This window comes from Coregonus clupeaformis, chromosome 3, assembly GCF_020615455.1.
Source record: "Coregonus clupeaformis isolate EN_2021a chromosome 3, ASM2061545v1, whole genome shotgun sequence".
NCBI classification, from domain to species: domain Eukaryota; kingdom Metazoa; phylum Chordata; class Actinopteri; order Salmoniformes; family Salmonidae; genus Coregonus; species Coregonus clupeaformis.
Window position 1 is genome coordinate 30,607,215 of NC_059194.1, and position 72,089 is coordinate 30,679,303.

Here is a 72,089-nt window from a genome sequence, read left to right on the forward strand (position 1 = left end):
ACGGTGAGTACTACCGGCAGAGAAGATTTAGAACTGAGAGGACTGACACCGGGGTTTACCGGGTTGGATTCAGAATAGTCATATTCATTTCTAGCCTTAGTCATGAAGGCATGAAGCATGGGTTCAGTCTGTCTCTCTTGTTCTTCAGGATGGAGCTGAGACATGTAAGAAGTGGGAGGAGTTGGTCCAACTACTGTAGATGCTGCTGCTCAGCTACGAGGAAGTGATGAAAGGTGGGTCAATAGTAAATATTATATACATAAATGCAAGTTGGCAAAAGAAAAGCCAATATTCAGATTTTTTAAAATTGAACTTGAATTTTATTTGAAAATGCTGCATAATCTGAAAAACTGTAAAGCCAAACAAAACCTAATTGCCTGTGAAGCCTTGTGTATGTTTAATTGTGTATACCCTTGTGTATAAAGTTTGTGTTAGTTGGTAGATTTTGTTGTAAGATGTTTGTATATTGTGTTGTTGTTCTTAAAAATAAAAGGTGGGTCGCCGACTGTGAAGGATTCACCCATCAAAACAAAAGCCTTTCAACAGTTTATTGTACATAATTTACATAGTCACAATCACTTCTTAGGGTTTATTATTGTATTTATTTTGAATTGTCCTAACCCATCTGCACTTTGACCCTTGTAACCTGCAGATCACCTGTGCTCTGCAGTCACTGAGCGAGGGGACTTCAATCCCGCTCCAATCCAGACAGTGAATGACTCTGTGTTGCGGTTGGCGGTCCAAGAGGCTATGGAGTCCCTACTGTCCCGAGCCCAGGCTGACCTGGGCCAAGCACTGCCTCCACATGTCCACGAGTCCCTCACCTACCTGCAGGATCACCTGCTGGCCTCCTGTCATTGACATTAAGCGCACCGCTTGGGTTCAAGCGGTCGTTGATTGATTCTATTTATTTGTGTGATGATTAATACCTTTTTGTAAGAATTATTTTCACAAGGAATTGTTTTAAAAGTAAATATTTATTGTTTTTTAAGTCATTGTGTCTGTTTTCTCTATGTTGGTATTTTATTGGTATGGCCTATGTAGACAATCTGAGCATCCAAAGCTCCCTTTTACATCATATGAAGTGTTGCCTCAATGAGGGAGTTCTATTAAGCTTCCCCAGGTTGAACCGGGCTATGGCCTATCACGTGATCGAGCGAAGCCGGTAAGGGGAAGCGCCCTGCTCAAATCAAATGGTCATCTGTGGCGCTCGGTCATATTGCCAACAATGCAGCAAGGTGCATCGTTCAGAAACATACAGGGCCTTCATAAATTATTCACAACCCTGGACTTTTTCCACATTGTTGTGTTACAGCCTGAATTTAAAATGGATACAATTTAGATTTTATTATCACTAGCCCACACACAATACCCCATAATGTCAAAGTGGAATTATTTTTTTAGACTTTTTAAATTAATAAAAGCTGAAAGGGTTTGCGTCAATAACTATTCAACCCCTTTGTTATGGCAAGCCTAAATAAGATAAGGAGTAAACATGTGCTTAAGTTGTATGGACTCACTGTGTGCAATAATAGTGTTTAACTTGATTTATAAAATGACTACCAGATCTCTGTACCCCACACATACACTTATCTGTAAGGTCTCAGTTGAGCAATGAATTTCAAACACAGATTCAACCACACAGACCAGGGAGGTTTCCAATGCCTTGCAAAGAAGGGCACCTATTGGTATATGGGTAAAAAATATATTACATTGAATATCCCTGAGCATGGTGAAGTTATTAATTACACTTTGCAAGAGTAAAAGGGTTGGTTATGTTTCCACTTGACACAGCAGAAACATGTATTCGATGTTTATGTATTCCAATTGGGTTGGTTGAATTTACATATCTATAAGGTGTTATGCCATTGGTCATGCTTTCAGATAGGGGGATATCGCGAACGTACACTGTAAATTCTTCACAGTCTGGTATTGGCATGCAAGCGATGAATCACGAATCTACAGCCATCAACATACTGTTCTCCTGCACATCTAATGTGCTTAATTGTGTATCTTCAGAATAAACAATCAACTGGGATCGCTGGCTGGATGGACAGTCCTTTATTTAAAAACAACGCAAGAGAGTTACGAAGTACAGTTTAAGTCGGAAGTTTACATACACCTTAGCCAAATACAATTAAACTACGTTTTTCACAATTCCTGACATTTAATCCTAGTAAGAATTCCCTGTCTTAGGTCAGTTTATTTTAAGAATGTGAAATGTCAGAATAACAGTAGAGAGAATGATTTATTTCAGCTTTTATTTCTTTCATCACATTCCCAGTGGGTCAGAAGTTTACATACACTCCATTAGTATTTGGTAGCATTGCCTTTAAATTGTTTAACTTGGGTCAAACGTTTCGGGTAGCCTTCCACAAGCTTCCCACAATAAGTTGGGTGAATTTTGGCCCATTCCTCCTGACAGAGTGTCACGATCGTCTAGAACAGGAGACCAATGCGCAGCGTTGCGAGTGAACATAGTATATTTATTAAATACTCACACGAGCAAAACAAACAAACAACGAATCCGTGACGTCTGTGGTACAACACGCACACACACGAACAAAATCCCACAACCCGAAAGGAAAACAGATAGATTAAATATGGCTCCCAATCAGAGACAAACAGCCGACAGCTGACACTCGTTTGCCTCTGATTGGGAGTCACACTGCAAACATAGAAAATAAACCACCTAGAACACCCACCAGAGAAACCGAAAACATAGAATGAACACACCCTGGTTCAACATAATGAGTCCCCGAACCAGGGTGTGACAGTACCCCCTAAAGGCGCGGACTGTGACCGCGCCTAAATACGAGCAAAACAGGGGAGGGCTGGGTGGGCATTCTTCCTCGGCGGCGGTCGGCTCCGGCTTGATCCCCACTTCCTCTCCAACCCCCCAAAGTACTCCTGGTCCTGTCTAGCCCCGCTGGCCGGAGCCGGACTGACGACACGCGCCCTGGCTTGGTGCGTGGAGCAGGAATGGACCGGAATGGGCTGGCGACGCACACCACTGACTTGGTGCGGAGAGCAGGGACGAGCCGGACAGGGCTGACGAGACGCACCACAGACTTGGTGCGGGGAAGCTTGGATGGGCCGGACTGGGCTGGCGACGCGCACCGTATCCCTGGTGCGAGTGGCCGGAACAGGCCGGGTCGGGCTGGCGACGCGCACCGTATCCCTGGTGCGAGTGGCCGGAACAGGCGGGGTCGGGCTGGCGACGCGCACCGTATCCCTGGTGCGAGTGGCCGAACAGGCCGGGTCGGGCTGGCGACGCGCACCGTATCCTTGGTGCGAGTGGCCGGAACAGGCCGGGTCGGGCTGGCGACGCCGCACCGTATCCCTGGTGCGAGTGGCCGGAACAGGCCGGGTCGGGCTGGCGACGCGCACCGTATCCTTGGTGCGGGAGCAGGCACAGGCCGGGCTGGGCTGGGGACGCGCACCACAGGCTCCATGCGAGGAACAGGAACAGACAGGACCGCACTGAGGACACACACCCCTGGCCCTACACGGGGATCAGGAACGGGCCGGACCGGACTGGTAACACACCCCAGTACCCTTGGCCGTGCCTCTACACCTTCCTTCCCCTTCGTGACCAGTGGCCCCCTTAACCTGGCGGCCCTATCTGCCAACCTCCTGCACTCCTCCAACCCGTACACCTGCTGCCCCGACGTCGTGAGCCCCCCCCTAAAAATTTTCTGGGGGTCTCTCCTCCCCGTGGACCAGGCCTCCATCATTCTCGCCCAATTCTCGCTCCTCTGTTTCCAATTATCGCCCTTCAGCTCCTGGACACGCTGCTTGGTCTGGTCTTGGTGGGATTTTCTGTCACGATCGTCTAGAACAGGAGACCAATGCGCAGCGTTGCGAGTGAACATAGTATATTTATTAAATACTCACACGAGCAAAACAAACAAACAACGAATCCGTGACGTCTGTGGTACAACACGCACACACACGAACAAAATCCCACAACCCGAAAGGAAAACAGATAGATTAAATATGGCTCCCAATCAGAGACAAACAGCCGACAGCTGACACTCGTTTGCCTCTGATTGGGAGTCACACCGCAAACATAGAAAATAAACCACCTAGAACACCCACCAGAGAAACCGAAAACATAGAATGAACACACCCTGGTTCAACATAATGAGTCCCCGAACCAGGGTGTGACACAGAGCTGGTGTAACTGAGTCAGGTTTGTAGGCCTCCTTGCTCGCACATGCTTTTTCAGTTCTGCCCACACATTTTCTATAGGATTGAGGTCAGGGCTTTGTGATGGCCACTCCAATACCTTAACTTTGTTGTCCTTAAGCCATTTTGCCACAACTTTGGAAGTATGCTTGGGGTCATTGTCCATTTGGAAGACCCATTTGCGACCAAGCTTTAACTTCCTGACTGATGTCTTGAGATGTTGCTTCAATATATCCACATAATTTTCCTTCCTCATGATGCCATCTATTTTGTGAAGTGCACCAGTCCCTCCTGCAGCAAAGCACCCCCACAGCATAATGCTGCCACCCCCGTGCTTCACGGTTCAAAACGATGGTCATTATGGCCAAACAGTTCTATTTTTGTTTCATCAGACCAGAGGATATTTCTCCAAAAAGTAAGATCTTGGTCCCCATGTGCAGTTGCAAACCGTAGTCTGACTTCTTTTATGACGGTTTTGGAGCAGTGGCTTCTTCCTTGCTGAGCTGCCTTTCAGGTCATGTCGATATAGGACTCGTTTTACTGTGGATATAGATACTTTTGTACCCGTTTCCTCCAGCATCTTCACAAGGTCCTTTGCTGTTGTTCTGGGATTGATTTGCACTTTTCGCACACAAAGTACGTTCATCTCTAGGAGACAGAACGCGTCTCCTTCCTGAGCGGTATGACGGCTGCGTGGTCCCATGGTGTTTATACTTGCGTACTACTGTTTGTACAGATGAACATGGTACCTTCAGGCGTTTGGAAATTGCTCCCAAGGATGAACCAGACTTGTGGAGGTCTACAATTATTTTTCTGAGGTCTTGACTGATTTCTTTTGATTTTCCCATGATGTCAAGCAAAGAGGCACTGAGTTTGAAGGTAGCCCTTGAAATATATCCACAGGTACACCTCCAATTGACTCAAATGATGTCAATTAGCCTATCAGAAGCTTCTAAAGCCATGACATAATTTTCTGGAATTTTCCAAGCTGTTTAAAGGCACAGTCAACTTAGTGTATGTAAACTTATGACCCACTGGAATTGTGAGACAGTGAATTATAAGTGAAATAATCTGTCTGTAAACAATTGTTGGAAAAATTACTTGTGTCATGCACAAAGTAGATGTCCTAACCGACTTGCCAAAATGATAGTTTGTTAACAATACATGTGTGGAGTGGTTGAAAAACGAGTTTTAATGACTCCAACCTAAGTGTATGTAAACTTCCGACTTCAACTGTACAATCACAGCTGTTACACTGGTGACCTGTCTTCTTGTTTTCGCTGGACATCTGTTACTCCCCCATATGTTACACTGGTGCCGAGACCGGTCTTCTTGTCTGACCTGGACATTGGGTCGAGGGATCCGCGAGTCGGCATCAAGAAGTATCGTGGTAACTGATGCACACCTTAGGCCTAGTGTGTGCATATGAACTTGTATCGACTTTTCTGCACGTGTTGAATTCTCTTGTAGTCATACACAAGCTCCTGGTGGTATAAATGAGTGGGGAAATACATTTTATTATTTGTCTCTGCCAAAATTATATACACATATTGAGCAATTTATTTTAGCTCTCATCACAGAACAATGAGACAGATATTTCATTGGCTGTTCGTAACAGATTCTAGTTTTGGGAACAGAACTGTATTGAGATCAAATGTTTAATCGATGAGGAAATTAGCAGAATGTAGGCCAAAATCCATCTCTTTCCATCTTCCTCCACTGCTGGCCAGTGGGCTTCCATATTTGGTAGTGAGTGGAAACGCCAAGCGGATGCTTCACATTTATACATCCGGTGAAATATCTGTCTCATTGTTCTATCTGTGATATTAAATTAAAATGGTATGTTGGTCTGTTATTGAATAATTATTTTCGAAAAAATAATTATGTGTACTGTAGGGATGTGATGAATACATAAGGAACTGGGTGGTCACATTGGGTGGCGATGCAGTGGACGCAATAGTTCGAGTGATCTCGTGAGCGGGGAAGCAATAGTCCGCCACAGTGGATACCATAAAGTATTTATTCGGAGTGGTGCATGCATTCACACAGTCTTGATTTATAGGATCCTTCCCACTATATGATTGATATGTCAAGTGATAAAATCCCAAGTTATCAATTAAACGTTTCTTGTCGTCATGTGAAAATTGCAGTTTTTTAAATATTTTACAGCATTAATGTCATCAATCAAATCAAACTTTATTTATATAGCACATTTCTTAAAACAAATGCATTTCAAGGTGTTCAAAGTCATGCATTGAAAGGCATGTGGCACTTAACAGCCTTCATCTTGGCAGGTCTCTATAGGTGACCATGGGATTCTTTACCACATGCGAATGCCACGTGGAGCTCATAAGTGTAGCCATGCAGCCTATTTTGGCGGTTCACAATATTGGCTGTACGGATGTGGAATGCGAGTGGAGGAAGCCAGCTGAGCCCAACCAGGTGCATTCAGTGGAGGACCTGTACCCGGCCGAAGACTACAACCCTTTGTCCCGAGAGCCCACATAGGAGGATCTTCAGTGGCTAAGGAACCGTCTCCGAGGCAGGTTCAGTGGAATGGCATGTCTCCTTGAACCTGAGCCAGAACAACCGCTACCCTCCCTGTCATCCCTGTCTGTACCGGACATTGTTAAAAAAAACATGGGCACCTGGGGCATGCAGGCAGCCTGGCTGGCATGGCGCTGTCCGTGGAGCAGCAGGAGGCTATACGGCAGGCACACCATGAGGAGAGGGAGGTTGACGGCCAGCAATTATGGAGCAATGGTTAGGGCCTACGTCGCTGCTAAAAAGGGTCCTCAGATCACAGTCGTTGGATGGGGTGTTGTCTGTAAAGTGGGGCACAGATAACAAAGAGGAGGGCATCAAGGCATTCAAAATGGCTACATGGATTGATGTGCAGGAGTCTGGGCTTTGGGTCATGGGGTCTGGGATCCTGGGTGCCTCACCGGATGGTCTGGTGGCTACCACAGCAGTGGTGGAGGTCAAGTGTTCCTATGGTGCAAGGGACCTTTCCACTGAAAAGGCAGTGAAGTCGAAGGATTTCTATATCAAGGAAGGAGGGTCTTACTGCCTCCGTGAAGACTATCCTTACTGGCACCAGGTCCAAGGTCAGCTCCACATCACTGGAAGAGACACCTGCTTCTTTGTTGTGTGGACCAGCAAAGCCTCCCATCACCATCACCATCCCCATCCAGCGTGATGACCTCTGACAGACTCATATTGCTCTTCCTGTCAGTACCTGTTTCCAGGGAAGCCAATGGTCCCAAAATATTCCACATACAGTAGTTCATACACAAACAATAGGCTTCTAGAATAGGATATATTACATTCAAGTTTTGCTGAAAGCAGCCAACTAAAGTAATGTAGTTAATGTAAGTTCAATCACAAAGGCTGGTCTGAGTGCATCTCCTTACAGTTTCATTCAGTAGTACAACACAATTGCATTTTATCATGGGCACAGTGGGAATTCATTGTGTTTTACACAATATTGTATCATACTTGATGAGTTACTGACCTGTCCATCCACAGGCTCGATGTGCTGTAGTCTCCACATCTGGACGCTCTTGCTCGGATCACACTGGCACAGGATGTCCATGCACCGGATGGTCTGAGGGATGCACTCCTGTTGGACTGGAAAACAAAGGGACATGTGGCCAGTGGTAGGTCTATTTCAATGGTGTATCACCATCTTTATCTGGATAGAGAACGTATTGTTTATTATAACACAAACCCACCTTGGACAATGTGGCAAGTGGTCCCTTAACACCCAATCCTCATTGTTTGTTCTTGTTTCCCAATCAACTGTCTGGATCTTCCTCTTCTGCCATGGTGGATGAGCTACCTTTTCTGGTAAATACAGGGCCATCTCTCTTTCCCACCGGAAAATGGCAGCTGCAGACCCCAATGTTGTCACTGGGTTTCCGGACCGCCCATCTGAAAGACAAAAAAAAAGTTACTTTTACTAGCTAGCTAAGGTCATTACTAAAATGGTAACATCTATATTAAAATACCATAACACAAAGACTTGACTATAGTAACGGTAAAATAGACTGGGCTTTGGTGTATCTGCACATCTAAAATCCTACTATGTGGATGGGACATTTCTGTTTGGATGGAGGAATTATCTGGAATGCTCAACTAGATGATCAGGACAATCTAGGGTACTATTTGTGATAGGGGACCAACAGTGATAGGGGGATCGTCTGAAAGGGACTGACATGCAGGGATGGAACATAAGGATTTTGGAAACTGGCCAACAGACCACAATTTCTACTAACCCGGGTAACATTCAGGTCCTAAATCTGTGCCATGCGATGTTTGTAAAGGCTAAATTTTGCTGCTGTGTCAGGCTAGTTTGTCTACTAGCCCAGTCTAAAAAGTACTAGCCACAGGCTAGCTTAATTTCCATCCCTGATGATATGTATAACTGACTTCACAGGTCATTTGATTAGTCATGTACAACAGATGCACTCGTGGAACAAAACCAATTGTGTTTTGTATGGGAAAACATTGAGCTCACAAGTCCTTTGTGCGCTAGCTAACCAGCTAGTAAACGTTAGCTCACCGTTCATGTAGTCACGCTTTTCCATGTGGTGACATGGTAGCTAATGTTAACCAACCAGGGCAGGGATATTTAGCTAACGTTTAGCTAGCTAGTTACGTTAGCTCATCATTCGTGTAGATTTTTGTAAAGTGTTCATGGTGAGATCTTACATAATAAACTAAACTGACACTTAAACTATCGCCCACCAGGTGCCCTTGGAGAGTTCCTCAATGAGCTTGACACCTTGATAAGCTCATTTTCTGATGATGGCTCACTGCTCTTCGTACTTGGTGACTTCAACCTCCCGACATCTGCCTTCGATTCAATTCTTTCCAACTCTCTCTTTCCCCTCCTTGCCTCTTTTGACCTCCCCCTTTCCCAATCCCCTCCAAGTCACAAGGCAGGCAATACGCTTGACCTCATCTTTACTAGAGGCTGTTTGCCTACTAATCTCACTGCAACCCCCCTCTAGGTCTCTTATCACTACTTTGTGTAGTCACACTTTTCCATGTGGTGGCATGGTAGCTAATGTTAATCAACCAGGGCAGGGATATTTAGCTAATGTTTAGCTAGCTAGTTATGTTACCTCATCATTCGTGTAGTCAGACTGTTCCCCAGACCCCACGGGTGGTGACATGCTAGCTAGTCCACCAGGGAAGGGATATTTAACGTTAGCTAGTTAGCGCTAATTGCTAACGTTAGGCACATTCGCTATCATGTCACCGCCTGTCGGTAAAGTCAGACTTCACCACAGTGAGATACTGTGCAACGTTAGCTAGCTAACGTTAGCTGATGTAGCCAACTAACCAACCAAGGTGCCTTACTAGCTAACCCACCAGGCAATATTTAGCTAGCTATATCTCTGCCCTGGTGGGCTAACGTTAGCTAGCATGTCACCACGTGAAAAAGTATGACTACACAAACCGTGAGCTAACGTTAACTAGCTGGCTAGCTCATAAATGACGTCAATAATAAAAAGGTCACAACAATCATTATGCTAGCCTATGCTGGTTTTCTTTTTACTTGTAAGGAAGGTAAGGGGCGTTGTACACTTAACTACAGTCAGTGGTTATCTAGCTAATCTTTTAAGCATTTAGCTAACCACAGATCTTTGACCTAACCAAAATAGCAGCTAGCAAACAGGGCTTACCTTAACACACAGCTCCAGCGATGCCTCTCGCTTACAGAGGTCAGAAAATTATAAAATGCACGTGTGCTTATCGGAGTAGTGGTTACAATCTGGTACATAGCACAGAACCATTCTTGCTTCTGAATGACAGATAGACCTAAGGTTAGCTAGTTAGCTAAAATGGCCAGGGTAATTTGAAAAATTATAGTAATAAAAAATGCTAAGATAGCTAGCTAGGTAATTTAAAAAATGCCTAACAAGAATACACATGAGAAATACACTATCAATTATTTATATGAGAAACTCAAAAAGCTACAGTGGGGGAAAAAAGTATTTAGTCAGCCACCAATTGTGCAAGTTCTCCCACTTAAAAAGATGAGAGAGGCCTGTAATTTTCATCATAGGTACACGTCAACTATGACAGACAAATTGAGGAAAAAAAATCCAGAACATCACATTGTAGGATTTTTTATTAATTAATTTGCAAATTATGGTGGAAAATAAGTATTTGGTCAATAACAAAAGTTTCTCAATACTTTGTTATATACCCTTTATATACCCCCCGAGGTGGTGACATGCATCTCTGCATGCCTGGCATATATCTCAGCTTGGATGTCGGCCCACCACCTCAAGGTCAACCTCGAAGAAATTTAACTGCTCTTCCTCCCGGGGAAGGCCTGCTCGCTCAAAGACCTCTCATCACCTCTCACCACGGTTGACAACTCCACAGTTTCACACTCCCAGAGTGCAAAAAACCTTGGCGTAACACTGGACAACACCCTGTCGTTCTCTGCAAACATCAAAGCAGTGACTCACTCCTGCAGATTCATGCTCTACAACATCCGTAGTGTACGACCCACCTTCCACGGGAAGCGGTGAAGGACCTAATCCAGGTACTTGTCATCTCCCATCTTGACTACTGCAACTCGCTGTTGGGTGGGCTCCCTGCTTGTGCCGTCAAACCCCTGCAACTTATCAAGAAAGCTGCAGCCCGCCTGGTTTTCAACCTTCCCAAGTTCTCCCATGTCACCCCGCTCCTCCACACACTCCACTGGCTTCCAGTCAAAGCTTGCAGCCCATGGTGCTTGCCTACGGAGCAGCAAGAGGAACTGCCCCTCCCTACTTTCAGGCTATGCTCAAACCCTACACCCCAATCCGAGCAATCTGTTCTGTCACCTCTGGTCTCTTGGCCCTCCCACCCCGATGGGAGGGCAGTCCCGCTCAGCCCAGTCCAAGCTCTTCTCTGTCCTGGCACCCCAATGGTGGAACCAGCTTCCCCCTGAAGCTAGGAGAGCAGAGTCTCTGCCCATCTTCCGAAAGCATCTGAAACCATACCTCTTCAAAGAGTATCTTAAATAATCCCGCTCCTCACCTACATCTACATGACGTTTACATGTCACGTGACGTGAACGCGTCAGCAGTTTGATGACCTACAAAAAACTTGTCTGCATTGACAGTCAATGTTAATTAATAGCAGTATCCTATGGCGCTAGGAAGATGTTAGGTGACTTGGTGAGAGGTATCAGTAGCTTCAGTAGGCTTAATTTTGGTATGAATCAATCTCCATCCGAGAGAGCCAAACAGTGCACCCCTGTCTTACTATATGTAGTACATGTATCTGATCCTGTCTGGCCAGAAATGCACTGAACAAAAATATAAATGCAACATGCAACAATTTCAAATATTTTACTGAGTTACAGTTCATATAAGGAATTCAGTCAATTGAAATAAATGAATTAGGCCTTAATGTACAGTCGTGGTCAAAAGTTTTGAGAATGACACAAGTATTGGTCTTCACAAAGTTTGCTGCTTCAGTGTTTTTAGATATTTTTGTCAGATGTTACTATGGTATACTGAAGTATAATTACAAGCATTCCATAAGTGTCAAAGGCTTTTATTGACAATTACATTAGGTTTATGCAAAGAGTCAATATTTGCAGTGTTGACACTTCTTTTTCAAGACCTCTGCAATTCGCCCTGGCATGCTGTCAATTAACTTCTGGGCCACATCCTGACTGATGGCAGCCCATTTTTGCATAATCAATGCTTGGAGTTTATCAGAATTTGTGGGTTTTTGTTTGTCCACCCGCCTCTTGAGGATTTACCATAAATTCTCAATGGGATTAAGGTCTGGGGAGTTTCCTGGCCATGGAACCAAAATGTCTATGTTTTGTTCCCCGAGCCACTTAGTTATCACTTTTGCCTTATGGCAAGGTGCTCCATCATGCTGGAAAAGGTATTGTTCGTCACCAAACTGTTCTTGGATGGTTGGGAGAAATTGCTCTCGGGGGATGTGATGGTACCATTCTTTTCATGGCTGTGTTCTTAGGGAAAATTGTGAGTGAGCCCACTCCCTTGGCTGAGAAGCAACCCCACACATGAATGGTCTCAGGATGCTTTACTGTTGGCATGACACAGCAATGATGATAGCGCTCACCTTGCCTTCTCCGGATAAGCTTTTTTCCGGATGCCCCAAACAATCGGAAAGGGGATTCATCAGAGAAAATGACTTTACCCCAGTACTCAGCAGTCCAATCCCTGTACCTTTTACCTCCAAAAGTCTTCGCCTCACTGTGCGTGCAGATGCACTCACACCTGCCTGCTGCCATTCCTGAGCAAGCTCTGCACTGGTGGTGCCCCGATCCTGCAGCTGAATCAACTTTAGGAGAAAGTCCTGGCGCTTGCTGGACTTTCTTGGTCACCCTGAAGCCTTCTTCACAACAATTGAACCTCTCTCCTTGAAGTTCTTGATGATCCGATAAATTGTTGATTCAGGCGCAATCTTAACTAGCAGCAATATCCTTGCCTGTGAAGCCCTTTTTGTGCAAAGCAGTGATGATGGCACGTGTTTCCTTGCAGGTAACCATGGTTAACAGAGGAAGAACAATGATTTACATTTACATTTTCAAGCACCACCCTCCTTTTAAAGCTTCCAGTCTGTTATTCTAACTCAATCAGCATGACAGAGTGATCTCCAGCCTTGTCCTCGTCAACACTCTCACCTGTGTTAACGAGAGAATCACTGACATGATGTCAGCTGGTCCTTTTGTGGCAGGGCTGAAATGCAGTGGAAATGTTTTTTGGGGATTAAGTTCATTTTCGTGGCAAAGAGGGACTTTGCAGTTAATTGCAATTCATCTGATCACTCTTTATAACATTCTGGAGTATATGCAAATTGCCATCATAAAAACTGAGGCAGCAGACTTTGTGAAAATTAATATTTGTGTCATTCTCAAAACTTTTGACCGCAACTGTATACATTTCACATGACAGGGAATACAGATATGCATATGTTGGCCACTAATACATTAAAGAAAAAAGTAGGGGCATGGATCAGAAAACCAGTCAGTATCTGGTATGACCAACATTTGCCTCATGCAGCGCGACACATCTCCTTCGTATAGAGTTGATCAGGCTGTTGATTGTGGCCTGTGGAATGTTGTCTCACTCCTCTTCAATGGATGTGCGAAGTTGCTGGATAATGGCGGGAACTGGAACATGCTGTCGAACATGTCAATCCAGAGCATCCCATCTAGTGAGTATGCAGGCCTTGGAAGAACTGGGACATTTTCAGCTTCCAGGAATTGTGTACAGATCCTTACGACGTGGGGCCGTGCATAATCATGCTGAAACATGAGGTGATGGCGGCGGATGAATGGCATGACAATGGGCCTCAGAATCTCATCATGGTATCTCTGTGCATTCAAATTGCCATTGTTAAAATGCAATTGTGTTCGTTGTCTGTAGCTTATGCCTACCCATACCATAACCCCACCATGGGGCACTCTGTTCACAATGTTGACATCAGCAAACCGCTCAATCACACAACGCCATACACGCTGCCTGCCATCTGCCATCTGCCCGGTACAATTCTCTGGCAACAGCTCTGGTGTACATTACTGCAGTTAGCATGCCAATTGCATGCTCCCTCAAAACTTGAGACATCTGTGGCATTGTGTTGTGTGACAAAACTGCACATTTTAGAGTTACCTTTTATTGTCCCCAGCACAAGGTGCACCTGTGTAATGCTCATGCTGTTTAATCATCTTTTTGATATGCTACACCTGTCAGGTGGATGGATTATCTTGGCATAGGAGAAATGCTCACTAACAGAGATGTAAACAAATTTGTGCACAAAATGTGAGAGAATTAAGCTTTTTGTGCGTATGGAAAATGTTGGGTTACTTTTATTTCAGCTCATGAAACATGGGACCAACACTTTACATGTTGCGTTTATATTTTTGCTCAGAATAGTATGACATGCCATACTGCTTTTGTCCAGACAGCATCAGATACTTGGTTTACACATATTGAGACAGAGGGGCGCCTTTTTGCTCGATCAGATGCTTTATCTGAGATTTATTTCTGTCAGCGCACGTTTTACTCAAATAAATTATCAATATTTCAATATTTTATATGGACGGGCAAGAAGGTATGGTAGGGCGGGCCAGGCCACCTAAGGCCAGCCATAACGCCAGCCCTGCACTTTGCCATTATGGGGTATTGTGTGTAGATGGCTTAGAAAAAATAATCTATTTAATCCATTTTGAATTCAGGCTGTACCACAACAAAATGTGGAAGAAATCAAGGGGTATTAATACTTTCTGAAGGCACTGTACATCTCTTCCATAAAATACTGTATATGTTTTAACTAGTTTTCTTTGGGAAGGCAGATAAAGTGTTTTTTTTATCATAAACAATCACTTTTGCATGTGAAAACAAAGAATCCTAAACATTACTCCATGTGTTTAACCTACGTCACTTTTGTTTTCAGCCGACTTCGCCATTTGCCAGAACCGGGCAGCCCGGTTCCAAATAGCATGCAATCAACGCTCACCCGGTTAAATCCCGTCAATATTCTTCACACATCAGACAGCTGATGTTCTGAAAGAGCTGAAAAATGTGGACCCCTACAATTCAGCTGGGCTAGACAATCTGGACCCTTTCTTTATAAAATTAGCCACCGAAATTGTCGCAACCCCTATTACTAGCCTGTTCAACCTCTCTTTCGTAATGTCTGAGATCCCCAGAGATTGGAAAGCTGCCGCAGTAATCCCCCTCTTCAAAGGGGGTGACACTCTAGATCCAAACTGTTACAGACCTATATCCATCCTGCCCTGCCTTTCAAAAGTATTTGAAAGCCAAGTTAACAAACAGATCACCGACCATTTCGAATCCCACCGTACCTTCTCCGCTATGCAATCCGGTTTCCGAGCTGGTCATGGGTGCACCTCAGCCACGCTCAAGGTCCTAAACGATATTATAACCGCGATCGATAAAAGACAGTACTGCGCAGCCGTCTTCATCGACCTGGCCAAGGCTTTCGACTCTGTCAACCACCGCATTCTTATTGGCAGACTAAATAGCCTTGGTTTCTCTAATGACTGCCTCGCCAGGTTCACCAACTACTTCTCAGATAGAGTTCAATGTGTCAAATCGGAGGGCCTGTTGTCTGGATCTCTGGCCGTCTCTATGGGGGTGCCACAGGGTTCAATTCTCGGGCCGACTCTATTCTCTGTTTATATCAATGATGTCGCTCTTGCTGCTGGTGACGCTCGGATCCACCTTTATGCGGACGACACAATTTTGTATACATCTGGCCCTTCATTGGACACTGTGTTAACAAACCTCCAAACGAGCTTCAACGCCATACAACACTCCTTCCGTAGCCTCCAACTGCTCTTAAACACTAGTAAAACTAAATGCATGCTCTTCAATCGAACACTGCTTGCAACTGCCCACCCGACTAGAATCACTACTCTCGGCGAGTCTGACCTAGAGTATGTGGACAACTACAAATACCTAGGTGTCTGGTTAGACTGTAAACTCTCCTTCCAGACTCACATTAAGCATCTCCAATCAAAAGTTAGATCTAGAATCTGCTTCCTATTTCGCAACAAAGCCTCCTTCACTCATGCTGCCAAACATGCCCTCGTAAAACTGACTATCCTACCGATCCTTGACTTTGGCGATGTCATTTACAAAATAGCCTCCAACACTCTACTCAGCAAATTGGATGTAGTATATCACAGTGCCATCCATTTTGTCACCAAAGCCCCATATACTACCCACCATTGTGACCTGTACGCTCTTGTTGGCTGGCCCTCACTACATATTCATTGCCAAACCCACTGGCTCCAGGTCATCTATAAATCACTGCTAGGCAAATCCCTGTCTTATCTTAGCTCACTGGTCACCATAGCAACACCCACCCGTAGTATGCGCTCCAGCAGGTATATCTCACTGGTCATCCCCAAAGCCAACACCTCCTTTGGCCGCCATTCCTTCCAGTTCTCTGCTGCCAATGACTGGAACGAACTGCAAAAATCTCTGAAGCTGGAGACTCTTATCTCCCTCACGAACTTTAAGCGTCAGTTGTCAGAGCAGCTTACCGATCACTGCACCTGTACACAGCCATTCTGAAATTAGCCCACCCAACTACATCATCCCCATATTGTTATTTATTTTGCTAATTTGCACCCCAGTATCTCTATTTGCACATCATCCTTTGCACATCTATCATTCCAGTGTTAATACGAAATTTTAACTATTTTGCACTATGGCCTATTTATTGCCTTACCTCCATAACTTACTACATTCGCACACACTGTATATAGATTTTCTGTTGTATTTTTGACTTTATGTTTTGTTTACCCCATATGTAACTCCGTGTTGTTGTTTTTATCGCAATGCTTTGTTTTATCTTGGCCAGGTCGCAGTTGTAAATGAGAACTTGTTCTCAACTGGCTAACCTGGTTAAATAAAGGTTAAATAAAAAAATATCAACACAGGAAGTAAGCCAGTAATTCAAGCACCATATGCTGATAGGTTGCATGGTCTCAAATCAAGCAAAGAACCAAGTGTATGAAGAACATAGCCATGTGCTGTATAGTTCAGCCCACTCGCTCATTATGACTAGGATTTCAGCGTCCATGATTTGCTCATTATAAAGAACAAAGAATGGTTCAGCCAAGAGTGATGAAAGTTGAGACCAGACTCATGTGACGTGATCAGTTTGATTGACAGCTGTTGATTCTTGAACACACCCCTGAAGTTTCCCTTAAACGTTCAACCAAAGCCGTCCTAGCTCAACCACAGATGGTGCGGTCCATCCAAGAACTAACCAATAGCATCAAGCGTTATTATCACACAGCGAGAAAAAACCTGACAGTCGCCATGATGCTTGTTTGCTCCTTGTGATATAGCAGCGGAAACGAGAAAAGTAGAAACAAAAGAGAGCACGCATTCGTCCTCGCGATACAGATTGGTATGCTTTTGCAGGTAAAAATTAACACGAGCGACGAGGTTCTTTGGGTCAAACAGATCCACAACTCAATTGTTTTCTATTATTGCTGCATAGATATTTCATAAAGTGGGACTTTACTCGGACAAGTTCGAAAAATGTAGATGCCTAGCTGAGCTAGCCAACATTAGCTTTCAGCGGGGGTTTCCACTAGGAATAGCCAGGATAGTTACGCTAGCTAGCTAGCCGTAAGTGAGCTAGCTAGCTGCTACTCAGTCAGCCTAATGTGTTATGGTCAGTTACATCTAGAATAATATTCCAACGTTAATATCTTCTCAATTCATTGGTTAGGGAACTATATCAGCTAACTATAATTCGGACGAAGTTATTCAGTAGTAGACGGCCGTTGGCTAATTTGCTAGTTAGCCCCTAACAGTAGCTTAAATTATAAGACATCTAGCTAGTCCCAGTTTTCCTGACTCGATGCCGGCCTCAACGCGTAAATCAATTGGCTAACTAGCCGGCCAGTTTGTGTTCTCTAGCTAGTTAGTGATGGTTGTTATTGCTCTGTGCGGCCTGTTGTGTAGAGCTAGTTGGCTGGCTAACTAGATAACTTGGCTGTTGTCATGAGTATTATAAGTTCAACTTTATTGATATCACTCATTGCTAAGCTGTAAAGCAATGCATTCTCATTGAAACTGAGTTATTTCTGCAATTAGTATCAGCAGCCAGCCAATAATATGGCCACATATTTGAGCCTCATTTCCAGAAGTTGTCAGAATCAAGTGAAGCCCTCTTGAAAATGTACAAGGTTCCTCTTTGCATGTTTGTAAAGTAGCTAGCAAGCTGCTAGTGAACAGTCATTCTTTCAAAATGTCATTGTGTTTGACATGCATTTTATCAGTGGATAGATATCATGTTCAGTTACTAAAAAACATTTCCCCCACAGTGTTACAGCAGGAATGCCCAAGGAAAAATATGAACCGCCAGACCCCAGGCGGATGTACACCATCATGTCAACTGAGGAGGCAGCCAATGGAAAGAAGTCTTACTGGGCTGAGCTGGAAATCACAGGTGAGCATGGCAGGGGGTGGCACAGAGGTTGTGGAGGGGTGCTGTTCTCATATTAGGACTCAACATGTGAGGATTATCTAGTCTAGGCCAGTTTATCAACCATTTTTGTTCAGGGACTAGCATTCTAATCCTTAGAGGATAAGGTCCTCTGTTTTATAGGCCTGTATATTGGTTTGACCGGTAAGTCCAGCATGGCTGTTTACTCATGTGTTAGGTAGAAACAAACCTGTATCTGCTTTGCATGAAAAGCCACCACAGAGAGACATGACTCAACTGTGTATGTTTATCTACCTGTCTCCCCCTCCACATCTCTCTCTCCAGGTAATGTCAGGAGCCTGAGCCCATCTCTGTGGACTCTGACCCACCTCACTGCCCTACATATCGCTGACAACTGTCTGTCACGTATCCCGCCCGACATTGCCAAACTACACAACCTGTTGTACCTGGATCTGTCGTCCAATAAGATCAGGAGCCTGCCGGCAGAGCTCGGCAACATGGTGTCTCTCAGGTGAGCCGCTGGGAACTGAGTTTCCCACGATTCACTTTGTTCTAAACTGGACTTGTCACTGGTTGGTGTTGAAAATAACCATTGTCCCAAAAAAATGTTTAAAAAAAATAAACTTGTTGGGCTCACAGAGCATTTACTTTTGCCTGTATAGATCACTGGTCAATGTGTTAATTGTTTATGGGAAAGTTGAGAAAGGGGCTATATTGTCACAGGGGCTAGTCTCTGACACCTGCATTTCCCTGTGTCCATCCTCAACAGGGAGCTGCTTTTAAATAACAACCAGTTACGGGTTCTGCCATTCGAATTGGGAAAACTGTTTCAGTTACAAACACTGGGGTTGAAAGGTGAGTGTGGCTTATCGTCTTGGTAACCATTCCGTCCTGGAGACCCCATTGTTGATCCCGTTGCGTTAAAAAATAAATGAATAATGTAATTCAACGTTGTCTTCGTTCCTTCCTCTTCCTGCTCCTAACAGGAAACCCACTTGCACAAGAAATCACGAGCCTGTACCAGGAGCATGATGGCACGAGGAAACTGCTCAACTACCTGCTGGACAATCTGGCAGGTTCAATCAAACGCAGTAAGTCACCCTCTCTCTCACATAACATTTTAGCAAAGATAACTGATGGCTAACATGGACAACCCCTCCTGTCCCCAGCCCCCGCGGAGCAGCCCCCGTCCCGGTCGTGGATCGCACTCCAGGAGCCGGACCAGACGAGGCCTTCTGGTGAGAGACCAGCAGACAGTCCCTGTACACACACACACATTAGTGCTGTTTTCCTAAAGAAGTTAAATCTGCTTTGTGTGTTGTTTCCCTGCCACGATACTAACGAGTATCGCTATACTGGTATTGTCCCTGCCCTAAATGTTTCTAAAATAAGAATACAGTGAATAAGGTTCTATATCCTACGTCTCCCTCCCTGTCCTCCCTCTCAGCATTGTTCTCAGTGATGTGCTACAACGTGCTGTGTGATAAGTACGCCACGCGCCAGCTCTACGGCTACTGCCCCTCCTGGGCCCTCAACTGGGAGTACAGGAAGAAGTCCATCATGCAGGAGATCATGAACTGCAGCGCTGACATCATCAGCCTACAGGTATGTGGATAAACCTCGACCAGTGTTAAATAACTCCTGTCGCAGTCCTTTTGGTTTTTCTCTGGCAAGTCATTGATCAATGAACCTGATTTCCCTGGTACATGTTTTGGGTGTGTTCAGTCATCTGTCTTCTTTAATGCATGATTTATTTTCTACAGGAAGTGGAGACTGAGCAGTACTACCAGTATTTCCTGCCAGAGCTGAAGGAGCAGGGCTATGAGGGCTTCTTCAGCCCCAAGTCTCGAGCCAGAACCATGCATGAGTCAGACCGCAAACATGTGGACGGGTGTGCAGTTTTCTACAGGACAGAAAAGTGAGTGCACCGGAGTAGCACTGTCAATGCATTCTTTTTTTGCAGACAATGCTCAATGACTGACACTAGCTAAGTTGACAGATTTTTAAGCTAATATTCTAAAATGTGCATGAAAACAACATGCACATTTTCCCAGGAGTGGTGTTTCCATCAACTGACTTGTTGCAGATAAAAGGCTGTGCATGATGATGTAAAAAAACACTTTTGCGGTTAAGTTCCCATGCCCACTAATTTAACTCTACTGATGGTTTTGTAACAAACTTGTGATAATATACAGTGAGGGGGAAAAAAGTATTTGATCCCCTGCTGATTTTGTACGTTTGCCCACTGACAAAGAAATGATCAGTCTATAATTTTAATGGTAGGTTTATTTGAACAGTGAGAGACAGAATAACAACAAAAAAATCCAGAAAAACACATGTCAAAAATGTTATAAATTGATTTGCATTTTAATGAGGGAAATAAGTATTTGACCCCTCTGCAAAACATGACTTGGTGGCAAACCCTTGTTGGCAATCACAGAGGTCAGACGTTTCTTGTAGTTGGCCACCAGGTTTGCACACATCTCAGGAGGGATGTTCTCCCACTCCTCTTTGCAGATCTTCTCCAAGTCATTAAGGTTGAGGCTGACGTTTGGCAACTCGAACCTTCAGCTCCCTCCACAGATTTTCTATGGGATTAAGGTCTGGAGACTGGCTAGGCCACTCCAGGACCTTAATGTGCTTCTTTTTGAGCCACTCCTTTGTGGCCTTGGCCGTGTGTTTTGGGTGATTGTCATGCTGGAATACCCATCCACGACCCATTTTCAATGCCCTGGCTGAGGGAAGGAGGTTCTCACCCAAGATCTGACGGTACATGGCCCCGTCCATCGTCCCTTTGATGCGGTGAAGTTGTCCTGTCCCCTTAGCAGAAAAACACCCCCAAAGCATAATGTTTCCACCTCCATGTTTGATGGTGTTCTTGGGGTCATAGGCAGCATTCCTCCTCCTCCAAACACGGCGAGTTGAGTTGATGCCAAAGAGCTCGATTTTGGTCTCATCTGACCACAACACTTTCACCCAGTTCTCCTCTGAATCATTCAGATGTTCATTGGCAAACTTCAGACAGGCCTGTATATGTGCTTTCTTGAGCAGGGGGACCTTGCGGGCGCTGCAGGATTTCAGTCCTTCACGGCGTAGTGTGTTACCAATTGTTTTCTTGGTGACTATGGTCCCAGCTGCCTTGAGATCATTGACAAGATCCTCCCGTGTAGTTCTGGGCTGATTCCTCACCGTTCTCATGATCATTGCAACTCCACAAGGTGATCTTGCATGGAGCCCCAAGCTGAGGGAGATTGACAGTTCTTTTGTGTTTCTTCCATTTGTGAATAATCGCACCAACTGTTGTCACCTTCTCGCCAAGCTGCTTGGCGATGGTCTTGTAGCCCATTCCAGCCTTGTGTAGGTCTACAATCTTGTCCCTGACATCCTTGGAGAGCTCTTTGGTCTTGGCCATGGTGGAGAGTTTGGAATCTGATTGATTGCTTCTGTGGACAGGTGTCTTTTTATACAGGTAACGAGCTGAGATTAGGAGCACACTCTTAAAGGGAGTGGGACAAAATCCCTCCTGAGATGTGTGAAAACCTGGTGGCCAACTACAAGAAACGTCTGACCTCTGTGATTGCCAACAAGGGTTTTGCCACCAAGTACTAGGTCAAGTTTTGCAGAGGGGTCAAATACTTATTTCCCTCATTAAAATGCAAATCAATTTATAACATTTATGACATGCGTTTTTCTGGATTTTGTTGTTATTCTGTCTCTCACTGTTCAAATAAACCTACCATTAAAATTATAGACTGATCATTTCTTTGTCAGTGGGCAAACGTACAAAATCAGCAAGGGATCAAATACTTTTTTCCCTCACTGTAAATATATCAAACTTGTCCAATCTGGTTTTGGTGCATGCTCTCGCGACAACAGTTTGCTGATAAAGTGGATAGGTTATGTGGATGAGCAAGATCATTGTATATGATAATTGGCAGCCAAGTACCGATCATGTCACCAGCATTCAAATAGCCTATCCTCGATATTTAGCCTATTGGAGATTTGCATGATCACCTTGATTTCATCTGCCTATATAACCTTTTCATGCTTTTCCACGTCGTGGTAGGCGTTTCCGCCGCCATTTCTCGCATAATGACTTTTACTAACACAAAGATCCCACCATGTCAAACGAACAAATTGTCAGTCGGCATTTCTATAATTGTACCGACATTTCCTGTTTCCATCAGTCCTGTCGTGATTTTTTTTATTTTTTGCATCAGGTAATTCTTCTGCGTTTGATGGAAACCTGGTTACTTGTCACATCTTGCTTTGTCTGTTTCTCTCTTTCTCTGCCCGTCTCTCTTCACCCTTGCCTACCTCTCTACTTTCTCTCTTCCCTCTCTCAGGTTCGGTGTGGTGCAGAAACACACAGTGGAGTTTAACCAGCTTGCCATGGCTAACTCTGAGGGCTCTGAGGCCATGCTCAACAGGGTCATGACCAAGGACAACATCGGAGTGGCCGTACTGCTGGAGGTCCGAAAGGAAATGATGGAGGAATCCTGTGAGTGCTATGTTCCTTTTCTCACCCTACACCTAGCTATGGCCCTGTGCCTTTTCTCACCCTAGACCAGAGATGGGCAACTTTGATATGGGTGGGGGCCACAAAAAAATCTGAACTCATCATGAGGGGCTGCAGTGGCAAGCGGGACTTCGTACCCACATCCATACCTACACATGCAGTCAGAGCCAGCCCTAGCCTTTTGGGGCCCCTAAGTTAACTTTTGTTTGGGAGTTAATTTCCAGCAATTCTACACATTTTGCCATGGGGTGGAGATAAATCTTTGCAGTGATATGAGTGACTAACAAAATCAATGGGGGGGGCCCTGGTCGGTAATTCGACCATGATTACTACAAGTTTAGATGGCTGGCTAAACTAACTTACAAATCAAAAATGATTTTGCTGACATGGGCTAATTGAGTGACTGACATAACAAGAGGAACTGCTGCTGGACAACCATTTTCAAAATTGCATCTTGTGTGTTCTACTATTCTAACTCCCAACATTAGGTTGAGACCCTGAGTGAGTCCCCACCCCCCCCATAAAAATATATCTATCTGAACAAAAATATAAACAATGATTTTACTGAGTTACAGTTCATATAAGGAAATTGAAATTAATTAATTAGGCCCTAACCTATGGATTTCACATGACTGGGCAGCAAAGTAAGTGAGCGAGGAGCGGAGCGTGCCTGATTTTGACTGGAGCGTGGAGTGAGATTTCCAAAGGCTGGAGCGTTGGCCTTCTCGCCTGCTCCAATTCTGCTCCAGAAACGCTCACTTCACGAGCTCAGGGCATGCCCGCTCCAGCATGCATTTGTAGTCTACTTGTGTGCTGCTAATAGCCCCTTGCTTTAGCTACTGTCATGGAGTTCGCTAAATATTTTCATAAAGAAACTGATAAAACACACATGCTAAATCAAGTTGACTTACAAAGATGAGGAGCAAGCGAGTGAGTGCGGTGATGTAGTGTCCACTGTTATGCTAACTGTGCCACTAGAGATCCTGGTTCAAATCCAGGCTCTGTCGCAGCCGGCCGCGACCGGGAGACTCATGGGTGGCGCACAATTGGCCCAGCGTCGTCCAGGGTAGGGGAGGGAATGGCCGGCAGGGATGTAGCTCAGTTGATCGAGCATGGCGTTTGCAACGCCAGGGTTGTGGGTTCGATTCCCACGGGGGGCCAGTATAAAAATATGTATTCACTAACTGTAAGTTGCTCTGGATAAGAGCGTCTGCTAAATGACTAAAATGTAAATGTTATGTGTAAGGCTTGGATGCCACCTGCTGGTATGGTGCTAAACTGTTAGGTTATAGACCGCATGCCATTGTTCTACGCGCAGGATATGGAAATTGATCACACGCTGGCTACATGAAACCTCCACAACTAAATAATTGTTGTGGAATCTGAAAATACACGTATCCCGAAAGTATGATGGTGTACTTACTATGTGCACATGCTAAAAGGAGGGAATGAGGTTGGTAGATAACTGTCATTGTAGCAAAGTATTTATAAACAGAAATCAGATCATAAACTTTTCTATTATCTATACAATAGGCCATAATTGATTTTGGCCCAATAGGGCCTGGCATTTTCCCACTTCCAAGGAGCGTTCTGTTTTGATTGGGTTATTTTGCCTAAAAACCTTTAGGCCTACCTATAGAAAAATACAAAAACATCTCTGCCCAGCCTGGCAAGAGTGGGTGTTTAGCATCCCCAGTGGCTCTGCAAGTGTGGAGAGGATATTCTCCGCTGCTGGCTGGCTCTCCAGGCACAATCGCATGAGCCTAAAGCCACAGACTGGCCAAGCTTGTGTTTTTAAAAATGAATTCAAAAGGCACCAATAAGTAATTTTTTATTGAATTCTAAGTAATTCACAGCCTAAATGTGCAATTTATAGACTATATAATGATTTAATACAACAATGTTTAAATGCTGTGCACTTTACGTCCCTACCAGCCCATTGTGTTGCACTCGCAAATGCTTCACAATGTATTCCTTTGTAGGCTATAGCCTTGAAATAATTTAAATAATATAGCCTAAATAATTCATTTCTGTTTCTTCTTAGGCTCCCTGTCTGGCTCCTGACCTAGTATTATATGCTGTTTTTAATATGACATGTAGCTTATTTGAAATGATGTTTTGTTTCTTACATTCACCTTTTCATGTTTATTCAAATACTTTTCATTCAAATCCATATGGTTTGATTTCGATACGTAAACAATTGTTAGGTCCAGGTAGTCACAAAAATAGATGGGTGTTGGTTAAATTGTGATTTTAATGAATGGCGCGAATTTGGAGCAGGAGTTTATTTTTCTGTGGGCCTGTAGCGTTTTTTTTAGCGGTAGGTAAGGACATGGAGCGCCTTGAGCAATGAGCGGCCAACAGCTAAACTGTGCTCACATACTCTGCTGGGCAGGGGCGCAGCCATGGGGGGGCCCAAGAGGGCATTTACGCCCACCCACTTGGGAGCCAGGCCCAGCCAATCTGAATTAGTTTTCCCCACAAAATGACTTTATTACAGACAAATACTCTTCAGTTTTATCAGCTGTCCGTGTGGCTAGTCTCAGATGATCCCGCAGGTGACGAAGCCGGATGTGGAGGTCCTGGGCTGGAATGGTTATACGTGGTTGTGAGGCCGGTTGGACGTACTGCCAAATTCTATAAAATGACATTGGAGGCGGCTTATGGTAGAGTATTGAACATTACATTCTCTGGCAGCAGCTCTGGTGGACATTCCTGCAGTCAGCATGCCAATTGCACGCTCCCTCAATCTGTGGCGTTGTGTGACACAACTGCATATTTTAGTGGCCTTTTATTGTCTCCAGTACAAGGTGCACCTGTGTAATGATCATACGGTTTAATCAACTTCTTGATATACCACACCTGTCAGGTGGATGGATTATCTTGGCAAAGGAGAAATGCTCACTAAGAGGAATGGTGAACACATTTGTGCACAAATTGAGTAGTTTTTTGTGCGTATGGAAACTTTCTAGGATCTTTTATTTTAGCACATGAAACATGGGACCAACACTTCACGTTTACATTTTTCAAAAAAATAAAAAGTTTATCAATGGGCCTACAAAAGGCCGTAGATCCTACACCTTGCTATGGCCCTATCCCATTCAGGGCTCAACATGGATTTTATTAGGACCCCCATTAGCTGTTGCGAAAGCAGCAGCTACTCTTCCTGGGGTCTACACAACATGACATGATGCATAACAATAATAAACAGGAACAGCTCAAGGACAGAACTACATACATTTTTAAAATGGCACACAGCCCACATATCGATATATACTCACTAAATATCTAGGTCAAATAGGGGAAAGGGAATGCATTAATTTTATATACATTAAGTCTCCCGAGTGGCGCAGTGGTCTAAGGCACTGCATCGCAGTGCTAGCTGTGCCACGAGATCCTGGTTCGAATCCAGGCTCTGTCGTAGCCGGCCACACCGTCCATGACCGGGAGACCCATGGGGCGGCGCACAATTGGCCCAGCGTCGTCCAGGGTAGGGGAGGGAATGGCCGGCAGGGATGTAGCTCAGTTGGTAGAGCATGGCGTTTGCAATGCCAGGGTTGTGGGTTCGATTCCCACGGGGGGGCAGTATGAAAAATATAATGTATGCACTCACTAACTGTAAGTCGCTCTGGATAAGAGCGTCTGCTAAATGACTAAAATGTAAATGTAAACAAGGTTTGGAAATTCATAACACCGTCTAACCAGTTATCAAATAATGTAACCGGTATAAGCAGTTCTTAGCCTGCCAGCTAAAGTTGGTTATTTTAGCCTGCTTGCTAGCCAACCACCACGGTAGTAAGCTAGAGAACAACTAGTCTAGCACTGGCAGGAACCCACAGAACACAACAAAAAAAGCCAGCAGATATAAATTAAAGAGAACGGAGACTTACCGATTGACTGCCGAGTTCAGTCGGAGAGGTCGTTTCACTGGCCGAGGGAGTCCGCTTATCCAATAGCGTTATAGTGAGGTAAATCCACATTGAATTTACCCGGTTTATCGCCATCGCTGCTGACACTTGCGATGTACCTGTAGGTCTGTAGAAAATGGAGGTTGCAGGCTTCAGTCATGCTCGGCACAGCACCTGGTTTGTCAGTCTCATTCCGAATCCTGCCTTCCACTGGTTATGCTAAGCCATCAACGTCCTCCAGGGTGAAATGATCACTGCATACAGTAGATGTGCACACGGTTCCCATACTCCAGTCCGCTTGCATCAACCGGACAAACCGGTCCCACTTCAAATGAGTCGTAACCCCGTCCTTGTGGGTATTGGTGTACTAGCTACGAACGACAGAAAACCACTACAACGCTCACTCGCTCGATTACCACTTCCAAACGCACAGGAAACGAGGAGATGCAGTTTTTCCCATGAATTCATATGGTTTCTTCTTCGTGGATGTACATAGTAGCTCACCAGCGCCAACACTTGGTTTGGAATGGAATTACATGTTAGCTGCTAGCCATGCTAACAATAGCCAGCTGGAACTACCTTGGTAGCACTGGTTCTCCATATGACGTTGAGAAATAGTGCTTTGTGGGTAGTTCCGAAGATATCCGGAATTAAGTTAATAAATATGTAAAAACGCTAAAACATAACTGTGTAGTTATAGGTAACCAGATCGTGACTACAACGGTCTTTTGACCACACTGTTGTTACTTTGTGTAAACCCATGCTTCCTACAGTTTTAAAGCATAATTTTTAGGAAGTTCTAATGTTACGGTCCCCACTGCAACAAAAAATACTTAAATATGTAATTTTGTCCTTAACTTTTAGTTGCAATACTGTAGAATTCCATTCATTCCTGTGGAGTAGGAACTGCCAATATGGCCCACTGGTGGCTTCAAAGCCTCTCATTGGCAAATGTATAGCATCAGCAATCCAGAGTTTATATACATAATTCGTTTAATCTTATGATACAGCATCTACCAGTAAATGCTAAGGCAACAGTGGGTATACAAACCAGGTATTTAAAAAGTTTGGTGTGAAGTCTGGGTTAAATCTTAAATGAACAATTCAATCATGCGCTGAGAGAAATTTTTTCCTAAAGGCTTTCTCAAAAAACGTTCCAAATTTAAATGTTGACTGTAAAGTACCGTAATTTTCGGACTATAAGCCGCGCCTTTTTTCCATTTTTTCGACCCTGCGGCTTATATAACGGTGCGGCTAATCTATGGATTTTTACAGCTAACGGCCACTAGAAGACCTCCTAAATCTATGGATTTTACAGGTTACAGTCCACCAACTTTAACTCTATGGGCTCTATGACCGGTCCGCGCCCCCCACCTTTAAGCGGCGGGCTCCAGCAGGAAAAGCTGGAGGCGGAAAAGAGTGAGACAGGTAGCGCGCAAAAGTAAAAGTGGAACCGAGTGGTACGAGAGACAGAACGAGAGCAAGACAGACAGACATTACGAGAGCGAGACAGTTTGTGCAAAGGAAGTTTTCAAGCAGCCATTTCTTTCCCGACAATCCCCTCTGTGCACAAACTCTTACATATGGTAATTAAACATTAAAACACCTGCGGCTTATAGTCCAGTGCGGCTTATATATGTACACATCATTCAATATCATTCAATTTAGCTGCTGCGGCTTATACTCCGGTGCGCCTTATAGTGCGGAAAATACGGTAGATCTAACTGGCAGAATTGTATCATGATTTGTATCTATCAGGTCGGCATTTGTTTTGCGAACTCTGCCATCACATGTATGTCGCTGTTCATTGCACAGTAGGCTACAGAAACACAGAAAGCCAAACACAACGATCTCTTAGTAGGTGGCAATTGAATTAAAGGGCAACTACACCCTCCCCCAAAGGTCTCCTGATGTGGTTTAAGCATTGTTGTGGACTTGAGATTTTTGAGAAAAAAAAAAAACTAGGGAAAGCAGTGAAAACAGAATTTAGCGAAATATCAAACTGATTTCATAGGGCCCTACAACTGTAGCCTGCTAACTGTTCAAAATCGCAAAAAATAATTCTTTTAAATAACATTTTACATTTGCGCAATCAATGTAAATATGATATTGTCAAGTTAAAATGTAATTATTTGTGTATGGAGGGTAGGTTATAGGCTACTTGATCCGCCCGCAAAATAGAGAAAATCACTGAATATTGAAATTATGAGCATATCATCTGCTTTCCTGTGAGATCTTGTACCAGTCCAGTATTTTTTTCATTTGGGCAGTAGCTTTCAGTTGCCACTGGCAAATTTAACTGAATGTTAAGCTCTGAAATTTGTCGCCCCTGCACCTGCCTCTTTGTCTTGTTCTAACTAATTTGGTGTTCAAAGGACTGAACAAGTTTAGTAGTATGGTCGGTGAATTATAAAAAATGTGATGTGTTTTTATCTGTATCCGCATTGCTTAGAAATGTCTGTCTCCCAGTCGGTTTTCAAGGGTGTACCACAGCGCCTTAACTTCTTCTCACTTTAATCCTAGAACTTCAAAGGTGGAGTGACTGCTGCTGCACTTTTCTGTCTTGTGTCCCACGGCTGTGCTCTGCCTTTAAAGGGGCAATCAGCAATTGCTACATCTATTTTTGGCCTTATGAATGATATATATTCTTCAAGAATCAATGGGTACATGAGCTTAGTTCAACTGTCGTACACCATCAGAACCCAAAATATAAACATGTAAATAAAAGATCCCAGAAATGTTCCATACTCAAAAGCTTATTTCTAAAATGTTGTGCACAAATCTGTTTATCACTTTATGAGCATTTCTCCTTTGCCAAGATAATCCATCCACCTGACAGGTGTGGCATATCAAGAATCTGAATAAACAGCATGATCATTACACAGGTGCACATTGTACTGGGAACAATAAAAGGCCACTCTAAAATGTGCAGTTTTGTCACACAACACAATGCCACATATGTCTAAAATTCAAGGGAGCATGCACTTGGCATGCTGACTGCAGTAATGTCTACCAGAGCTGTTGCCAGATAATTTGTCAATTTCTCTACCATAAGTCGCCTCAACGTTGTTTTAGAATTTGGCAGCATGTCCAACCGGCCTCACAACCGCAGACCATGTGTATGGCGACGTGTGGGCGAGCGGTTTGCTGATGTCAATGTTGTGAACAGAGTGCCGTGGGGTGATGGTATGGGCAGGCATAAGCTACGGACAATGAACACAATTGCATTTTATCGATGGCAATTTGAAATGCAGAGATACCGTGACGAAATCCTGAGGCCCATCGTCATGCCATTCATCTGCCGTCATCCCCTCGTGTTTTAGCATGGCAATGCACAGACCCATGTCGCAAGGATCTGTACACAATTCCAAGAGAGGATGCAAGAATTTACGTTAGCAAGTGTTTATTGGATCACGAGCTTGTGCGTTCATCTAACAAAACGGACATAGCTCTGCCCTTTGTCAGTTGAACTACCCACACACACAAATCTCTCATCTTTTATACTCTTGGTTACACATTTCTTCAACCACATTTGGCCATCGTCAATGAGCACTCCCATTCTTTGATGTTATCAGTATATCCTGTCCATCAATCATGCTATCCTAAACATCAGTAATCTCCTTTGACATATCGGAATGTAGACTCCATGGCCCCAAACCACTTATCTACTAACTCTAACCTATGACATGTCATAACAGTCACACTGCATGAGGCAAATGGTGGTCTCATCAGATATTGACTGGTTTTCTGATCCACGTACCTTCAATTTTTTTTAAAGGTGTCTGTGACCAACCGATGCATATCTGTATTCCCAGTCATGTGAAATCCATAGATTAGGGCCTAATGAATTCATATCAATTGACTGATTTCCTTATGAACTGTAACTCAGTTAAATCTTTGAAATTGTTGCATTTATATTTTTGTTCAGTGTGTGTGTGTATATAAGCTTGTTCTACTCCAATGTTTGTCGACTAAGTAAATTTTATAATAAACACTATAGCCTCAACATTGTTAAACCAGCCATCTTGATATCATGGATGGTCAGTACTTGCATCCATGGCTCTGTTTAATAATTTTAATTTTTTTAAAAACCTTTTTAACCAGGTAGGCCAGTTGAGAACAAGTTCTCATTTACAACTGCGACCTGGCCAAGATAAAGCAGTGCGATTTAAAAACAACAACACCGTTACATATGGGATAAACAAAAGCGTACAGTCAATAACACAATAGAAAAATAGAACATTTATATACAGTGTGTGCAAATGTAGTAAGTTATGGCGGTAAGGCAATAAATAGGCCATAATGCAAAATAATTACAATTTAGTATTAACATTGGAGTGATAGATGTGCATAAGATCATGTGCAAATAGAGATACTGGGGTGCAAATTAGCAAAATAAATAACATAATGGGGATGAGGTAGTTGGGTGGGCTAATTACAGATGGGCTGTGTACAGGTGCAATGATAGGTAAGCTGCTCTGACAACTGATGCTTAAAGTTAGTGAGGGAGATAAGAGTCTCCAGCTTCAGATGTTTGCAGTTCGTTTTAAAGAGATGTTCCATTTCTCCAGCCCCAGCTTTTTACAAAAACAGTGGCATGGACTTCTTTATTGTTTGTACTGCTTTATTGACCCTTTAAAGTAACCCCCACACATGTATTTTTCTGTGCCTCCTCCTCTCCAGCGGGGAAGTCTCTGCATGGCATGGAGAAACAGCTCCTCCTGGTGGCTAATGCTCACATGCACTGGGACCCAGAGTACTCCGACGTCAAGCTGGTCCAGACCATGATGTTCCTGTCTGAGGTGAAGAACATTGTGGACAAGGCCACGCGCAGCCTCAAACTATCCTCTGTCTCTGGGGAGACCAACGGCATCCCTTTGGTGCTCTGTGCTGACCTGAACTCTCTACCAGACTCTGGTGAGTGACTGGGTTAGAAGGGAAAGCTATAAACAATCAATAGTGATGGGCCCACGATCTGCCTGGTGATGGTTACTTTGAATGAAGGAATTAACAGACACTTATAGGTTGTGTTCGGTAGGGAAAAACGTTTTGCAATGGAAAAGGAAAATCTGTCATAATTGGGCAAGTTTAGGTAGCACATTCCCCTATACTGAACAGGACTCATGTAAACCCCTACCGTCCCTCTCTCCAGGCGTGGTGGAGTACCTGAGTCAGGGTGGAGTGGACTGCACCCACAAGGACTTCAAGGAGCTTCGCTACCTGGACAGCCTCACCAACTTCAATTGCAATGGCAAGAACGGCAACTCCACATCCAACTCCAGGATCACCCACGGCTTCAAGCTGAAGAGCGCCTACGAGGACAGCCTGATGCCTTACACCAACTACACCTTTGACTTCAAGGTGAGGAGCCGCACACAAACACACATGTGCGCACACTTGAAGCACTGTCTCTGAGGCTGCCTTCTGACAGTACAGCAGATTGCTGTTTGATCTTGTCCTGATAAATCAGGAAATCCTATTTTTACGACATTGAAATTGACCCATGGGGTCTTTTCTGCAGCATACACCTGCTTTGCAAAGGTTTCATGTACTCTGACATTGTGTCCACTGTGGCCAATTGTTAGGCATGATGTTGCACTCATCAGTGCTCTCCCCTTCCACATGCGTTCTCTTCCTCAGTCATCAGCTTTTCCATTAGCCGGAAATTGCTGACTTTTGGCCGGTGAAAATACATAAAAGCCAACAAATAAAAACATTACAGAAAATGTACTGAATAAAATAAGTTATCTATAAATTACATTAGCAATGCATGGAAGTTGGTTCAGGTTGTTTGTCTTTCAAACGCATCATCTTTCTACTCTTCCTGTCTGCAGACTTGCAGTATTTATCAACTAATACCGGCCCACAAAGTTTCCTGCGCCAGTGAATCTGTGACGGACTGTTTGCATGTTGGGGAGAAGTGTTCAGTTATTGAGCGACATTTTGCTAGATGAATTTTGCTAAAAGCGAATTTACAGAAATGTCATACAGGTCCACCAAGGTGGTCGACTAGTTGGCTTAGAAATGCTAAAACATTTGCAAAGCTAGCTAGATAACTACTGTACCAAGGAATGGATCGCGGACAAGTGGAAAAATACATTTACACTGAAATGGAGGATATAAACAAGCCAGATAACAAAGGAAGATGTGCAAGGAGCCAACGTTCACTTGGTAGGGTATCATTCCTGCTTGTATAGCTCAATCATTGCAGTCAATTCGGCAGTCGGCACTGGGCATTCCGTAAAAAGCACAATCCTACACGTAACAACATTCAAACCGGTTTCTATTTGATATGACCAGTTTGCCTGCCTAATTAAAATCTGGTCAAACGCTGTCACTCATCCCCCTCTTCTCTCTCTCTCCTCAGGGTGTGATTGACTACATCTTCTACTCCAAGCCTCAGATCAACGTGCTGGGCATCCTGGGTCCCCTGGACTCCAACTGGCTCCATGAGAACAATATCAGCGGCTGCCCGCACCCCCACATCCCCTCTGACCACTTTTCCCTGTTCGCCCAGCTGGAGCTGCTGCTGCCCAGCACTCTGCCCCAGGTCCAGGCCAACAACCAGGTCAACGGCATCCACCTGCCTGGCGGACGCAGGTAGTGGTGAGACAAACCCACTCCACACGGGGCGCTGTATGCTACAGCAGTATGCTACAGCAGTGTGCAACCTCTAGCCCTCCAGCGCTTCTCTCGTTTTCACTCCGAGGAAGGAAGACAAGAGGGAATACACAACCAACCTGTAAAATAGGAATCAGGCGTACAGTGAGGTCTGGCCGACAGGGATTTCTGTTATATATTTTTTCCATTTGTTTTCATTTTGAAAATGTCAATTCTGTCTGTGTATATTATCTTGTGTTTTGGATTCCTACCCCCCCAACCCTTCACCCGGTCATCTTACCCATAATGCTTTTTGGAACTCTTTAACAGATAGAAAGGATGGTAGCTTCGAATATCACAATATCCCTTCTGGCCCCGTATAGATATTTATGTCTTTAGCAATATCACCTGACTCTTGTTGTCTTTGACATGACCTGTGCAGTCTTGAACAATGGCACAAGAAATACCTTGTATCACTCGAGCTTTGGACACCCTTCACAAGGCAAGAAGGCAAAAGGACACCACTTCTAAAGCTGATAGTCTGTTCTATACCAATCTCAAAACAGCAAAAACGGCATTAGACGTTTCTGACTCAGCCAAGGCTAAGAGTGGGCTTTCTCTACCATATAGATATCTATCTACCATATAAATCATAACATGGTGTGCCGCTCCTCCTTTCTGTGCTATATGGCCAATCTCGCTGTGGGTCCAAAATTGTGGTGCTCACCTGGTGCTACCAGTTCACTACTATTTACTAATAGAACAAAGTCAGCTGTCTCCCTCTCCAAGTGGTGCAATAGAAACAAACCCCACTGGTGCATGTAGACTGTCACTGCTGAGGGGCAATTCCACGGTAACGTGACACTGACTCAGATTTTTCACTTTAAAATGTATGTCGGAACAAAAACCAATGATTGCAAAGTTTAAACAAACCATGCACAATTACTACTTTTAACAATTTCCACTGAATTTGACCACTGTTTCTTGGAACAGTGCAGATGCAAAGTTTGGTAACATAATACTTTTTTGTGCCGTCATTCTGTTACCAAACTTCATCTGCACTGTTCATCAAGTAAACGTTTTTGCTAAATCTTCAGTGGAAATGGAAAGTAGTCCTTGTGCATAGAGATGGTTGGCTTAGCGTTGCAATCATTGGTTTTTGTTTGACATACATTTTAAAGTGAAGATTCTGTCTCTCTGTTACTGTGGAATTGCCCTGAGGTTTTTTTTTTTTTTTTAGATTATGATGATTATTATCCTTTTAGGAAAGGATGACTGCAACCACCAAATACACTTGTCTGGACCTGTTATGTGGAAGCAAGTAAGCTCTAGTTAGCGGAGGCTTGTTGGCATGCCGGTCAATCATAGTGCTAAAAATGAATCCGTATCCTCTGGATTGGAACCAAATTGAATGATTTTAATTAGTTGAATAACATGTAATTAGTGGCCAGCTACCATCCCCTTTTGCACACTGTTTTACCTCCTGCATGTGTAGGTGACAGTCGTTGACTTTGTCTTGTTGTTATATTGCTTCATTTGGTCCAGGGATGTGCAACTCCAGTCCTTGCGGGCCGGAGTGGTGTCACACTTTTTCCCCAATCTCTAGCCAACACAGCTGATTTAAACTAATGGTATTTTAAACTATCATGATTAGTTGATTTATTAGAGTTGGGTGTGTTAGCTGGGGCAAAAGTGTGACTGCAATCAGGCCCCCCGAGGACTGGAGTAGCCCATTCAGATTTGGACCATATTCCACCTTTTGTAATGGGGTAGGGGATTTTGGCTGAGGGGCAAGGCAATGGGGGAAATTCTCAACTTTAATTTTTTCATATGTGTTACTTTTTAAAGAGGGAGGGCAATGGCTGATGTACAGGAGTTTAAACCAGCAATCCTCTCACTGTCTCACACGCGCAGCTCTTGTAGCACTGTCTTGAGGCCAGTAGTGATTTTTTTCCTCAGCCATCGATTCCGTACTCTACAGCAGTGGGTTTTTTCACAAGTGTTTGTACAGAATATAAATCTAGATTCAGTCTTTACACGATTGTATATGAGCCACAAAATACCTGTTTTCTGGCAGGTTTTTTTTGTACTATGAGTAAATTATGATCCAATTTGAAGAAAAAAAGACAGGATTGTATTGTAAACTATGGCTATTTTTTTTTTTATATCCAGTAAATGTTAAGATGAAATTTAAATGACCAGCTTGTACAAAAGACGTAAGGGGTTGTTCCAGGCGTTCGCTGCCACTACTTTGCTCTCCCGCCCTTGGTTAACTGTTTTTTTTTTTTTATGTATCAGTGTTGCTTGTTTTGATTTGAGCGCATGTTTCTCAGATTGTAAATAGATCTACTGACTGACAAAATCTTATGATGCGTCTTCACACCCGTTCTATTAACAAGCCATTGGTCCATACTGCTGCCAGCCACCAACCTACCATTCATCCACTCACAGTTCAGACTAAAGTAAGGCTAGGTCTCCAATAACACCCTATTCACTATAGTGCACTTCTGTTGGCCAGTCCCATGTGGCTCTGTTCAAAAGTGCACTACTTAAGAAATAGGTTGTCATTTCAGTGATTTCACATCACGCACATCCAGTATCTCACAATTGGTGTTGTACAACCGGAACATTGTGCCTCACTATAGCCGTTTGTCGTCTTGCACTATTTACAATTGGCGAACTCCTGAACAACCTCTTCTCCATTTATTTTTAAATACTGTCTAGACATTTGTCTTTTGGGTTTTTTGTTATCGTTTGGATTTTCTTACTTTTTTGTATGAGCTGTGACAATGTTATGGTGTGTGTATACTCCTCGTTGAGCGATCTAGTAATCCGGTATGTAATATTTGTCAAGCTTTAGTTTTTGTTCACTTGGGCAAAGCGAAGACCTCTTCTGAACCCCCTCACTTCCAGAATGTTTTGCACCGTCCTTGTACTTTAGCACAGCTCTTAGAACCCCTCGATAGTCCCTTTATCTCCATAGTCACCTAGCCTGTCTTGCCCCTCCACCACTGATTAATTCTGAATCTACAAAAGCATGTTCCCCTATACCTAGCCCAATGTCCAACCCCGTAAACACAACAGTCAAGTGTATTACTTTAGTATTTTTAACCCCGCTACTGAAGCCCCTGTGTGGTTCCATCTCCTCTGTCGGACCGGTGGGGAACTGACCCGTCTCCCAATCTGTCAGGTGGCCCAGACAGAAGTTGCTATTATCTATCTCTGTTTTGTTACCATCTGGACAGAAATATGTCCATGATGACTGACTATATATTGCAACTGTCACATTTTAAACAGGAAATGGAATGATCACGCCCCCCCCTCCTTTCCCACATTTATTATTGAATAAATAAAAATCACCTTTTTAAAGTAAATATAATGCTTTTGCCACCGTGCTAAAGTTAGAATTTTATGAATTTTTACAAAGGGGAAAGGTTGAAATGGGAAATATAAATGTAGTCCTTGTTCAAAAGCTTTTTTTCTGTCCCTACTTCCCCCCCTTGATATGTTTTTATTGGTTTTGAACAAACAAATGTGTCCAGTTTGATACCCCTGAATTGCTGATAGTATTTGTAGTAGATTTAAAGACTTAGCTTTTTTTGTAAAGTGTGAATAAAATATGTATCTCATGTTTCCTTTCTAAAATGTTGAATTGTGTTGTGTATATCCTATGATTGCTACATTTACATTTTTAGTCATTGATTTTCCATACCCCACCTCTCCATCAACCAAATTCTATTTTTTGGTAGAAATGATAGTCATTGTTTTATCATTGACACGTCGACTTTGGGTCGATGTAAAAATGGACGCAGAATGCTTATCGAAGGAAGATTCCTAAGAGGAGTAGTTTACCAAACATGAATATTGAAACTTTTTCTCCGCTGTATTTGGGATGTTGCTTAGGCTAGCAGATTGATACTATTGTCTTAGGCCAGGATAGCCTTGTCTTATTAGCCGACTCAGTTCTAGACAGCACTGTTGTTGACTGGTGTGAAACCAACATGAATGTAAAACTAAACTTTCTGCTGGTAGCTAGACAGTTATACTGCAAAGCAGGATCGAGTTAGCTGGCTAACTTTGAAGATGCACTCAAACTTTTGTATAATTTCAGCTAGCAGTTTTGAAAGTGGTGCTCAAGAGCCAAAAGTGGCTCACGTTTTGTGTGCTAAGTCATCCATTTCATATGTTGCAGTTCGTTATGTGAAAATAATCAAATTCATACATATATATGTTATGAATTTGTGCTTAACATCCTGGAGTGCATCTTTTAAGAAGGCTGAACTTAGATATTTGTTTTTGGTTGAGTCAATGAGACCATGCCCATTTTCAAGCTTATCTGTCAAAAAAAATAAGTAATTTCAGAAAATGTAGGCAAGTAAGCTGGCTAACTCATTGATTCTGAGAGGTATACTGCAAAAGATGAGCTTTAAATGAGTATGATCTAGTTGACTCAACAACCAAAAATACAAGTTAATTCTTAATGAACCAGAAAATGTGGCTATTTCTGGTTGTTAATCAAAGTTAGCTGGCTAACTCATTAATTATTCTTTGTAGTATACCCCTCTGCTTTGTAGTATACCGCTCTGGTCCTGTGGTGATTTGAGTGCTATTTGGTCCTTCTCACTGTTCGTGTTTCATTGTGGCCAAACGGAGTAGTTAGTCTGGTCCCCTCCTAACCCCCACTTTGTGAAACCCCCCCCAACATTGGTTTCTATGATTGGATCAAGGAGGGAGAATCACACTGCTTGATGTGTCACCATTTGCATCAGTTAGTTAGTGATCACTGTTGAACTCAGTTTACTTTTTCACTTTTGCATTGTGCTTCTGTTTTCTCCATTGCATAGGACTTGCTCTGACTGCACTCCCTGTCAAGGTCCACACCAAAGCTGCTTTCTGTGTCCAAGTGTAGAGCACTCTCTTTAACCTTATGTGTCAAACTCATTCCTAATGATTCAAATTCAACGGAAGGCTGCGGGTTTTCGCGCTTCCCTTGTAAGTGATTGAATTAAGGTCACTAATTGGTAAGGAGCTCTCACCTGGTTGTCTTAACTGAAAGGAAAAACCAGCAGACAATAGGCCCTCCATGGAATGATTTGACGCCCCTGTTCTATACACTACATACACATCCCATCCAAAGACCACTGTCATGATTTGGCTCTAAGGGAAGGAACTCTTTGCCTTTTCCAACATCCGTTTGCCTTGCAATAGTGCATCTCCTTTCAGACAGGTCATTTCCATTCCGCAGAAACTTGGCAGTATTACTCAGTCATTAAGAAAAAATTTTTGAAAATATTTTATTTGGAAGCAAACTTATCCAATACTTTTTTTTCTGTCACCTGTTTTTCCACTACTTTTCCCATAAGACCGACCACAATTACAGCTGATTCCACCTCACTAACAATCACCCCATTCACGCATCTACTCTCCTGCCTCTATCTTGTATAGGCCTCACCCTCCTCCCTGCTGATAGTGATATTTTATTGATGATCAGGATTGTCTATCTGTAGCCAGCTGAGTACATACTATATTGATGTGTCACTGTAGTGTATATACACAGGACCAACTACTTGTTTACCATTCATGGAATACCAGCAAAAACACTTGCACAACGTTCAAAGAATGTTCACCAACAGAGATAAGAAAATCGAGGCAGCTGTTTTTAAAATTATACAAACTGTTAAGAGACTGAATGGTAAACAAGGCTTTTTTCAGTTTTCTCCTTAAGCAGTCTTCGTGGTTTGACTGTCTTTGGACTAGTTTTCTGTTTATAACACGTTTGGCTTGTTTTCTTTAGTCCTACCAATGTATTTTCCTACTTCTGGTTGATAATAAATTCTATATCTGTTTCAATCGGTCTCCTCTGATTCTTTGCAGTGGATCTTGCATAATATGGTTGTCAATAAATTCTATATGTGTTCACTGTGTCCTGCCTCCTTTTTCACAGTACATTGCATTTGGATTATGTCTAATGTAATCACAAACATGTTTACATTTAATTAAATAAAAAGTCTAGCCTTGCGAAGCTGAAGTACATTGGAAGTAATCTGAGATATTTGATTGGTTATTTAGATATATTTATCTACCTGTATTTTATTAGTTATTTATTATTTTACAGGTAGAAGACGGTGTCCGGTGGCAGAAGATTATTGCAGCCTAATGTCCCAGCCGGGATTGAAGACCACTAAAGAACCTACCAGGTACAACCCTAAATCCGTAAACATGGGTACCCTCATAGATATCATCCTGACTAACATACCCTCTAAATACACCTCCGCTGTCTTCAACTAGGATCTCAGCGATCACTGCCTTATTGCCTGCGTCCGTAACGGGTCCGCGGTCAAACGACCACCCTCATCACTGTCAAACGCTCCCTAAAACACTTTAGCGAGCAGGCCTTCCTAATTGACCTGGCCCAGGTATCCTGGATGGATATAGATCTTATTCCGTCAGTAGAGGATGCCTGGTTGTTCCTTAAAAGTAATTTCCTCTCAATCTTAAATAAACATGCCCCATTCAAAAAATACAGAACTAAGAACCGATATAGCCCCTGGTTCTCCTCAGACTTGACTGCCCTTGACCAGCACAAAAACATCCTGTAGCGTACTGCATTAGCATCAAATAGCCCCCGCGATATGCAACTTTTCAGGGAAGTTAGGAACCAATATACACAAGCAGTCAGGAAAGCAAAGGCAAACTTTTTCAAACAGAAATTTGCATCCTGTAGCACTAACTCCAAAAAGTGTTGGGACACTGTAAAGTCCATGGAGAATAAGAGCACTTCCTCCCAGTTGCCCACTGCACTGAGGCTAGGAAACACTATCCCCACCGATAAATCTACAATAATCGAGAATTTCAACAAGCATTTTGCTACAGCTGGCCATGCTTTCCACCTGGCTACCAATACCCCGGCCACCAACTCTGCACCCTCCGCTGAAACTTGCCCATGCCCCCCCCGCTTCTCCTTCACACAAATTCAGACAGCTGACGTTTTGAAAGAGCTGCAAAATCTGGACCCCTACAAATCAGCTGGGCTAGACAATCTGGACCCTTTCTTTCTAAAACTAGCCGCCGAAATTGTCGCAACCCCTATTACTAGTCTGTTCAACCTCTCTTTCATAACGTCTGAGATCCCCAGAGATTGGAAAGCTGCCGCGGTCATCCCCCTCTTCAAAGGGGTTGACACTCTAGATCCAAACTGCTACAGACCTATATCCATCCTGCCCTGCCTTTCGAAAGTATTTGAAAGCCAAGTTAACAAACAGATCACCGACCATTTCGAATACCACCGTACCTTCTCCGCTATGCAATCCGGTTTCCGAGCTGGTCATGGGTGCACTTCAGCCACGCTCAAGGTCCTAAACGATATTATAACCTCGATTGATAATAGACAGTACTGTGCAGCCGTCTTCATCGACCTGGCCAAGGCTTTCGACTCTGTCAACCACCGCATTCTTATTGGCAGACTAAATAGCCTTGGTTTCTCAAATGACTGCCTCGCCTGGTTCACCAACTACTTCTCAGATAGAGTTCAGTGTGTCAAATCGGAGGGCCTGTTGTCTGGACCTATGGCAGTCTCTATGGGGGTGCCACAGGGTTCAATTCTTGGGCCGACACTTTTCTCCGTGTATATCAATGATGTCGCTCTTGCTGCTGGTGACTCTCAGATCCACCTCTACGCAGACGACACCATTTTGTATACATCTGGCCCTTCATTGGACACTGTGTTAACAAACCTCCAAACGAGCTTCAATGCCATACAACACTCCTTTAGTAGCCTCCAACTGCTCTTAAACACTAGTAAAACTAAATGCATGCTTTTCAATCGAACGCTGCTGGCACCCGCCCACCCGACTAGAATCACCACTCTTGACGGGTCTGACCTAGAGTATGTGGACAACTACAAATACCTAGGTGTCTGGTTAGACTGTAAACTCTCCTTCCAGACTCACATAAAGAATCTCCAATCCAAAGTTAAATCTAGAATCGGCTTCCTATTTCGCAACAAAGCCTCCTTCACTCATGCTGCCAAACATGCCCTCGTAAAACTGACTATCCTACCGATCCTTGACTTCGGCGATGTCATTTACAAAATAGCCTCCAACACTCTACTCAGCAAATTGGATGTAGTCTATCACAGTGCCATCCGTTTTGTCTCCAAAGCCCCATACGCTACCCACCACTGTGACCTGTACGCTCTTGTTGGCTGGTCCTCACTACATGTTCGTCGTCAAACCCACTGGCTCCAGGCCATCTATAAGTCACTGCTAGGCAAATCCCCGCCTTATCTTAGCTCATTGGTCACCATAGCAGCACCCACCCGTAGTCTGCGCTCCAGCAGGTATATCTCACTGGTCATTCCCAAAGCCAACACCTCCTTTGGCCGCCATTCCTTCCAGTTCTCTGCTGCCAATGACTGGAACGAATTGCAAAAATCTCTGAAGCTGGAGACTCTCATCTCCCTCACTAACTTTAAGCATCAGTTGTCAGAGCACCTTACCGATCACTGCACCTGTACACAGCCCATCTGAAATTAACCCACCCAACTACCTCATCCCTATATTGTTATTTATTTTGCTCTTTTGCACCCCAGTATCTCTATTTGCACAATCTCTTGCACATCTAGCATTCCAGTGTTAATACTATTGTAATTATTTTGCACTATAGCCTATTTATTGCCTTACCTCCATAACTTGCTACATTTGCACACACTGTATATATATTTTCTGTTGTATTTTTGGCTTTATGTTTTTTACCCCATATGTAACTCTGTGTTGTTTTTATCGCACTGCTTTGCTTTATCTTGGCCAGGTCGCAGTTGTAAATGAGAACTTGTTCTCAACTGGCTTACCTGGTTAAATAAACGTGAAAAAAAAAGAGTAAGTATTATACTTTCTACGACCACAAGGTTGTGCTATAAGATCACCAAAACACAGTTGTGCTGAGCAAGTTAGAAAAAGTATCCTGTTTTTCGATCACTGTCTGAGACCTGTCGAGGTACATTTACATGTTATAGGGGTTTTCATTGAACATATACACTGTGGACAAAACATTAGGACAACCTGCTCTTTCCATGACCTAGACCAGGGGTGTCAAACGGAGGTCCGAGTGTCAGCGGGTTTTTGTTTTTTCCTTTCAATTAAGGCCTAGACAACCAGGTGAGGGGAGTTCCTTACTGATTAGTGTCTTTAATTCATCAATCGAGTACAAGGGTAGAACGAAGACACTCAGCCCTCCGTGGAATCAGTTGACAGGTGACCTAGACTGACCAGTTGAATCCAGGTGAAAGCTATGATCCCTTATTGATGTCACCTGTTAAATCCATTTCAGTCATTGTAGATGAAGGGGAGGATTTTTAAGCCTTGAGACATGGATTGCCGTTCAGAGAGTGAATGGGCAAGACAAAAGATGTAAGTGCCTTTGAACGGGGTATGGTAGTAGGTGCCAGGCACACCGGTTTGAGTGTGTCAAGAACTGCAACGCTACTGGGTTTTTCACGCTCAACAGTTCCTCATGTGTATCAAGAATGGTCCACCACCCAAAGGACATCCAGCCAACTTGACACAACTGTGGGAAGCATTGGCATCAACATGGGCCAACATCCCTGTGGAACACTTTCGACACCCTGTAGAGTCCATGCCCCGACAAATTGAGTCTGTTCTGAGGGCAAAAGGGGGTGCAACTTAATATTAGGAAGGTGTTCCTAATGTTTTGTACACTCACGGTATAACGTATGTACTGCAGTAAAATCAAACATTCTGAGGGTGTTGAGCATATTACTTAGTCACAGGGTGGCTGTTAGGAGAAAAAGGGACATTTATGGCTGAGGTATGGCAGGTGTGCCCATTAAATTAGTCTTGGTTAGGGTCGAACGACCGCAGACACCTTAGACGGTGAGGTGAGCTCGCCTCACATCCCAAACTCGGGACAGGACCGAGTTTGGGAAACCCTGCTCTAGATCACTTTTACTCCACACACAGAAACGCATACAAGGCTCGCCCTCCCTTTGGCAAATCAGACCATAACTCTATCCTCCTGCTTCCTGCTTAGAAGCGAAAACCAGTGATGTGCTCAATACGGAAGTGGTCCGATGAAGTGGATGCTAAGCTACAGGACTGTTTCGCTTGCACAGACTGGAATATGTTCCGGAATTCATCCGATAACATTGAGGAGTTTACCACATCTGTCACCGGCTTCATTAATCTACTGAACAAAAATATAAATGCAACATGCAACAATTTCAAAGATAAGCTCTTACAGTTCATATAAGGAAATCAGTCAATTGAAATGAATTCATTAGGCCCTAATCTATGGATTTCACGACTGGGACTACAGATATGCTTCTGTTGGTCACAGATACCTTTAAAAAAAGAGGTAGGTGATGAGGATTAGAAAACCAGTCAGTATCTGATATGACCATTATTTGCCTCATGCAGCACGGCACACCTCCTTCGCATAGAGTTGATCAGGCTGTTGACTGTGGCCTGTGGAATGTTATCCCACTCCTCTTCAATGGCTGTGCGAAGTTGCTGGATATTGGTGGGAACTGGAACACGTTGTCGTAAACGTTGATCCAGAGCATCCCAAACATGCTCAATGGGTGACGTGTCTGGTGAGTATGCAGGCCATGGAAGAACTGGGTCATTTTCAGCTTCCAGGAATTGTGAACAGATCCTTGTGACATGGGGCTGTGCATTATCATGCTGAGACATGAGGTGATGGCGGCTGATGAATGGCACGTCAATGGGCCTCAGGATCTCGTCACGGTATGTCTGTGCATTCAAATTGTCATCGATAAAATGCAACTGTGTTCGTTGTCCATAGCTTATGCCTGATCATACCATAACCCCACTGCCACCATAGGGCACTCTGTTCACATTGTTGACATCAGCAAACCACTCACCCACATGACGCCATACACGTGGTCTGCGGTTGTGAGGCCTTGTTGGCTTATGGTAGAGAAATGAACATTAAATTCTCTAGCAACAGCTCTGGTGGACATTCCTGCGGTCAGCCTGCCAATTGCACACTCCCTCAACTTGCACACTCCCTCAAAACATGTATTGTCCCCAGCACAAGGTGCACCTGTGTAATGATCATGCTGTTTAATCAGCTTCTTGATATGCCACACCTGCCAGGTGGATGGATTATCTTGGCAATGGATAACTGCTCACTAACAGGGATGTAAACAAATTTGTGCACAAAATTTGAGAGAAATAAGCTTTTTGTGCGTATAAAATGGGGATGTTTTATTTTAGCTCATGAAACATGGGACCAACACTACATGTTGTGTTTATATTTTTGTTCAGTGTAAGTGCATCGACGACGTCGTCCCCACGGTGATCGTACGTACATACCCCAACCAGAAGCCATGGATTACAGGCAGCGTCCGCACTGAGCTAAAGACTAGAGCTGCCGATTTCAAGGAGCGGGACACTAATCCGGACATTTATAAGAAATCCCGCTACAACCATCCGACGAGCCGTCAAATTGTCAATACAGGACTAAGATCGAATCCTACTATGCCGGCACTGATGTTTGACGGATGTGGCAGGGCTTGCAATCTATCATGGATTACAAAGGGAAATCCAGCAGGACGACTGCGTGATCTCGCTCTCCGTAGCCGATGTGAGGAAAACCTTTAAACAGGTTAACATTCGCAAGGCTGCAGGGCCAGACGGAATAACAGGATGCGTACTCAGAGCAGACATTTCAATCTAACCCTGACCCGGTCTGTAATACCAACTTGTTTCAAGCAGACCACCACAGTCCCCTTTCCCAAGAAAGCAGTAACCTTTTATTTTTATTTTTTTAGGGGGTAGATCAGCTTTAATATTGCAGATAGATTGTAACTTCCATCAATGTAATTGTCTGCATCACTTCCAATGGGGGATATGTTTTCTTTCTTCTCGCAAATATACACATACATATATACACATACATATACATTTCCTTTTTTTTAAATATATTTCCCTTTATTACTTTCCAACCCCACCACCCCTTCCCTAATTGGAGTAAACTAGTGAACCTCTCCTTCCAGCTTATACATACTATATACATTTTATCGACACAGTCAATTTTACAATAATTATATTTTGTTTGTTTTTACGACTGAACTTCCTCTACCCTCAACCTCCGATCATTTTCATGATGTCCATCCGGTTTGCTTCTATATGCCATATCTTTCTAACTTTGCTCTTTCACAAAAGCTCTCAACCTATAACCTATATACTTATTATGGACACAGTATGCTTACATTATTAGTTATCTTGTTGTTATTAGTTGTCGTTAGTTGTTATTAGACCCATCCTTCAACACCATTCAACCCCACCAATCTATCTCTTAACACCATCCATATTGGATTTCTATTTGCCATATATTTTTCAAATGTACTGTGGTGTTTTACAAAAGTTCTGAACCTTTCTATTCTCATTGTTTCTACAGATTGTAAATTGAAAATAAACATTTTTGTTAAAAGTATTATTATATTATTGATCGATTGACTATGACTTTACAAATCACCCAGTTATGCTATCTGCAGGGTTAGCTCCAGGTAAATATTGCAATCCTTTAGCCATTCCTGGACCTGTGTCCAAAAACAAGCTACAAATGGACAGTACCAAAACAAATGATCTAATGATTCTCTCTCTTCGCAGCAAAATCTGCAGAGCTGGGAAGATTGTATCCCCCATATAAATAACATTCTATTGGTAGCAAGAATTTTATATAATAATTTAAATCGATTTTTATTTTTGCGTTTTGCGTATCAGTTCATAAACACTATGCCATGGGATCGGCTGTCAATCCTTTGGTCCTTAAATGAAACTGGTATACTTTGTTATTTATCACAGTTTTCCTTAACCAATTATGTTCTTTAATGCAAGGCCGACAGACAAGTTCCTTACATTTTCCCCCCTCCCACTTTCCTCTTCCATTTTTGCGGTAATGCTGCAATTATTTGGTTGTAATTTTGGGTAGAGCAGACATTTCCATACTTTTTTGTTAGCTGCATGTGCGACATAACTCCACCAGTCCTACCGATGATATCATTTACGGAGATTATACCTTTTTTAAACATTTTGTCAAAAAAAAAAAGGTTTATCAATTCGTATATTTGACTTTAACCACAATATTTGTTGCATTATTTGTTCTGTCGTTTCTGGAGGATGAAATTGAAATTGCAACCAACTTTCTATGGCTTGTTTTAGAAAAAGTGCTATTTGGGAGATGATTTCCTTTTCAAATAACTGAAAGTGAGAGGTTGTAATCTGAAGAAAATGTATCAATATCCTCTATGAGGCTGTGGAGGGATTCAAGTTGTGGATTTAAAAGAAAACATGAATCAAGCCAAGGTAACCTGCCTAAATGGTTATCGCCCTGTAGTCCTCACATTTATAGCCATGAAATGCTTTGAAAGGCTGGTCATGGCTAACATTAACACCATCATCCCAGACACCCTGGACCCACTCCAATTTGCTTACCACCCCAACAGATCCACAGATGACGCAATCTCTATTACACTCCACACTGCCCTCACCCACCTGGACGAAAGGAATACCTATGTAAGAATGCTGTTCAGTGACTACAGCTCAGCATTCAACACCATAGTCCCCTGCAAGCTCTTCCCCAAGCTCAGGACCCTAGGACTGAACACCTCCCTCTGCAACTGGACTTCCTTGACTTCCTGACATGCTGCCCCCCAGGCAGTGAGGGTAGGCAACAACACATCTGCCACGCAGACCATCAACACGGGGGCCCCTCAGGGGTGTGTGTGCTCCACTACATCAATGGGGCTGTAGTGGAGCGGTTCGAGAGCTTCAAGTTCCTCGGTGTCCACATCACTAAGGAATTAACATGGTCCACACACACACACACAGTTGTGAAGAGGGCACCACAGTGCCTCTTCCCCCTCAGGAGGCTGAAAAGATTTGGCATGGGCCCTCAGATCCTCAAAAAGTTATACAGCTGCACCATTGAGAGCATCTTGACTGGCTGCATTACCGCTTGATATGACTGCAGGCACCCGACCGCAAGGCGCTACAGAGGGTGGTTAGTACGGCCCAGTACATCACTGGGCCTGAGCTCCCTGCCATCCAGGACCTCTATACCAGGCGGTGTACACACACAACACACACACATAACAAGCGCACACATGCATACTGACGCCACACACTTTCACACTCACCACATATGCTGCTTGTTACGGATACAGGTATCCTGTGTCTTTTTGCGTTTTTCCTCTCCTTCTGCCCTAATCACAGGTTTCCTGTATGTTCCTGATTGGTGGTCATTGGGGTGTCTGCTGATTGATGAGGTGGACCAATCAGTGGACATTCCTCTGCATTGCACCACCTGTTTCTGGTTTTTCAACCACACAACACATTGTTTAAAAGCAGGTCAGTTGTGTTTGTTGTTAGACTATTTTCCATATGTGAGTATGGATACTGTGGTGTCCTGTGTTTTGTGTACTCACTCATTTGCTGGTTACTCTGTTTGGTACCTTTGTTGTGTGTTTCTGGGAAAAGGGGAATTTAAGCAAGTTGCCCTTGGGCGTACATTACCCGTAGGAAGAAAACTGTCTAAAAACACTAGTTAGACCTGAGCGGACCACCCACTGTAATTTTTGTATGATTAGCAGTAGCTTAGCGGTTCTTGAGGCAGGCAAGATCAGTTTAGGGGTGTTTTACACTATTGTTTCATTTCTTGGGTCCTGCTCAGCCCTTTTTCCCAAACCTTTACCGTGTGTTCAAAAATAAACCTTTTATGTTTGACGGTAGTTTATGGTTGTCGTGTAGTTTTTGTTCTCACTGTTTCATGTCATGATTCTAATTTGCATGAATTATGTTACGGGTCTCTTGTCCATCCACCCTAGACGTTTAAAGCTACGGGGTTCGTAACACTGCTGCTACTGTCTATTATCTATCCTGTTATCTATCCTGTTGCCTAGTAACTTTACTCTTACCTATATGTACATTGCTAACTTAATTACCTTGTATCGCTGTACATCGACTCGGTACTGGTACTCCCTGTGTATACATATATACAGTGAGGGAAAAAAGTATTTGATCCCCTGCTGATTTTGTACGTTTGCCCACTGACAAAGACATGATCAGTCTATAATTTTAATGGTAGGTTTATTTGAACAGTGAGAGACAGAATAACAACAACAAAATCCAGAACAACGCATGGCAAAAATGTTATAAATCGATTAGCATTTTAATGAGGGAAATAAGTATTTGACCCCTCTGCAAAACATGACTTAGTACGTGATGGCAAAACCCTTGTTGGCAATCACAGAGGTCAGACATTTCCTGTAGTTGGCCACCAGGTTTGCACAAATCTCAGCAGGGATTTTGTTCCACTCCTCTTTGCAGATCTTCTCCAAGTCATTAAGGTTTCGAGGCTGACGTTTGGCAACTCAAACCTTCAGCTCCCTCCACAGATTTTCTATGGGATTAAGTTCTGGAGACTGGCTAGGCCACTCCAGGACCTTAATGTGCTTCTTCTTGAGACACTCCTTTTTGCCTTGGCCATGTGTTTCGGGTCATTGTCATGCTGGAATACCCATCCACTACCCATTTTCAATGCCATGGCTGAGGGAAGGAGGTTCTCACCCAAGATTTGACGGTACATGGCCCTGTCCATCGTCCCTTTGATGCGGTGAAGTTGTCCTGTCCCCTTAGCAGAAAAACACCCCCGAAACATAATGTTTCCACCTCCATGTTTGACGGTGGGGATGGTGTTCTTAGGGTCATAGGCAGCATTCCTCCTCCTCCAAACACGGCGAGTTGAGTTGATGCCAAAGAGCTCGATTTTGGTCTCATCTGACCACAACACTTTCACACAGTTCTCCTCTGAATCATTCAGATGTTCATTGGCAAACTTCAGACGGCCCTGTATATGTGCTTTCTTGAGCAGGGGGACCTTGCGGGCGCTGCAGGATTTCAGTCCTTCACGGCGTAGTGTGTTACCAATTGTTTTCTTGGTGACTATGGTCCCAGCTGCCTTGAGATCATTGACAAGATCCTCCCGAGTAGTTCTGGGCTGATTCCTCACCGTTCTCATGATCATTGCAACTCCACGAGGTGAGATCTTGCATGGAGCTCCAGGCAGAGGGAGATTGACAGTGCTTTTGTGTTTCTTCCATTTGCGAATAATCGCACCAACTGTTGTCACTTTCTCACCAAGCTGCTGGGCGATGGTCTTATAGCCCATTCCAGCCTTGTGTAGGTCTACAATCTTGTCCCTGACATCCTTGGAGAGCTATTTGGTCTTGGCCATGGTGGAGAGTTTGGAATCTGATTGATTGATTGCTTCTGTGGACAGGTGTCTCTTCTACAGGTAACAAGCTGAGATTAGGAGCACTCCCTTTAAAAGTGTGCTCCTAATCTCAGCTCGTTACCTGTATAAAAGACACCTGGGAGCCAGACATCTTTATGATTGAGAGGGGGTCAAATACTTATTTCCCTTATTAAAATGCAAATCAGTTTATAACATTTTTGACATTAGTTTTTCAGGATTTTTTTGTTGTTATTCTGTCTCTCACTGTTCAAATAAACCTACCATTCAAATTATAGACTGATAATTTCTTTGTCAGTGGGCAAACGTACAAAATCAGTAGGGGATCAAATGCTTTTTTTCCTCACTGTATATGTTATTTTGACTCGTTATTCATTATTCACTGTGTATTTATTCCTCGTGTCACAATTTTTTTTTCTCTTTAACGCTGCATTGTTGGAAAAGGACCCATAAGAAAGCATTTTACTGTTAGTCTACACCTGTTTACGAACCATGTGACAAATAAAATGATTTTATAGCTTTTCTGTGTTTGAATGGTCAAAATAAATGTGTAACATAATTAATCAAAAACAATTTTAAGGAAAACTACAGTATTTCACTCATATTGTAATTAATTATATATCATATTTCATAGAAATCTGGAAACACTGAACAGCTACTTTAAAAAGGAATCTCGAGCAACACACACACAAACTGTGGCCCTCAGGATTTGAAGTTGTGAAACACACTGCTCTTTTAGCCAAAGAGAGAAGTATAGCCTACCTACCTGGCACCATAAGGTGTTAACGCACAGTGGAAATTAGGAGGGAAATGCATTCCGCAACATCACAGGTACATTATATAGTTTTAAACTCAATACTGCAAAAATGGTAACTCCTCTCAGGTTCGATCACACTGAGTCATTCTTATATTTGAGCAGTTTATTGAGCTCTGGTGTATTTATTAAGCTCTAGCTTACATAATGGTGAGGTTATTCTCACTTTGAGTTTAGCAGTAAGACTTCCTCAATTATTCTGCTCAAATGACCTGTGAAAGAACACCTTTTTAGGCTGCTTTTGTTCTCATGTCTTCTGATTCAATGGAGTTAATTTGTTGAAAATGAGGCTGTTGAGAGGGTTGGGTCAGGATATCAAGAAAGCTGTTTTTATTTTTTAGGTCATGAACCTTTTTTCGTTTGTGTGGAATTTGATGTTGGATGTGTGTGGGTGGGATTGGCTGTCTGGCTGTCTGTCTGTGTGTGTGTGTGTTTGTATCTGTGTGTAGGTGATCCTCCCCAGTTGACTCCAGTGCTGGCGGGCTGTCAGTGTTGTGTTGACGTGGCAGTCCAGAAGCCTGTAAAGCGCTTGCAGATGTAGCTTCTCTACTCCTCCTCATCCTCCTCCCTTTTTCCCCTTTTTACAAAATAAACTCTACATGACCGACAGTTCACATGGGGTTCAGTAAACATGCCTGCCTCGTGCACTCTGTTTCAGTGGCACGTCACTGTGTGCATACGTGTGCATGCGCATTTGTTCTTGCTTGCATGTGTGTGTTCTTGCTTGCATGTGTGTGTTCTTGCTTGCATGTGCGTGTGTTCTTGCTTGCATGTGCGTACTTGTGCATGTTTGGGTCCTAATATAGCGTCTCTCCACAGTGGAGAGGAGAGGAGAAGAGGCCTGGCTAAGTGCCTGTGTGTGTATTATAAATTAGTTCCCAACTTCCCATGTAGTGATGTGGAATTCACAGAAGTAATATGAGCCAATGGTTGACATGATCAATGGTAGATTTCTTAGCAGGTATTCTGACCTCAAACGTTAGCATAACTGCTGTGTAATGTTTCAACTTGCTGTCGCCAAATTATAACTTTACAATGACTTTTACACGTGTTAAAAGAGGTATGTAGAAGGAGTGACACCTGAACTTTTGTAGGCCTGTGAACTATCAAACGTGTGGTGTGTCAACTCCTGTTAAAGCCGGGGTGTGATGCATGAGTTATGACCAATGACGTACAGTGGCTTGCGAAAGTATTCACCCCCCTTGGCATTTTTCCTATTTTGTTGCCTTAACCTGGAATTTAAATGGATTTTGGGGGGGTTTGTATCATTTGATTTACACAACATGCCTACCACTTTGAAGATGCAAAATATTTTTTGTTGTGAAACAAACAAGAAATAATAAGAAAAAAAACAGAACTTGAGCATGCATAACTATTCACCCCCCCAAAGTCAATACTTTGTAGATCCACCTTTTGCAGCATTTACAGCTGCAAGTCTCTTGGGGTATGTCTCTATAAGCTTGGCACATCTAGCCACTGGGATTTTTCTCCATTCTCCAAGGCAAAACTGCTCCAATCTGCTGGTGTACAGCAATTAAGTCATACCACAGATTCTCAATTGGATTGTCTGGGATTTGACTAGGCCATTCCAAGACATTTAAATGTTTCCCCTTAAACCACTTGAGTGTTGCTTTAGCAGTATGCTTAGGGTCATTGTTCTGCTGGAAGGTGAACCTTCGTTCCAGTCTCAAATCTCTGGAAGACTGAAACAGGTTTCCCTCAAGAATTTCCCTGTATTTAGCGCCATCCATCATTCCTTCAATTCTGACCAGTTTCCCAGTCCCTGCCGATGAAAAACATCCCCACAGCATGATGCTGCCACCACCATGCTTCACTGTGGGGATGGTGTTCTCGGGGTGATGAGAGGTGTTGGGTTTGCGCCAGACATAGCATTTTCCTTGATGGCCAAAAAGTCTCATCTGACCAGAGCACCTTCTTCCAAATGTTTGGGGAGTCTCCCACATGCCTTTTGGCAAACACCAAATGTGTTTGCTTATATTTTTCTTTAAGCAATGGCTTCTTTCTGGCCACTTCCATAAAGCCCAGCTCTGTGGAGTGTACGGCTTAAAGTGGTCCTATGGACAGACACTCCAATCTCCGCTGTGTAGCTTTGCAGCTCCTTCAGGGTTATCTTTGGTCTCTTTGTTGCCTCTCTGATTAATGCCCTCCTTGCCTGGTCTGTGAGTTTTGGTGGGCGGCCCTCTCTTGGCAGGTTTGTTGTGGTGCCATATTCTTTCAATTTTTTTATAATGGATTTAATGGTGCTCCGTGGGATGTTCAAAGTTTCAGATATTTTTTTATAACCCAACCCTGATCTGTACTTCTCCACAACTTTGTCCCTGACCTGTTTGGAGAGCTCCTTGGTCTTCATGGTACCGCTTGCTTGGTGGTGCCCCTTGCTTAGTGGTGTTGCAGACACTGGGGCCTTTCAGAACAGGTGTGTATACAGTTGAAGTCGGAAGTTTATATAAACCTTAAACAAATACATTTAAACTCAGTTTTTCACAATTCCTGACATTTAATCATAGTAAAAATTCCCTGTCTTAGGTCAGTTAGGATCACCACTTTATTTTAAGAATGCGAAATGTCAGAATAATAGTAGAGAGAATGATTTATTTAAGATTTTATTTATTTCATCATATTCCCAGTGGGTCAGAAGTTTACATACACTCAATTAGTATTTGGTAGCATTGTCTTTAAATTGTTTAACTTGGGTCAAACGTTTCGGGTAGCCTTCCACAAGCTTCTCACAATAAGTTGGGTGAATTTTGGCCCATTCCTCCTGACAGAGCTGGTGTATCTGAGTCAGGTTTGTAGGCCTCCAGTTCTGCCCACAAATTTTCTATAGGATTGAGGTCAGGGCTTTGTGATGGCCACTCCAATACCTTGACTTTGTTGTCCTTAAGCCATTTTGCCACAACTTTGGAAGTATGCTTAGGGTCATTATCCATTTGGAAGACCCATTTGCAAACAAGCTTTAACTTCCTGACTGATGTCTTGAGATGTTGCTTCAATATATCCACATCATTTTCCTTCCTCATGATGCCATCTATTTTGTGAAGTGCACCAGTCCCTCCTGCAGCAAAGCACCCCCACAGCATGATGCTGCCACCCCCATGCTTCACGGTTGGTGATGGTGTTCTTCGGCTTGCAAGCAACCCCCTTTTTCCTACAAACATAACGATGGTCATTATGGCCAAACAGTTATATTTTTGTTTCATCAGACCAGAAGATATTTCTCCAAAAAGTAAGATCTTTGTCCCCATGTGCAGTTGCAAACCGTAGTCTGGCTTCTTTTATGGCGGTTTTCGAGCAGTGGCTTCTTCCTTGCTGAGCTGCCTTTCAGGTCATGTCGTTATAGGACTCGTTTTACTGTGGATATAGATACTTTTGTACCCGTTTCCTCCAGCATCTTCACAATGTCCTTTGCTGTTGTTCTGGGATTGATTTGCACTTTTCGCACACAAAGTACGTTCATCTCTAGGAGGCAGAACGCGTCTCCTTCCTGAGCAGTATGACTCCTGCGTGGTCCCATGGTGTTTATACTTGCATACTATTGTTTGTACAGATGAACGTGGTACCTTCAGGCGTTTGGAAATTGCGCCCAAGGATGAACCAGACTTGTGGAGGTCTACAATTATTTTTCTGAGGTCTTGGCTGATTTCTTTTGATTTTCCCATGATGTCAAGCAAAGAGGGACTGAGTTTGAAGGTAGCCCTTTAAATATATCCACAGGTACACCTCCAATTGACTCAAATGCCGTCAATTAGCCTATCAGAAGCTTCTAAAGCCATGACATCATTTTCTGGAATTTTCCAAGCTGTTTAAAGGCACAGTCAACTTAGTGCATGTACACTTCTGACTCACTGGAATTGTGATACAGTGAATTATAAGTGAAATAATCTGTCTGTAAACAATTGTTGGAACAATTACTTGTGTCATGCACAAAGTAGATGTCCTAACCAACTTGCCAAAACTATAGTTTGTTAACAAGAAATGTGTGGAGTGGTTGAAAAACTAGTTTTAATGACTCCAACCTAAGTGTATGTAAACTTCCGACTTCAACTGTATATACTGAGATCATGTGACAGATCATGTGACACTTAGATTGCACGCATGTGGACTTTATTTAACTAATTATGTGAATTCTGAAGGTAATTGGTTGCACCAGATCTTATTTAGGGGCTTCATAGCAAAGGGGGTGAATACATAAGCACGCACCACTTTTCCGTGATTCATTTTTGTAGATTTTTTTCCATTTCACGTCACCAATTTGAACTATTTTGTGTATGTCCATTACAGGAAATCCAAATAAAAATCCATTTAAATTACTGGATGTAATGCAAGAAAATAGGAAGCCACTAGGCCGCCATTATCATACTCCTCCTTCGGGGCATTGACTAATGGAAGTGAATCAGGGAAAAAATGATATCCCCACATTAAAATAGCCAACTTGTCAACAATTTACATTTTAGTCATTTAGCAGACGCTCTTATCCAGCACCAATTCAAGGGATGTGGGAATACATTTCATATGGAAGTATGGAAGTTATTTGTGTAGAAAATTTACTTTTTGGTCTATTTGGAGAGACAGACTGGTCCTGGCAGCTTGTGGTACTGTGTAACCAAAGCAACGCATGTAAGCAAATGTCTGTGTATGCCAGCTAGCTTACTTAAGCAATAAGGTACGAGGGGGTGTGGTATATGGCCAATATACCACGGCTAAGGGCTGTTCTTAACCACGAAGCAACGCGGAGTGCCTGAATACATCCCTTAGCCGTTGTATATTGGCCATATACCACAAACTCCCGAGGTGTCTTATTGCTATCATAAACTGGTTACTAAAATAATTTGAAGAGTATAAACAAATGTTTTGTGGTATATGGTCTGATATACCACGGCTGTCAGCCAATCAGCATTCAGGGCTTGAACCACCCAGTTTATAATGTTTTTTATAAACTGGATATGAGCCCTGAATGCTGATTGACTGGGTGCGTGTGTGTGAGTGTGTGTGCCGTGCGCAAGGCGCATAATCCCAACTCCATATTTCCACATGAAACCCATAAAATTAAGTAGAGACGTGATAAAATCACTCATGCACACACACACCCATACATACCAGGGTTTCCGTTAGCCGGTAGTTGCCGGCTTTTGGCAAAACATTTTTTTATTTAAATATAATAAAATAGTTGCCGGCCAAATAAAAATGTTGCCGGCCAAATTGACAGAGAGAAAAAACAATCATATTTCTAAATAATGCTTTTCATTCATTGATGGAAATATCAGTCGATGGAAATACATTTCACCATCATGCTAATTGGTCTATAGGTTAATTTGCAGTATGCATTTTGAAAACATATTCTTAATTGTTTGAAACCTGAACGTTTTACTTCATGTTATGAAACGTCTTACTTTTGTTCAAAGTATCCTCTGCAAAATCCGACTATAGAAACATGGAGGCAATTATTTTATTAAGAGTTCCTCATATGCCATTGAAACCAGCATTTCTCTCCTGTTCTATTGGTTTTCAGATCAACTTTCTTTCGTTGTCCAGATGCCAAATGGCCAATCCTAGTCATTTTAGCAACCCATCCTAGTTGTTTCATCTTTAGATTCCCACTCTTTCTAAATTTTCATCTCTGTCACATACAGAACCGCTCGCATCGGGTGCGCTGTTTTAAATGGTGTTTTCCTGCGAATTGCATTTTGGCAAATGTTTGACGTTTTATAGGCTGCTTCATTACAGGAGTTGTATGTTCTGTTAAGATGAATTACCATCATTAAATTGTGATTCTGAGCACCATGGGTGGACGCCCTAATGAGTTACGCACCCCTGAACAACAGGAGGAGAGGAGGGTTGCATCTGGAGGGGGAACCTAACTCTACCAAGACGGCTGGGGTCGCAGCCCTCGTCTCTCCTCAGGGAGCTGTCGCTGTCGCCTCTCTGCGCCTCACCATGACAGCCAAGAGACAGTCCCTCTCTCTCTCCTATCTAGGCGATGGCCATGCTAATTATCGTTGGGTCTAGGAGCGGACGGCCGGGCGGCGTGTCCGCGGGTCACAGGCTCCAGAGTCGCCTGGGCGGGCGGATGACAGGTCCTACATTCCTCACAGACTAATGAGTGTGAGGGTAGATGAACAGAGCCAAAACGGAGAGAGAGAGAGACACACAGAGAGAAGGGGAAATGGGAGAGAGAGAATGGAAAATAGAGAAGAGAAAGCCCTTTGGCCACATGTTAAGCTGTTGGGTTCTCTCTCTCACTCTCTCAATGTAACACTCTCTCACACTCGCTCTCTCACACACACCCTACTTTACCTCCTGGGCCCTGCTCCCAATCTTCCCACCAGAGGCTCTTTCTGACTCCACTATACAGCCATATGACTGGGAGAGAGAGAGAGGTTAAACTGTGGCCACTCTCTCTGGCCTAGGTTGTTGTTCTGGGAGTTAGCTATGTGGTAAGTATGGGAGCGGGTTAGGCTATACTCCACTCACTTTAGTTCAATAGGATGTTGGCTGGGGTGAGCCTTTGTTTACGCCTGTTTAGTCTCTAGTATTTATATAGGTATGGAGCAGTCTAAGGCAGATTTATTATACTGCAGCCATGGAGTTGATTGCTGTAATAATTGGTTGGGGTCATACTTGTGAACTTTTGCTTGGACCATGGTTTAAACCATTGGTCTAAAATGGCTAGTTGCTAGCTTTTTTTTCATAGGCCAACCTGGCCAAATTAGCCACAATGCTGAAGACGGCCAGCTGAGCAGATAATTATATCCAGTAACAAATTCCGTCTCAGCCAATTAAAATCGTGCACATAGTTGGAGGTGATCCAACACTTTTTCACTAAAGAATCCTTACCAGAAGTCCACTGGCACGTTCTGATACTCAAAGGAAAAATGGTGTCATCATTTTTCCTTTGATATGTGGACCTCATTGTTGTATTGTGTTGAGAACGAAAGTGCAGTCATCGCCTTAAAAATGAAGATTAAGAATTAATTTCAGCCTTCTTTGAAAACACCCTGCTATGGCCTAATAATGGTTCAGCATATGAGGCTGCATGGACGTGTACACTTGCCTACATGTAGGTTATGCCTACAATGTTTTATATGTGTTTTTATAATTATTATCTAGCCTACCTTGTCGCACATGTAACAAAGTGTAAATTGACTGGTCTGGCTAGGTTCACCAAGTGTCCAGTAGAGGGCGCAGCTACTCCAGGAATCCACTGAGGCGCAGCCTAGCCTCCTCCTGGCTTCACAATTTATGAAGCCGATGCACTTAATCTGTGCATGCTTTCCTGTCAATTCTGTAACACGTGCTATTGACTGACTGGCCTAAACTCTATAGACATTCAGATCAACAATAGAGCTATCTTCATTGTCATGGACATGTTATTAACTGTTAGGCTATTGTGTCCAAAAATGGTGTTGATATAGGCAAGCCTACTATAGGTTGCACGCATTCACACCAGATAGTGTCCTCCTTGCTATAACCTATTGCAAATGGGACTTTAGTGTAGCCTATTTGGGATTTGAACTCACAGCCACCATATGCCGACACTGTGGAGTAGATCTATAGGCCCTGGTCAAAAGTAGTGGACTATATAGGGAATAGGGTGCCATTTGGGACTCAGCGTAAGTATTAAGTCCTCCTGTCCTGAACTTATTACCTTGTCCTCTTCCTTCTGTGTCTAAAGTGTTTAATGCTCCACTGTAAGTTAGATTCATGGCTGCTCTTCTGTCTGTCAGCACGACTGTAGGCTACACATCAATGTGTCACTGAAACTAGTAGGGTGATTTGGTTAATAGTGCGTGGTAATGAACTTTTGAACATTGGTCTAGTTGCGTCTCTCTTCCTTGGTTGTGAATGTGTGTATGAACACACACCACACTGTGAATTGTGTGTTGCATGGGAGTGTGTGCGTCTGTGGTCGCATGTAAACAACAGTGTATTCCTAATCTGGCCCCGAGCAGGAACACAGAGCACTCCAGTCAATCAGCTGCAGCACTAACTCACGACAAATCCTCCGTCAGGATGGATGGAGGGGTGAAGATGGAGGGAGGGGTGACACCACATGTGGACTATTTGGACTATTTTGTGTATGTCCATTACAGGAAATCCTATTGGCCATATACCACAAACCCCCAAGGAGCCTTATTGCTATTATAAACTGGCTACCAACATAATTAGAGTAAAAATAACTTTTGTCATATCCGTGGTATACGGTCTGATATACCACAGCTGTCAGCCAATCAGCATTCAGGGCTCGAACCACCCAATTTATAATTCATTATTTAGCCTTTACATTCCATTCACTTCTCATTACTGTAACTCCAATATATCAAGACAAGTGTGTGTGTGTAACGGCAGATGGATGTACAGACTCCTCCTTGTTTGTATCTGAGTGTGTGTGTGTGTGGGGGGGGGGTGGGGGGCTTGTTTTTGTATGAATAGAGGTGCATATGTGCACTCATGCAGACGCACCTGGCTGGGGTCAAATGAAACTCACAACACCATCACATCCCTCTGTTGTTTTCCCCAAGTCTCTTCACAACGAGCGTGACCTGAAAGCAAAACGCTTACATCCTATCTCATTGATTGACAGAGGTTATTTAATGCCAGTTGACAATCCTGGGCATCGCTGCCAGTGTTTAGAGAGAGAGAGAGAGAGAGAGAGAGAGAGAGAGAGAGAGAGAGAGAGAGAGAGAGAGAGAGAGAGAGAGAGAGAGAGAGAGAGAGAGAGAGAGAGAGAGAGAAGAGAGAGAGAGAGAGAGAGAGAGAGAGAGAGAGAGAGAGAGAGAGAGAGAGAGAGAGAGAGAGAGAGAGAGAATGTTATTATGTCCTTATTGTCACCTACAGTGCATTCGGAAAGTACTCAGGCCCCTTCCCTTTTTCCACATTTTGTTACTTTGCAGCCTTATTCTAAAATTGATTAGATAAAATAAAAATCCTCATCAATCTACACAAAGTACCCCATAATGACAAACCAAAAACTGGTTTTTAGACATTTTTTAAAATGTATAACAAATAAAAACAACAAATACCTTATTTACATAAGTATTCAGACCATTTGCTATGAGACACAAAATTGAGCTCCGGTGGATTCTGTTTCCATTGATCATCCTTGAGATGTTTCTACAACACATTCCACCTGTGGTAAATTCAATTGATTGGACATGATTTGGAAAGGCACATACCTGTCTATGTAAGGTCCCACAGTTGACAGTGCATGTCAGAGCAAAAACTAAGCCATGAGGTTGAAGGAACTTTCCGTAGAGCTCCGAGACAGGATTGTGTCAAGGCACAGATCTGGGGAAGGGTACCAAAAAATATCTGCAGCATTGAAGGTCCCCAAGAACACAGTGGCCTCCATCATTCTTAAATGTAAGAAGTTTGGAACCACCAAGACTCTTCCTCGAGCTGGCCACCTGGCCAAACTGAGCAATCGGGGAAGAAGGGCCTCGGTAAGGGAGGTGACCAAGAACCCGATGGTCACTGACAGAGCTCCAGAGTCCCTCTGTGGAGATGGGAGAACCTTCCAGAAGGACAACCATCTCTGCAGCAATCCATCAATCAGGCCTTTATGGTAGAGTGGCCAGATGGAAGCCACTCCTCAGTAAAAGGCACATGACAGCCTGCTTGGAGTTTGCCAAAAGGCACCTAAAGGACTCTCAGACCATGAGAAACAAGATTCTCTGGTCTGATGAAACCAAGATTGAACTCTATGGCCTGAATGCCAAGCGTCACGTCTGGAGGGAACCTGGCACCATCCCTACAGTGAAGCAACCTGTGGCCACCTGTGGCCAACCTGTGGCCAACCTGACAGAGCTTGAAAGGATCTGCAGAGAAGAATCTGAGAAACTCCAAGCTTGTAGCGTCATACACAAGAAGACTCGAGGCTGTAATCGCTGCCAAAGGTGCTTCAACAAAATACTGAGTAAAGGGTCTGAATATTTATGTAAATGTGATATTTCCGTTTTTTATTTTTAATACATTTGCAGCAAATTCTAAAAACCTGTTTGTGCTTTGTCATTATGGGGTATTGTGTGTAGATTGATGAGGGAAAAAAATAATTTAAGCCATTTTAGAATAAGGTTGTAACGTAACAAAATAGGGAAAAAGTCAAAGGGTCTGAATACTTTCCGAATGCACTGTAACATGATGACCCATACAATACCGACAAGGCAACATTGATAAGGCCTTGCGTGACAAAGAGCCTAACCAATCACCACAAATAAAGACAACCAAAGACAAACAAAGATAATATGGAAAGTTATTATAGGCAGCCATGCAGATTCCATAATCTTATTCACGTTGTTTCTTCCATTCAGGGTTAAAGGGCTCAGCCTTTTTGTTTAGCATCATCTAACAAAATAGTTGGTTAAAGAATGCATCAATGAAACACAGTTGTTGAGAAACGAGAGAGAGAGAAGAGATAGCTGAGGAGGAAAGGTGATGATGCAGCTGGCATGTGAGCCCGCGAGGATGCTGGGAAAGTGCTCTCGTGTCCCGAGGTGGAGATCACATATATTCTATTGTCATGGAGACCGAGGTCAAATGTTCTGGTAACAGAAGCTCACACTGTTTTGATTAGGGGGATTCTGTTTTCTTCACTCTCATGTGCTTTAGTGTTCTTTGTCTGTCTGTCCCAGGGTTTCCGTTAGCGGTAATTGCCGGCTTTTGACCCTCCCTCAAAATTAAAAGCCGATAAATAAAATTGTTGCCTGCCAATTTGACCGGGAGAAAAAACAATGGTAGGCAGGCTATCAGCGCGTCACCCACCACTTTACAATGTGATCTGGAGGCGGTATGCATTTTGAAAACATACTTAATTGTTTGAAACCTGAATATTATGAGGCATGTCTTACCTTGCTTGAAAATCCGACAATAGAAAGGTGGAAGCAATTATTTTAGACTTCTTAGGCGGCGTGTGATTTTCAAGTTTGTGGAACAATTTATTACATTTACATTTTAGTCATTTAGCAGACGCTCTTATCCAGAGCGACTTACAGTTAGTGAATACATATTTTTTTTATACTGGCCCCCCGTGGGAATCAAACCCACAACCCTGGCGTTGCAAACGCCATGCTCTATCAACTGAGCTACATCCCTGCCGGCCATTCCCTCCCCTACCCTGGACGACGCTGGGCCAATTGTGCGCCGCCCATGAGTCTCCCGGTCGCGGCCGGCGGCGACAGAGCCTGGATCCTGGATTTATCCTACCATTTCTACCGATCTGGGTGTCAGATATGATTTTCATATGTGCATTTTTGTGGAATGGTTTCCTTTAAATAATTATGTTTTTGTTTCTCAAAATCATTGTCACGGGGTTAATCATAAAAATCTTAATTAAAATGATACAAATATAAAGGTTAAAATTCAAGTAATGCTAGAGCACCAGCCTCTGCCATATGGACACATTGATACACCTTGACCATTGGTGGTTAAATAGCCTAAATGAGCTCATGGAACTCAGATGGCCAATGCAGCCATTGGCCTGTAGCTTCCATTGTCAACTATAGTAAAAATACATAAAGCAGACAAATAAAAACTGCAGAAAATATAGCCTACTGATCAATTCGGGTTCTTTCAATCACATTAATCTCTCTACTCAGTCTGTCTGCCTTACTTTCTAGCTGTCTTGACATGAGCTATAGCTAGTGAAGTGCAACATTGTATCAAATCAATCAACTGGATCATGCAGGAAGCTGTCTCTAGCGAACTTGCAATATTGTATCAACTAGCCTATTCCAGGCCCTAAGAGTTTCCAGCACCAGTGAGCTCTGGACAGACAGCTGTATTTTATGATTTTATCCCACTGGATATATGGGATCATCAGATAATGATATTTTGCTCTTTCAAACTGAGGCTTGGTGATTATCGAGGGGGAGATTGTTGTTGTTCCAATAGGCCTACTGTGAGGAACTATTAGGCTATAATTCGCAAGAAAAACTGACTAAGTTGTCATAGTTTGTGAGGTGAAGAAAAATAACTGCGAAGCTCAGCTTATTTTTGGTGGATGTGGTGACTAAGACAATCAGAAATCAAACATCCCCCAATGGGCTTTCCTACATTTGCGTGCAGCAGGCCAGGTAGGCTACTTCTATGCGTGTTTAGGCGTATGCGCTCCCTCAACATTAACAAGACAGAGAAACCAGACCCACGCTCATTGTCCACATGGAGCACTCCAAACAAAAGACAATGGAAAAAATCAAAAACTTGTAAATGATGGTTATGAAATAAACCAAAACTTGTTTCTCACAAGTGTAGCAGGTTGTGAACTCTGCAAACAATGTTTCCACTCCGAGAATGAGAACGGTACATGACTGTAGGCCTAATTTGTAATACAATGCACTAACAGAAATTAATGTAACCAATTGATGGGGATTAACAGTACATTTACTACTGGTGACATATGTAATGGGGAATTGATAAAAACAAACAATCAAAGGGCAAACAATTCATATGAAGCCATGAATGCGCAAGAATTGGCGGGAGAAGCTGAGTGGATTCTGGAGAGCTGAGACAACATTTTCTTCTTGTCTCAACATTTTAAATTACACTCAAGACACATTATCTTCACATGTATTTTAGATCCTTTTCACTGACAACCGCAACTCAATGATCAGCAAGGCCTTTTGCCAAACGCGCTGCCTATAAAATACTTCCTCATATGCCATTTCTCTCCTGTTCTATTGGTTTTCATATCAACTTTCTTTCGTTGTCCAGAAGCCAAATGCACAATCCTAGTCATATGACTAGTTGTTGCATCTTTAGATACACCCTCTTTCTATGTTTCTAACAGAGATTTTCATCTCTGTCATATAGCCTACCGCTCGCATCAGGTGCACTGTTTAGAATAGTGTTTTCCCTTTTTCACACGAATTGCATTTTGGCAAATGTTTGAAAATGATGTTTTATTGGCTGCTTCATTACAGGAGTTGCATGTTTTGTTAAGCTGAATTACCATAACCTAAATGTGATTTATTTCATTCTGAGCACCGTGGGTGAACGCCTTAATGGCTTACACACCCATTGCATATATGTGTCCAATACATTTCTCAAATGGCCAGTAAATTAAAATCTTCCCGGTCACGTTGTCGGGCCATTTTCCTAATGGAAACCCTGGTCTGTCCGTCTGTCTGCTATTTGCCAGTGCGTATGTTTGTCTCTGTCTTTGTCTGCCTGTCTATCCATCTGTCTGCCGTCTGATCAAGTCTTTGTAGTGTGGTAAGTTTGGCGTCGGTTGTGACCCCCAGACCCATGTATCTGTGTGTGACTGATGTGAACCCTGCACATACAGACACACGGAGCATCAGTAGGCCTACACTGCTGCTGTGTTGAAACCTCTTTATACACGTGTACGTGAATGACCACCTGTAACAGAGGTAAACCATAGGAACCAAAGCAAACTATGGAATTCATACAGAATTATTTCTTACTTCCTAATGTATGTTGTTATGAACAGTGTACTCGATGATGTTACGACTGATGAAAGAGAACAGTAAATGTGGGTTGCGTAACCACCCAGGCTCTTTGAACTGCCTCCCACTGTTTCACAACTGAGAAGGTCGCTAACCAGGCCGGCTGACACCTGAGCAGCTTTGGTTGTTAGAACCCATTCTATTGGTTTGACCCGAGTGTGTCACCCCTTCCAATCTTAGGCTCGCTGGCCACCGGGCCCCCAGCAGAAATGTCAGCGAACATTGCAATCGCTCACTCCTCTAATATTATGACCTCCAAAAAGTTGAAAGGGAGACACGGAGCGAGCACGCGGTGCGGAGAGGGTGATGGATGGCTTAAAGCAGCCTAATTGTGTTTCTGCGCTACTCGAAAGGAAGCGGAACAAATACAGTATCTGGCTCTCTGACTGATGTTTGTGGCCTCGGTGTCTATGATGCAGCTAGTATACTGTTCTGATGTGGGTTTCCCTGAGAGTGGGAGGGATGGAGAGAGTTAGAGGGAGAGCGAAAGGGGGAAATAGAGAAGGAGAGTTACATTTACTGGTTGACAATTCACCTCTGCTGTGTCAAGTTCGTCTGTCAGACAGACATGCCTGTCTCATTTCCCCTGTTCTGATAATGATCATTAAAAACATATCATATCCTTAATGCTGCAATACGGAATGACTTAACTACTCTCCTGAATACCCATAACACCATCTCCACACCTGTGCCATTAACTCTCTGTAGTCACAGGTTCTGCATTCTGGCTTTATGTGCGAAATTACCATCTATACAGTATAGAATGGATTTAAAACACAAAAACAAAATATACTCTCCTATAGTCTTCCATTTATACAAAAGGCTCTAAGTATGCATGTGTCTCTCCATCCCCACCCACTCTTGATCTATACCCCGGCCACGATCTTTGATATATATTTCAGGCCTGTCAGACTCTGTGTCCAGAATAGAGAGAGCGTTTAGAAACTTGGTACTCTTGTCTCGTAAATCCGAAGCAACTTTGTTAATAAATTATTGCGTGGCGCTGTGCTGTGCAGGGTTGAGCTGCGGCCCTGAAGATTTGGGAGGAGACCTTTTACACCTGGGAGGAGAGCTGCTTTACACCTGTAATATAAATTAAGTGTGAGAAGAAGAGGGTAGCTGGTGGACACCTGGGTACCTCTATGTAGCAGTAACATGGTTCTGTTTAATGGATGAGGTGACTTAACCCTTCAAGAGGTGACTTAACCCTTCATTAGATTACTTAACACTTCATGAGCAAGTGATTTGAGCAACTGGAGAAGTACTTTATTATAATCATCATGATTTTGCCCCTCTGGACAGAGTCAAGCTCAATGTAACAGTCACAACTACATGAGACGTACATATGACCTTCATAAGTCCTTTATGCTTTAATAAATAAATAATTTCAGATTTATGTTCTTATGTTAGCCCTTTTTAGCTACTCTCATCCTCCGACCAAGGTTTTGGACTTTTGGAAAACTTTTTGTTGTTGTGACATGTTTTTCTGGAAACTATTCTGATTCCTTTGAATTTCCATTGTGTTATTGGTTTCCTCAGACATTTAAGAAGTAGAACATCATTATTTGTGTTTAAGTAAAAACAACATCTCCCCCACATTCTCTGTAAAAGTATCTTTCCACGCACGCACACACACACTGCCCGTAAATATTTGTATTTTACAATAATTAATATTTTAATAAAAGCCCTTTATTTTGTATCAGTAACTCCTACAAAGATTTACTAGTGCACCCTGGTAGAATGACATCACCTCATTTTGCTCACTTGGAGCCATGTTCCACAGCTCTTTGGCATAATGACAAAGCTATCAAAGTTATTTTTTTCCATGTTAGGGTACACTTCCATAACATAAGAAAGTTATCATTCCTTGGAGAGAGGCTGGTATTTCCAGTCTAAATCTCTGTCCAATTCCACTCTCTGAAGAGTGATAAAGTGCTGTAGCTAGCTCCGCTCTGTGTTTTCAAGAAGTTTGGTAGCACTCTCCTGAGACTATAGCTTAGTTAAGTATCTGGGCAGGCCAACAGTGTTGTCAAATTAAATTTAATATAGGACGGAATGTCTGGACAGGATATTTCATTATAAAAAGCTGCCATGATAATCTGTGCTGACGTGGTAAGAAGTTTGAATATGAGCCATTCTAGCCTCTGCTAACTGAACAGAGCATGTTTGTTATCCGCGAGTAAACAATCTGGATTCTTAACTTAACGATGTTGCCTAAAATGTAGCTAGGTTAGTCGTGCTGTAATAACTTTGTCAATAACAAAAGCCTGAAGTTTTCTCCTACCTTGCTAACCGTTTATTTGTGTGAATACATTGAACCGCAGAGATAGATCCACGATAACATAAAAATGGGGAGAATATGGCATTAAAGTGTAGGATCTTTAAGGTGCTAGCAATGTCTGACCTGCAACAGACACAGGTTTGCTGCTCCTGCCAGTTCCTATGGAAACATGCATGCAGAAAGTGAACATACGATACAGTTCAAGGACAGGTATGTTTGTAAATGAGAGATCCTTGGATCAGCTATGTATCGATCTTACGAAACACACACATACTATTCAAGAACTGTACAGTACTAGTTCAAGGTTGGGTGTTTAGTTGAAACAATAACAAAGCGCTTCCCCCGCCACTGTTTCGGTAAAAATCTGAGGGATGGGCCTGGAGAAATGTAACCACTCAAATTCATAGACAGAGCTATGGATGCAAGGACTGACCATCCATGATATCAACATTATAGTTTAACAATGTTTAGAGGCTATACAGTGTTTGTTTATATTTACTTTGTTTTCAGTCATTGAAGTAAAACAAGTTTATACACTGAGTGTACGAAACATTAGGAACACCTTCCTAATATTGAGTTGCACCCCCTTTTGCCCTCAGAACAGCCTAAATTCATCAGAGCATGGACTCTACAAGGTGTCGAAAGCATTTCACAGGGATGCTGGCTGTTACGAACCCTGTGGTTTAAAAGTCTAGGGTGGATGGAAAAGAGACCCGTAACATAACTCATGCAAATTAGAATCGTGACACGGAAACAGTGAGAACAAAAATACAGACAACCATAAGCTACCGTCAAACACAAAATGTTTATTATGAACACACGGTAAAGGTTTGGGAAAAAGGGCTGAGCAGGACCCAAGGAATGAAACAATAATGCTTGCCTCAAGAACCGCTAAGCTACTGCTAACCATACAAAAATACAGTGGGTGGTCCGCTCAGGTCTAACTAGTGTTTTTAGACAATGTTCTTTCTACGGGTAATGTATGCCCAAGGCAACTTGCTAAATCCCCCTTTTCCCAGGAACACACAACATAGTTACCATATAGAGTAACCAGCAAATGAGTGAGTACACAAAAAACAGGACACCACAGTATCCATACTCACAAACGAAAAGAGTCTCTGCCATGTGTGATGTGAGTGAAAAAACAGAAACAGGTGGTGCAATGCAGATGAATGTCCACTGATTGGTCCACCTCAGCAATCAGCAGACAAACGGATGTCGGACAGGTGGGATACCCCAACGACCACCAATCAGGAACACAAAGGACACCTGTGATTAGGGCAGAAGGAGAGGAAAAACACAAAAACACATACAGGATACCTGTATCCGTAACACTCCCACCCTTAAAAGAGCAAACCACAATGGTTTGCGACACATGTACTATCACAACACCCAAAAATTCAAAGATCAACAGCATCCTGAAGGGATAAAAAAAAAACTAGATCTCTAAAAGCATCTGCCAACACATTATCCAAACACTTTTTGTGGCGGATCTCCAAATTAGAATTTTGCACTACAAGTGCCCAACGCATAAGGCATTGGTTCTGGTTGTACATACGGTGGAGAAAAACTAAGGGGTTATGGTCAGTATACACTATCACTGGTAGTGCACTGGAACCAACATAGACTTCAAAGTACTGCAGAGCTAACAACAAAGCTAGAGCTTCTTGTTCAATGGTGGAATAGTTCATCTGACATTTGTTAAATTTCCGCGAAAAATAACAACAGACAGGATGGTCCACTTCACTCTGGTCCAGCTGCAGTAGAACAGCACCAGCACCTCTGGCACTTGCATCTACCTCCAGCTAAACGGCCGTTCAAAATCTGCCGCAGCAAGAACAGAAGACATAACTCTTACTACATAAGAGTGCTTTAGCAGTGTTGAAAGCAGTGTGACAATCTTCAGACCATACACATTTTCACGGCGGACTGAGCAAATCCGTTAAATGGAGCAACTACCGCAGAGACATTTTTACAGAAACTACGGTAGTAGCCAACCATCCCTAAAAAGCAGCGTAGCTCTCTTCTGGTGGTAGGTGAGGGAAATGCATTTATAGCTGAGACCTTGGCATCTACACGGCGCACCTGACCATGGCCGACCTGTTTACCGAGATAAGTAACAGTGGCCTTCACAAACTCGCACTTTGCTAAATTCAGGGTTAGAGAAACGGCTGCTAGACGTTCACACACTACCCTTAGAGTGTTAATAGGATCTGACCACTCAGTTGAATAAATTACCAGATCATCAAGATAAGCACTACAATTAGGAACTCCAGCCAATACTGTGTTACCCAGGCGTTGGAAAGTGGCTGGTGCGTTCCGCATCCCAAATGCCATGACAGCATATTGTAGGAAGTGGTCTGGGGTCAAAATGGCAGAGATGTCGGAGGCACGTGAGGTTAACGGCGCCACTAACCTTTTAGAAGATCTAGTTTGGTTACATACAGTGGGGAAAACAATTATTTAGTCAGCCACCAATTGTGCAAGTTCTCCCACTTAAAAAGATGAGAGAGGCCTGTAATTTTCATCATAGGTACACGTCAACTATGACAGACAAATTGAGAAAAAAAAATCCAGAAAATCACATTGTAGGATTTTTAATGAATTTATTTGCAAATTATGGTGGAAAATAAGTATTTGTTCACCTACAAACAAGCAAGATTTCTGGCTCTCACAGACCTGTAACTTCTTCTTTAAGAGGCTCCTCTGTCCTCCACTCGTTACCTGTATTAATGGCACCTGTTTGAACTTGTTATCAGTATAAAAGACACCTGTCCACAACCTCAAACAGTCACACTCCAAACTCCACTATGGCCAAGACCAAAGAGCTGTCAAAGGACACCAGAAACAAAATTGTAGACCTGCACCAGGCTGGGAAGACTGAATCTGCAATAGGTAAGCAGCTTGGTTTGAAGAAATCAACTGTGGGAGCAATTATTAGGAAATGGAAGACATACAAGACCACTGATAATCTCCCTCGATCTGGGGCTCCACGCAAGATCTCACCCCGTGGGGGTGAAAATGATCACAAGAACGGTGAGCAAAAATCCCAGAACCACACGGGGGGGACCTAGTGAATGACCTGCAGAGAGCTGGGACCAAAGTAACAAAGCCTACCATCAGTAACACACTACGCCGCCAGGGACTCAAATCCTGCAGTGCCAGACGTGTCCCCCTGCTTAAGCCAGTACATGTCCAGGCCCATCTGAAGTTTGCTAGAGTGCATTTGGATGATCCAGAAGAGGATTGGGAGAATGTCATATGGTCAGATGAAACCAAAATAGAACTTTTTGGTAAAAACTCAACTCGTCGTGTTTGGAGGACAAAGAATGCTGAGTTGCATCCAAAGAACACCATACCTACTGTGAAGCATGGGGGTGGAAACATCATGCTTTGGGGCTGTTTTTCTGCAAAGGGACCAGGACGACTGATCCGTGTAAAGGAAAGAATGAATGGGGCCATGTATCGTGAGATTGAGTGAAAACCTCCTTCCATCAGCAAGGGCATTGAAGATGAAACATGGCTGGCTCTTTCAGCATGACAATGATCCCAAACACACCGCCCGGGCAACAAAGGAGTGGCTTCGTGAGAAGCATTTCAAGGTCCTGGAGTGGCCTAGCCAGTCTCCAGATCTCAACCCCATAGAAAATCTTTGGAGGGAGTTGAAAGTCTGTGTTGCCCAGCGACAGCCCCAAAACATCACTGCTCTAGAGGAGATCTGCATGGAGGAATGGGCCAAAATACCAGCAACAGTGTGTGAAAACCTTGTGAAGACTTACAGAAAACGTTTGACCTGTGTCATTGCCAACAAAGGGTATATAACAAAGTATTGAGAAACTTTTGTTATTGACCAAATACTTATTTTCCACCATAATTTGCAAATAAATTCATTAAAAATCCTACAATGTGATTTTCTGGATTTTTTTTCCTCATTTTGTCTGTCATAGTTGATGTGTACCTATGATGAAAATTACAGGCCTCTCTCATCTTTTTAAGTGGGAGAACTTGCACAATTGGTGGCTGACTAATTTGACAACAGCGCCGGAGAAGATGGCTGCCGTTTTACAGCCCTCTAACCATTTGTACTATTATGTGTGTTTTTCCGCGTTATTTGTAATTTATTTTGTACATAATGTTTCTGCCATCGTCTCTTATAACCAAAAAGAGCTTCTGGATATCAGGACAGCGATTACTCACCTCGTATTGGACGAAGATTTTTTCTTCAACGAGGCGGCCGCGAAGGATATCATGCAGACACCCGACAAGGCCCAAATCCCCGTCATTCGCGTGAGGAAGAGACGGAGATATCGTGGACGTAGATCGGGGTGCCTTGTAAGGATCCGACGGCGAGCGAGTAAACTGCCTCTTCCATCAATCCTATTAGCCAATCTTCAATCACTGGATAACAAATTGGATGACCTAAGATTACGGTTATCCTACCAACGGGACATTAAAAACTGTAATATCCTATGTTTCACCGAGTCGTGGCTGAACGCAGCGACAATGATAACATACAGCTAGCGGGCTATACGCTACATCGGCAGGATAGAACGGCTGACTCCGGTAAGACAAGGGGTGGCGGTCTGTGTATATTTGTAAACAACAGCTGGTGCACAAAATCAAATACTAAGGAAGTCTCGAGGTTTTGCTCGCCTGAGGTAGAGTATCTTATGATAATCTGTAGACCACACTATTTACCAAGAGAGTTTTCATCTATATTTTTCATAGCTGTCTATTTACCACCACAAACCAATGCTGGCATTAAGATTGCACTGAATGAGTTGTACATGTAACGATCCCGGCTGTCTGAGTCGGGTCCTGTCTGGTGACTAGTTTTTCCTGTTCGTAATCTCCAGTTTCCCGAGGGTTCGGGAACGCTCCGGGGAGCGCTCTGGTTTTCCGCACCTGCATCCCATCAGCAATCTGCACACCTGGTCCTGATCATCACCCTTCTTAGGCTCTGGCCGAACATCCAGTTCCTGCCGGATCGTTAGCTATGAACAGTATGTTTGTCAGCGTGTCAGCCTCTGAGCCCTTAGTTAGTTTTGTTGTTTTGCACCTTGTTACTTGCTGTGTACTGACCTCCGTTTTTGTTCTGTCTGCAGTCTCTCACCCGGAACCTTCACCCAACCTCTGCCTGATGGTCGGCGGCTGCCGAGCCAGTACCGGACCAACCACTGCACCCTCAACAACCCATCCACGCCACCCGCTCTGTTCCCTGGATTATTCAGCCTCACTCGGAATCTACTAAATAAACACTCACCTTTCTCTCTACGTACCTTGTCCTTGTCTGCTTCTGGGTTCTGGCATAGTAAACCGTGACAGAACGATCCGGCCAGTAATGAACCCAGCGGACCTGGACTCCGTTCGCCATGCTATTACCCAGCAGGAGAAGATGTTGGGCCATCATAGCACGGTACTACAGGAGATCGCGTGGTCAGTTCGGAACCTTTCTACCGGTCTGGCGGAGGTCCAGAACCAACGTAAGTGTCCGGTGGAGGATCCACTACCGGTTTCACCCATCTCGCCTGCCGCTTCTGAAGCTGTGTCCATCCGTGAGCCCAAGGTTCCGACGCCGGATAAATATGAGGGGGAGCTGGGAAGATGCCGTTCCTTCCTTATGCAGTGTGGATTAGTGTTCGATCTACAGCCCTACTCTTATGCCACAGACAAGGCTAGGATAGCCTTTGTGATTGAGTTGCTGCGTGGTCGAGCGCTGGAGTGGGCTTCAGCCGTTTGGGAACGACAGGATCCCTGCATGGCTTCATACCAGGGGTTCACGGCCGAGATGAGGAAGCTCTTCGACCATTCCGTCCGAGGGAGGGACGCAGCTAGGCGCCTGTTTTCGCTTCGCCAAGGAACTCGCAGCGTGGCCGACTTCGTGATCGAGTTCAAGACGTTGGCTGTGGAGAGTGGGTGGAACGAGGAGTCGCTGCAAGCGGCCTTTTACCAGGGTCTGTCGGAGCAGCTCAAGGATGAGTTGATCTCCTATCCGGAGCCTAGTGACCTGGAC

At 43.4% G+C, this 72,089-nt stretch overlaps 1 protein-coding gene across 1 annotated transcript; it reads left to right on the top strand.

Moving 5' to 3' along the window:
- Positions 1 to 16,941: 16,941 nt before the first annotated feature.
- On the top strand, positions 16,942 to 33,722 carry LOC121544673 (CCR4-NOT transcription complex subunit 6). The gene is made up of 12 exons (XM_041854721.2): positions 16,942 to 17,144; positions 18,056 to 18,180; positions 18,502 to 18,688; positions 18,947 to 19,032; positions 19,164 to 19,268; positions 19,347 to 19,415; positions 19,625 to 19,782; positions 19,941 to 20,095; positions 22,524 to 22,678; positions 31,288 to 31,521; positions 31,757 to 31,965; positions 32,972 to 33,722. The coding sequence occupies exons 2-12, from the start codon at positions 18,069 to 18,071 to the stop codon at positions 33,206 to 33,208; spliced, it is 1,707 nt and encodes a 568-aa protein (XP_041710655.1). The 5' UTR covers positions 16,942 to 17,144; positions 18,056 to 18,068; the 3' UTR covers positions 33,209 to 33,722.
- The last annotated feature ends 38,367 nt before the right edge of the window (positions 33,723 to 72,089 follow it).

Coding starts and splice junctions, on each gene's coding strand:
- LOC121544673 (XM_041854721.2), top strand. CDS start 18,069: ATGCCCAAGGAAAAATATGAACCGCCAGACCCCAGGCGGATGTACACC. Junction 20,096..22,523: donor GTTTTCTACAGGACAGAAAA/GTGAGTGCACCG, acceptor TCCCTCTCTCAG/GTTCGGTGTGGTGCAGAAAC. Junction 31,966..32,971: donor ACTACACCTTTGACTTCAAG/GTGAGGAGCCGC, acceptor CTCTCTCCTCAG/GGTGTGATTGACTACATCTT.